Source organism: Silene latifolia, chromosome 2 (assembly GCF_048544455.1).
Source record: "Silene latifolia isolate original U9 population chromosome 2, ASM4854445v1, whole genome shotgun sequence".
NCBI classification, from domain to species: Eukaryota; Viridiplantae; Streptophyta; class Magnoliopsida; order Caryophyllales; family Caryophyllaceae; genus Silene; species Silene latifolia.
Window position 1 is genome coordinate 173,338,164 of NC_133527.1, and position 72,089 is coordinate 173,410,252.

Genomic DNA, 72,089 nt, shown 5'->3' on the forward strand with positions numbered 1-72,089 from the left:
GGAATATAGGTGGAAGATCAAAGGTACTCAAGCCTTCTCTTTGATGATCTTTTACCTAGATCTGCCTAGGTAGGACCTGTAGGACCTATCAAAACAGCACTAGAGGAAAAGATAAGAACTGCCTCAAGGAATTAAATTCCTTGAGGCTAAAGAAAGACAAAAAAAATAAGCAAATAAAATAGTTGTCTCCTCGGCGATGGCGCCAAAATTTGATACCGTCGTTTTAGTACCAAAATTAAATACCCAGGACTACTAACAGAAGTTAGCGGAAGTAGGCTCAATCTCTACAGGGAGGCTATTATATCTATCTGCTAAACTAAGTCTGTCTGGTAACAAATGGGGGTTTTAAATTGATTTCTAAACTAAAAGTGGTTAAGTCAAGAGAAGAAGAGAAAAGAGCAGTAAAAGCAAGAATGAGCAAAGTATATAATCAGATAAAGAGAAGTATGCTAGGAATTCGGGTCACCATGGCAATTAATCAACTCAGTCGTAAATAGCTGAGACGATCTAATTTGAGAAGGGCAAGGGAAAGGTCCTTCCGGTCCGCTATCCACCCTAGATTACAACTAACTTAACTTTCGTCCTCATTAGGGTAGTCTACTGTTCATAACAGGTCTGTTCATTCCAATCTTCCAATTCAGGATTGAATTTAACCAATTTAACGGGTTTAGAAGCGTGCACTCAACTAAATGATTACAGTTATTATGTTAATGAGACAGTTCTCACAATTTATCATCTAACCTATTTACAACATCGTCAACTCACTACCATGGCTCCCCTAATCCTAACATAAGAGAATTTAGCTACTCGTGCTATTAATAACATAAACAATAACAACATTGAATAAACTAGAGAAAGACATATTGGAAAGATTAAAAGGATGAATCATAAACTACTAACGATAATAATAAAGACAGAAATTATAGAACAAATAATTAAGAGCAAAGAATATTAGATTAAGTGAAAAGAGTAGAGAAAGATTACAAAGCAGCGAATCCGACAATAAGAACAAGTTAACGTAGCAAGGAGAAAGGAAGAGCAAAGTGTCTGCTTAAGAGAGTAATTAAGAGAATAATAGAGTTTAAAGTGATGGTTTAACCTAATGACCACTTTCTCCTTATATAGTGAAGCGTTTATCAACTAAAAGATTAACTAATCACGAAATAAAATCCCGTGTTAAGAAGAAAAATACTCGATCGAGTACTTTAAAACTCCTAAATCGAGTAACTTCTAGCATAACCTCTTGATCGATGACCTTAGGTACTCGATCGAACACTATCAAAAGAGGCAATTCGATCGAGGACTTTAACTACTTGATCGAACACTATAGTACTCGATCGAGTGGTTTCCATAGCATAATTCCTTCTTCGCGCACTGAATTTCAAACGGCCACCATTTCTTCGTTACTTGGGCAAACAGAGCGTTTCCAGTGGCGTTGGAAAGCTAAGAGAATAAGATTTTGTATCCAGTTAGAATCACTTGAAAATCAGTTGTGGAACTTGAGATATGGCTCTTCAAAGTAGGCACTGGTAATTTGAAGTTCTTCCTTTGCTCGCCTAGCTACCTTACTTCTATGCGCATCACAATTAGTAGTTTCCAAGCTCCGACTCAACTCGTCTCCTAAATGCACGCATAGGGACATGTTTTAGGCTTGATTATGCTCCTCTCCGGTTCATACCTGCAAATAATACAAGACAAACCAAAGTAGACTATTCGTGAGACATTTGTAGCTAAACACTACTAAATATACATAGGAATGCGTGCAAATGAAGTACAAAATCTATCTTCTATCTATATTATTAAAGGAAGCTTTTTTCGAGCGATATTAGAGTCTCAAACATCTGCAAACTACCTAAAATAAATCTAAGAAAAATTTAATAATTTTTAAATGTAGAGGTAGAATAATAGTCCGTATAAACAGCTCTATATAACATGCATTTGAGTAGGACACAATGTCTATTTTTTATACTGTATATATAAACGCTTCTCCCAATACAACTCATAATATAGAGTCCCTATATTGTTTCCCCTCATTAATAAAATTTATCATCAATATATAGTTCTTATGTTTATGTTATATATTACGTAAGATGTTGGCTAATAACATGGTTTTCACTAATGAATTTGTTTTGTTTTGTTGATAGGATGATGATGTCATCAACTAAGCATGGTTTCGAAAGGCGTGATCAATCAATATAATTGTACGCGGCTTTGATGATTGATGTTCCCTGCCTTCTTTATTCTCCATTTATAGGTATCGCATTGTCTTCGACAGTTCGACATAATTTTACCGTTGTATTATTAACGAGAACTGATTATAATTGTTTTTTTTTTTGGACGAAAGGAACAAGGTTAAATAAAAGTTAGAAAAAGAGTTAAAGTTTACATCACGGGGGCGGGTCGGGGGAAAGAGGCACGCATGCCAAAACAGAGTCTAAAGTACAAAGATGAAATACAAGAGGAGGTGGGTAATCCCACTCAAAACATCCTAAAGAAGAACTAGTGTCACGAATGGCAATGTGAGCAATGGCATCCGCAACACGGTTGGCCGATCTCTTCTCAAAAACCAGCTTCAAATGGGGAGAGTCCTGCAAGAGGTCCCTACACTCAAGAATAACGTTAGAACACGGACCACAAGGGGCAGAGGGCCGCAAAATAGAGATAACCGCATCAAGACAGTCAGAGGCAATCAAAACATTATTCACATGGACTCTAGAACGGCGAATCCCATCACGGATGGCGAGGACCTCACAAAGGAAAGGGTTAGGGGCAAGGAAGCGGGTGGACCAACCAAGAACCCAGCAACCAGCACAGTCTCTAGTAACACACCCCAAACTAGCAAGGTTAGAGGAGGGAGAAAAGGCCGCGTCAACGTTGGTTTTAAACCAACCAAGCGGCGGAGGGGCCCAGCTCAAAGGGTAGCTAAAGGCATCAAGGGGGGTGGTAATCGCAGGTGGGACAGAACGGGGGCGGTCAGAGGCACGGATCCAGGCAAAGGTCTGAGAGGAAACAGAAGCACAAAAGGAGGGAGGGGAGAGGGCCGAAGGGGTGGAGAAGGTAAGGTCACAACGTCTAAGCCAAAGACGCCATAACTGAAAAGTAAAAAGAGTACTCCAGGTGGAGGAAGGGGAGGTGCAATTATCAAAGATCCAATGTTGGAGGTCGGAGGTGAAAAAGGAGTCCGGGACGTTAAGAAAGGACCAACAGTGAGAGGCAAAGCAGCAATCACGAAGGGCATAGAGGGTGGTTTCGGGAATAGAGGGGTTAGGGCACAAGGAGCAGGACGGACTGGGCAAAATGTTCCGCCCAAAGAGAGAAGCTTTATGTGGGAGTTTGTTCCACCACGCAAGCCAAAGGGAAACTTTAATCCTAGGCTGGGTCGGGAGGTCCCAGAGCCAGCAAAGATCGGTGGAAAGAGAGGGAGGGGAGAGGGAAGGGGGAGGGCGACAGAGGGAAAGATAGGCCTCACTAATAGAGAACTTGCCTTTGGGGGCAAGGGAAGTGGTAAGGATGTCCGGTCTTGGAGTAGACGGGATGGGAATGGAAAGGATGTTGGAGATGATATGGTCGGGGAGGACGAAATCAAGGGAGTCTAGGTCCCAAGCTCCGTTGGAGATGATGGTGTTCAATCTAGCACAGGAGGAGGGGAGGCTTAAGGGTCCAAGGATGACATTTCTGAGGGGGCCTAGGCATAACCAAGGGTCATCCCAAAGACTAATGGTAGTTCCATCACCAATGGACCAGGAAAGATGGTCTTTGAGGATGTTCCATCCTCTTCCAACATTTCTCCAAATATGGGAGCCACAGGAAAAGGAGCGGCGAGAGGGAGAGTAATATTTACTGCGAAGGGCCGAGGCAGCAATGGAAGAAGTATTGAGGAGGATGTTAGAACTGAGCTTAGCATAGAGGGCATCGTTAAGGGGGGTAGCAGCCTTGATTCCAAGGCCGCCAAGGGGGAGGGGGAGAGTGACAAGGTCCCAGTTGGCAAGGTGGAGTTTGTTCGCAGACTGACTTGACCAAAGGAAGTTCCTCGCGATTTTATCGATGTCACGAAGGATGGAGGATGGGAGGTGAATGCATTGCATTGCATGACTAGGAATGGCATTGATGGTAGACTTAATAAGGCAGATCCTGCCGGCTCTAGAAAGGAAACGGGATTTCCAAGAGGCGAGTTTGGAAGAGATGTTATCAAGGACGAACTGGAGATCGGCCCTCTTAGGTTTTTTCCTAAGAAGGGGGAAGCCCAAGTAGGTACCAATGTTGTTAGTCCTCTTGATGCCCAGGGCATCCTCGAAGAGAGTGGCATCAAGAGGGGGAGTGTGTTTGGAGAAAGTGATTTTACTCTTGGAGCAATTGATCTTCTGTCCTGAGTTAGAGCAAAAGGAGAGGATGATGTCTTGGAGAGAACACAAATTCTTTTCAGAGGTTCTACCGAAGACCAGGATGTCGTCAGCGAAGAGCAGGTGGGAGAAGGAAACGCCGCCTTTTCCAAGGGGAAAGGGGGTCCACTCAGAGTCGTGGCAGGCTTGGTGGATGAGACGAGAGAGGGCTTCCATGCAGATAATGAAGAGATAAGGAGAGAGGGGGTCACCTTGCCTAATTCCTCTGGAGGGGAAGAAGGTGTCGAGAGGGGTGCCATTAAGGGTCACATGGGCAGAGGTTGAGGAAATGCAGCTCATAATGAGAGAAATGGTATCTGGGTCAATGTTGACGGTGATAAGACAGGTTCTGATAAAATCCCATTCAAGTCTATCAAAGGCCTTCTCAAGGTCAAGTTTAAGGGCGAACCAACCAAGTTTACTCTTGGTTGTGTGCATAGAGTGGAGGATTTCAGAAGCAATGATGAAGTTAGTGTCGGTACCCCTTCCAGGGATGGAGCTCCCTTGGTTGGGAGAGATCATAGAATGCATAAAGGGCTTGAGGCGATTAACTATGGTCTTAGTGATCATCTTATAGGTGGTGTTGCAAAGACTAATGGGACGGAAGTTGGTGATGGATTGAGGGGAAGGGATTTTAGGGATGAGGGAGATAGAAGTCCTGTTGATGGTCTCGGGGACGGATTTCGAGAGGAAAATATTCTGAACAAAGGGGATAAAGTCGGATTTGATAATATCCCAGCATCTCTTGAAAAACCCAGCGTGGAAACCATCCGGCCCCGGGGCCTTATTCGAGCCAAGGGAGAAGATGGCAGCACGGATTTCTTGATCGGTGGGAATCGAGTAGGTAGTGATGAAGGTAAGCTCAGAATGGGGGAAGGTAGAGGGGGGGGGGCAAAGTAGGCAACCTCTTTGCTAGAGGTGAAGAGGTTAGTGAAATAATGGGTAATGTGGCTGTTCAAAGCATCATGACCGGTGATCACAAGGCCAACACTGTCGGTGAGGGAGAGGATGCGATTGAAACTTCTACGGAGAGTGACGGATTTATGGAAGAAAGAAGTGTTGCGGTCACCATCAGTGAGCCAACTGATGTGGGAACGGTCTTTCCAATAGAAATGTTCAAAGTCGAGGATGCAGTTGAGTTCATGGGTGAGGGAGTTATTAAGGTTAAGAAGGAAGTTGGAGTTGGGGTTAAGGCACAGCTCGCGCTGGACACCAAGGAGACGGGAGGAGAGGCGTTTTCTCCTAACGGGGAGATTACCAAAGATAGCGTTCGCCCAGTCGCTGATGGTCAGACTGAGGTTAGAGAGTCTAGTCGGAATAGGGTCAGTCAGGGAAGGTCAGGTATGGGCGATTATAATTGTTTGTGTTACACCTCAAGAATTACCGTAGTAGCTAGCATAGTGAGGTTATTATGTATAAGTGTATGAAATTAATAACTTCAATATCCCTTTTAATTTTAGGATGCATTTAATTTGATCTATTCACGTAGGATATTTCACGACTAGGGCTTGCATGGTACGTGGGTAATAAAGTTGTCGATGCAACTGCATATTGTGTTCTGATAATTGTTCATCATGTGGGATATACGTTAATTTCATGCTACTGTGTAAGCAATTTTCTCCCTTTTAATTAGCAAACATATTGTTAATTGTTTGTTGAGTAAGCCTTTTCAAAGACCGTATCCCACAATGCTTTTTGTTTTTTCACTTGATTTTGCATCTAACTTTAGTTTTGGATTTTGGATTTAGATTTGCATTCAAGATACGAGTAATAAAAGATACTATAATATCAAAATTATATGATATGTCTTGGTAACCAAGTAATAATTCACAAAGGACCGATGTACTAACATAGCTAAAAGTGAATACGTACAAGGAGGTAGGGGCTATTAAAAGTTTGAGGCCAAGCCTTTCGGTATAATGATGGAATATCGTAAATCAATATGGAGTAATAACGAGGAGGAACATGAGACTTTCAAATAAGGTCCAATAAATAAGCAACTAGGAACAACGCGAGTACGCTATCGGTATCGAAGTATTCCACTCCACAAAAGGTAATCATAAGTATCAAGTAAAGATAAAAATACATCAAAACTTCTACGGAGTATAAAATCGAGTTTTTTTTTAGTACTATTGTAGATGAGAAAAAGTTCAGAAACATACATACCTACCATACAAACTGAGGGCCAGTAGAGACTCATGAACTAGCAAAAGCACAACTAACATAACTAACATTACAAACAGAGTTGACAAAATTACTGAGACGACGCTTTTTAAACGGGGAATGGTTGTCAAGCTGGAGCGAGCAATCTTCTTTTTTCTTACAACATGTGGCCCGCTCTTAGGTTCCTGTAAATCTGCAAAAAGTAGATGAGCGTTTGTGATACATGAGGGACATGGGTATATGTTCAAAACGCAAGTTCAAGTCATTCTTAACAATTCAGATTCGTTTACTTGATTTAAAAGCTAAATATCTCCAAAAATATGGCTAATTTTGAGGTGATTTCTATTTTAAATGAAAGTACATGATGTAAGCTTTCCAACGAGTGGTCACACGCTTTATTTGGTTAAGTAACGAAGGAGATATGGTCGTTTTAAGGTGAGTTGTCCAACTTTTGCGCGGGTGACGCAAATTGGACGAACCAAGACAATCAAAGGACGAATGGAATTGTTACTTCCCTAAATTATTAGTTTCCTAATTCGAGTCATGTTATTATTATTGTTTCTTAATAAGTTTAGGAAAGCTAGTTTTCTAATTGTAACTAGAATACTTATTATTTCCTATTTAGTTTAGGAAAGATTTGATTATCTTCTATTAGGAATAGGATGTCAATCCTAGCACTATAAATAAGGGTCTTTGTAATCAGTTTTAATTATTCAATTTGAGAGATTAATACAAGAGTTTCTTGTTAGTTCTAATTGCTTGCGAGTTATTAAATTTATTATTTCGTTCTTGCGAGGGTGAGATAATACACATTCAGTCTTGCGAGGTTGAGTGCTAGTTGTGAGTTGTCCCGAATTTCTTGCGAGGAAGGAGAGCAATTCGCTTCATATCCTTTATTTTTCGTTCTAATTTAAAAATAAAAACACATAAAAATTTATTCCGCTGCAAATAATACTCTAAAATCGTGAAAACCCGTGATTATTTTATATCAGTTTGACCATCAACATAGATTTTTTTCATTACCTTAGCTCGAACATGAGTCGAACAATGACGGCTAGTAGAGTTCGCCACAAATCTGCTACAAACTACTCTTGAATACGTCTTCATAGCTACCGAAAATACAAACTGACCTGGACATGTGAAAGAGTTAGAACCGACCTTCAGAGGTTGGTCTAAAATGGCGCCTTCAGACAATGAAACTTTGGTAACCTTGCAAAAGTGACCGGAAACCTTCTCGGGTGACAACCGAGGCTTCTTAACTTTAAGAGAATTAGCCTCTTCATCAATGAACTTAACCTGAATAGTAGCTGGATCAATGTCCACTGCCGGATAGGGGTTTTTTGGCAAAGGAGGGTAAAAGGGAACTGCCGATTCCCGTGGAGGATCGTCATGGGGAGTTCCCGACGAAGCTGATGATTGAGAGAAGAGGGGGCGAACCTTCATGTAGGCCCTAGATTTGGGATGCTAAAATTCTAGGTTCCTCCCAAGTTTCAAGTTTTCGTAGTCTATGTAAGACATATAAAATTTTTTGTAGGCTTGTCTTTTGTTAAAGAAGCTGCATTTCGTATATCCCGAGGCAAAGGGAAGAGAAGGGATAAGATCACCTTGAAATGGCAGGGGAGAGCGGGGCTCAGAAACGGAGCCGGAGTCCATAAATATATCCGAACTTGAGGTACTTACAACCTGGTCACAGCTAGTCGCATTGTCTAAACTTTCCATACTACTACAGGAGGCTTCACTCACAACAACAGGTGATGCAAACTTGTTGTCCATATCAGCGTCAAAGAGATGTTTCTTACCTTTCTTGTCTCTTCCTAAAGGGTCCAAATTGTAATACTCCGTATTTATGAGTCTTTGGGTACTCTATCGAGTAGGCCTTACTCTGTCGAGTAAGGGTGAGTTGCGTTTTAAAATAGTTTCTGACCTGTTGGGTACTCGATCGAGTAACTAGGATACTCGATCGAGTAAGGGGGCACTCGATCGAGTACCTTAGCTACTCGATCGAGTAGCTCGGTTAGCGCGTGATAATTCGACGGGTTTTGTTAATAACACGGATTAATATATAAATCTTTCCGTCACTTTCATAATACACTTTTACAAACCTAATAACATTAAAAGGGAGATTCAAGTTACGTTCTTCGCATTCATCCGTGTTGTTGACAAATCCCGGAGCTTGAGAGGTCGGATTCCATCGTTCTTTATACCTTTGTGATCCTTGCGTCGAGGGTAAGATCTACATACCAATTTTATAGTATTTCGTCAAGTTTCGTTAAACTCTAATTTTGGGATTGGGGTTTTTGTTGTAGATAATGATTTGTAGTGATTATATGTATGTATGATAGGAGAAGAATTTGTAGAAGAGGCTTTTTTATACAAATTTGTTGAGACCGTCGATTGTGTTCTTTGTTCCAGGTAGGATTTCCTACTCAGTATTAGTCCCATAATGGGATATTGGTTGATGTGTTGTGATTGGTTGTTTGATATAGTAATTGTATTGTGATTGTGGTTGTGGTCGTTGTCTATGGTTCGCGAGGCGTGACCTCAGCTGAGTGAGGTCACTTGCGGGAGTGGCTTCACGCCCTAGTTTCGCCTTCTGTGGAACCCGCCACAGAAGGGATGTGCACATTAATGGACAGGGTTATCGCTCATTATGAGGAGCAGGGATTTGGTGGGTACGGCTGCGGTCCCCCATGGCGAGTGGTTGGTCCAGTGGACGTCGGTGATTGAGATTGTTGGAATTGGTGTGGTTGTGTGTGTGACGGTTAAGTCATGTCATGTTTATCTTATTGTTGATATATATATATTGAGTTGTGTGATTAGTCGACCCCGTTTAAATGTTTTAAAACTGTGGTGATTCATTCGGGGGTGGTGAGCAGTTATTGAGCAGGTATGATGTGATGCGTATGGGATAGTTGGGATGAGTCATCACGTGGCAGTTAGAAGTCTTCATTTGTGTCGACGATGTTTTATAGCTTTGATAGTTTTAGCGATGAGACCGTCGAGGATCTTGTATTTCTTTTTATCAGTTTGGTATTGCTATGTAATCACTTTAAATTTTATTTACTTTTAAAGTTGTTTCGTTATTGTCTTATGAATATCATGCCTCGGGTAATCGAGACGGTGGCATCCTTATACCTGAGTGGTCCTGGTAAGGCACTTGGAGTGTGGGGGTGTTACAAATGGTATCAGAGCGACGATCCTGAAACCTGTAACCAATGAATCCAATGAATATAGGGAGTCAATTAAAATGAACCCGGGGTAAAGGTTGTAGGAGCTAATGCAAAGACTTGGGAGACGTCCTAAAGTCGCGAACTCGCCCTACAATTTTGAACCGGTCACTATGGGATATGAGTCGGGATCGCTATGTGTTTACCTTGTGTATTGTGTACCTATGTAGTGATGTGTGGCATGAATCAGTGGATGTATGTATGTTGAGAGTGGGGAATGTGTAGAAAAGATGGTGATGATGTGATTTCGTATGTTGTTGATTGAAAGCATGTTGTATTATTGTTGGTTTACAATGTTGGTTAGAATTGTTAGAAAAGTGTATGAGAATGATGAGTAATGTGTTGGAAATGGATGAATTGATTGGAAAAAATGGAGTAGCAATTGCATGAGAATATGAATTTTGTGATTATGAATATGTTTAGGTGACGAAGTGTATTTGTAATGTTGTTGTATTAGTAACATGGAAATAGGATTTGTAATGTATGAGAATGTTTTGTGTTACGAAAAGTTATAAAATTTAAAGTATGCGGTTAGTACATGACTAATGAGTTAAATAATATATGTGCATGATGGATGTTGTTGCTTGATTTTTGAAGATGGTAACATGAGATTAGCAATACTGGTTTTATGAGTACTGAGTCGTTTTGTCTACCTTGTTGTTGTTTAAGTCGTTTGGGAAGTAAAAATCAATAGTTGTGTTTTTCGTTTATAAAGAGGTTGTCTTTAAACTGTTATAACTTGAGATGCATAAATGATTTTGATGTGATTCCAATTGGAGGTGATAGCTTGTCCTTTTACGATTCTAACGGTAGGTCACACGCCCAAAACGACCAAGTAATGAGTGAGTTATGACTGTTTTACGAAAACTGGACAGTGCTGAGAATTGGGGTACACGATCGAGTAGCCTTGGTACTCGATCTAGTACGTTAGTTACTCGATCGAGTAGCCCTGGTGATTTGTTTTACGTGCTTCTGATCTTCACCTACTCGATCGAGTAAGTCCTTTACTCGATCGAGTGGCATGTACTCGATCTAGTGACCCCTGTTTTGGGTCATATGCTTATCTTTTGACTTCGTTGCATGTTATGTTTAATTCAAAGATGTTATTTTACTTCTTTATGCATTGTTTTACGTGTATGTTGATCCTGATGCGTAAGTGACCCAATATTATGGTGTAGTGAGTGGCACCTGTGGTGAGTAGGAGTTCGGTGGGAGGACATGAGTTCTATGTGTTGTGATAGATAGTGGAAAAAGAAAAGGGAGATTGGTATGGCTTAATTGAGGCATAGAGCATGTTTTGTGAGACGGGATGAGTGATATGATTGTGTGTTGAGTAATGTAAGAGTAAGTGAATGTGGGCAAAGAGTGATGTAAGTTTAAGGAACGTGAGAATGAAAAAATTGAAAGAAAGGATGTGGATAGTAGCAACCTGAGATGTATAACGAATTATGGAAGGAGATGGTTAGAAATAGTGTTGAGTAAGAATATATGTAATGAAAGGTCGTTTTAGAGGAATTGAGAAGAGTGGTTTATAGTGAACTTAATGGAGACATGTCGCGACATGGATTTGCAGATAGTGACTGAGTTTGGAAATTTGTGTTATCGAGAGACGAAACTAATGTGTGATTTCCTTGGGCAATTAACGGTAAAAAAAAAATGATTTCTAGAGATGTAATTGTTTGAACTTTAAATGTTGATTTTTATGGACAAATTAACGACAAGTGTGAGTGAGTGGAGTGACGAGAGGGGACACATGGTAAGGAAGAGTGAGATAATATCGATAAGAAATAATGGGATTGGAATTTTGGAGCAATGAGAAGGTGATCGGACACTACTACAGATACATGCTATAACAACGGTCAAAAACCGTTGTTATATAAAAAAGCGGACGTTGTTAAAGCGTCCGTTGTAGAAGGTTTTAACAAAGGTTAGCTTACTTAAGGAAACCGTTGTTAAAACTATTAACCACGGTTTTATGTATAAAAACCCGTTGTGGAAAGTGTGACACAATTTTGGGGGGAAAGTTATAACAACGGGTTTTAATATACAAAACCGTTGTTATAACTAAAGACAACGGGTTGTTATAAAATAACCGTTGTTGTTTGTTCTTAAAAAATAAAAAAAAATTAAATTAAATATTACTAGATGCATGCATAATTACGGCTGTTAGAATTCGATGCATGCATTATTACCGACATCACTTTGTACATATGAACGGATAATATGGAATGAGAAGGGTTAGTAATAGGATTTGAAGCAGCATTATTGAGAGATATGATGATGATTATGGCACAACTTCCTAACATATATATTAATTAAAAAGCAATTAACTCAACCCACACATTGCTTAGTATAAATACATTGCATATCTCAACTAACATTTCCATTATCTCATATATTCATCTCCAAACTCTAACTGTTAAAACAAACTCTACTTAATATTTCAAATCAAACTCAAAAAACTCTAACAAAATGAATGATTTCATCCTAAAGACTCTTACCATGATCGAGAACAACAACAACTTCATCCGCCGGTTCCTCCATATTGAGGAAAGTTTCAGGAGCTACCTTGCGGAAGCTCGATCCGCACTGAAGCACGCCAAAGAAGATGGCTTGACGGAGCGGCGAGCGATTGCGGCTATATGACGATATAGCAAGCTGGCCGAACGGAACCTCCAAATAGCCAAGGAGGAGAGGATGGATACGATAGAGCACAATAAGATCCTCCATGAAAATATAAGAATTGCATTTTTACATATGTAATTTTTTTTTTTTAATTTATGTATTTATAAATATATATATATATTAATTATGTTTATCTTACTTCTTCATCTTGCTTCTTCATTGTTTTAGTAACTAATTATGCGAACAATACTTAAACAAATAACATAATGGTCGATAAAAACACATATATGCAAAAGAAATAAATAGCAAAAGAAAATAATGACGATGAAACTAATAAAGTGACGGCGAGATTTACGATAAATACAGAACATAATAGACGATGAAATCACAATGACGGCGAGAAGATAAAGCGACGATGAGAAAGAGAGAAATAGAGAAAGAGAGAAAGAGAGTGTGTATGTGTTTTGTGTTTGTTTGTCTCTTTGTGTTTGTGTTTGTGTATTAAGGGTTGTGTTTTGTGGCTGCAGCAGACTTCTGTTTGTGTGGTTTATAGTATGGAAGGTATTGACAACGGTTATTAAACAACAACCGTTGTGAAATATGTTTTAACAACGGTTGTAAAAAACACCCGTTGTCAAATATGTTTTAACAACGGGTTTCAAAAGTAACCGTTGTGATTACTTTTCACTAACTTTGCGCCAATTTTGCGCCAAATTATTAACAACGGTTCCGCATGTGTGACCCGTTGTTAAAAATAATAACAACGGTTTTTATAACCATACCCGTTGTAATTGATTTTAGTAAAATTCGCGCCATACATTCTACAACGTCTATTGTGATTTTCGTGAATAATCGTTGTTAAAGGGGCGTTGTAGTTGCCTAAATTTGTAGTAGTGGGAGCACTAAAAAGTTAGGAAGAAGTAATAAGGAGTTGAATGGTCAATTGCTTTAGTCGAGTGTTAAAAGAAAAGCATGAGGAGAGTAAAAAGTAAGCTAAGGAAAATTTTCACCGGAGTTATGTGATATAAAGGTAAGGAATCATCGAAATGTGTGATATTATCATGAGGATGTTAGTTAATGGTTATATGGGAGCTTCAGGACAACATGATTAATAATGAGTTTCGAGAAATTAAGGAAAGTAAGAAGTTAGTAGAATATCTGCATGATATGAGATTTTGGTGGAGAAATGGATGATGATTCAATTAAGGAAAATATTGGGAAGAATGTTGAGGTAATTTTGTTCATGGATTCGATGTTCGTTGTTTGGGATGTTAACCAAAGATAGAAAAGAAATCATGATGTTTAGAGATGAGTGAAGAGGTTTGATGTCCGGACAGTGGTAGTGTTAGGGTCTTTGATTAGTGGTTAAGGGTGAGGGTATATTAGAAAAGTGGCAATTCTAAAGAGGCTGATTTTGTAAAGACTGAATTGATAAAAGTATGGTTGTCAGGAAGTATAAAACATAGTCTTAGGAGGTGGTTTCTCATAATGAGTGTTAGCTGTATGGTTATGTATGGCAGAAGGTGCTGGTGATGCGAATGGAAGAATGTGATGAGGGGCATGCGAGTTAAGCTCGGACAACAGGTAACCTTTGTTGAGTGGTAACTTACGTGATCAGGATTGACTGGTTGGATGTGATTACGGGTCTGTGATATATAAATGTTTGTGTGAGGTTTTGACCTCACAAGACGTGGTATGGTGTGATTATCATAAAGTTGTTATTTGAATGTTCTGTAATGCATGTTGAGTACGCTAATCTAATTGAATGATATTCAAAAAGGTAATAATTTGAGTGATCGGGCATGACTGGCTATACTTGTATGTATTCATGATACAAGTCAAACTGTGATATGGTAAGAGGATGATATTCACGAGGTTATTATCTGTTTAATTCATATAATATGTTGCTTGTGATTTAGTAAAGTGGATTTGAGTAAGTTTTTCTTGTTCGAGAAGTTATGTTGAGCCAGTACTTATGTGATTGTGTAAGTTGTGATGACTATCGATGTGGTTGTGGTGCCTCGGGTGGTGATCCGGGTACGATATTTAGTGTTGTGATGCGGGTATTTTCGCACTGCGGTGTGGCTGTTGGTGGCGGTGTTGTGATGCCGTCACCGGATGTGGTGGAGTAGGCAGGATGTTTATGATTCGAGTTTCGAAAGTACATACCAGTTATACATAGATTGTTGTTTTGTTTGATGTTGCTCCCTGCGAGTTTCAGTTGGTGCAGATAGACAATTGTCTTGTTTATTGATGTTTCTTACCAGTTCAGTTTTGGTATGAGAGTAGAGTATAATATGAAGAGAGTTGTATATGTTTTCGTTGTTGTCATGGTATAGTGACATTCTGTTGATGGGACACAGTCGTCAGAAGTTGTTACAGTACTTTTGATCTTGTTTTAAGATGAGGCTTTAGACATAGTCATGGTAAGTGATCGGTGGAACATGTGTTGTATTGATCTGGACGCTGCAGGTGGTTCATAATCAGATTTTGGGACAGTGAGTGTAGGGTGTTGGGAATTAGTGTCATGTTAAGTTTTGTATGAGTTTTGCGGTAATAAAGAAAAGAACTTGAGGATCTCGTGTGAGTGTACGTAACAAGTGTGGATCGTGAGTTATGCTTTTGACGATAAGAGTTTTATGTAGTTTATATAGATAGGTGTGTCATGTTGCGATAATAGGGAACAAGTGAAGTTTTGGATTAAGTTAAGGATTTTGTGGTATAGGTTAGGTGGTGTGACGAGTGAAGTGAAGTATGAGAGTTGTTTAAGTAAGAGAGCCGTGGATATGTGCATGACGAGTGTTTAGGTTCTAGGTGGTTATCTTTGACATGCGGTGGTGATGGGGATAATGAAAAGATATATCTAGGATTTAGTATTAGTGAGTTACGAGGACGTAACATTTATCTTAAGAGGAGTAGGATGTGATAAAAGAGATTTTGATGGTTGTACATATGGTAGTATATTTGGAAGTAGAGTGTTAGCATAGCGTAAAGGAGGGATTTGTTTTGTGGTTGATGTTGTTAAAAGGCCATGGCCGTGCTTGTAGTAGTGTGATGTTTAGGAGTTCGAGAGTTTTGATAGTGGCGTGATGATGTTTATGAGTATAAGTAAACTTCGAGGACGAAGTTCCTTTTAAGGGTGGTAGAATGTAACATTCCGTTTGATGTTATGGGTATTTTGATATTGGATTGGCCCTGGATGATGTATTAAGGAGCTAATTGGTTATGTATGGAGTTAGTGTCGGGAGAGTTTATGATGTAGTTGATACGACATCGTGAGCGAGGTGTGGAGGTAGGAATAGTTGGTAGAGTTGGTGTTAAGAGTTCATGGTTTCATGTTCTGTAAGTTGGGGTTTTGTTTTGAGTTCTTAGTAGCTTTGTTGCGTCTTGACCGAGTTAGTATGTTTGTTTTTATGTATGGGTTGAACTTCGGGGACGAAGTTCTTTTTAAGGAGGGAAGACTGTAATACTCCGTATTTATGAGTCTTTGGGTACTCTATCGAGTAGGCCTTACTCTGTCGAGTAAGGGTGAGTTGCGTTTTAAAATAGTTTCTGACCTGTTGGGTACTCGATCGAGTAACTAGGATATTCGATCGAGTAAGGGGGCACTCGATCGAGTACCTTAGCTACTCGATCGAGTAGCTCGGTTAGCGGGTGATAATTCGACGGGTTTTGTTAATAACACGGATTAATATATAAATCTTTCCGTCACTTTCATAATACACTTTTACAAACCTATTAACATTAAAAGGGAGATTCAAGTTACGTTCTTCGCATTCATCCGTGTTGTTGACAAATCCCGGAGCTTGAGAGGTCGGATTCCATCGTTCTTTATACCTTTGTGATCCTTGCGTCGAGGGTAAGATCTACATACCAATTTTATAGTATTTCGTCAAGTTTCGTTAAACCCTAATTTTGGGATTGGGGGTTTTGTTGTAGATAATGATTGGTAGTGATTATATGTATGTATGATAGGAGAAGAATTTGTAGAAGAGGCTTTTTTATACAGCTGTTGAGACCGTCTGATTGTGTTGCTGTTCCAGGTAGGATTTCCTACTCAGTATTAGTCCCATAATGGGATATTGGTTGATGTGTTGTGATTGGTTGTTTGATATAGTAATTGTATTGTGATTGTGGTTGTGGTCGTTGTCTATGGTTCGCGAGGCGTGACCTCAGCTGAGTGAGGTCACTTGCGGGAGTGGCTTCACGCCCTAGTTTCGCCTTCTGTGGAACCCGCCACAGAAGGGATGTGCACATTAATGGACAGGGTTATCGCTCATGGTTGGAATTAGCGGACAGCGTGTCAGACACCGAAGACGCTCGCCTTCTATGGTTGGAATTAGCGGATCAATATGCTGTTATTGATGGGGCGAAATTTCATAATTTGAAGACACAATTACAAGAGTGTCGTCAATCAAAAGGTATGTCGGTAACTACGTATTATGGTAATTTAAAAACCTTGTGGGATGCTCTCGCTGCTCACGACCACCCTTCTCGTGTAATATGGCGGGTGCGATTGCGGGGTTACTAAAGCCGCTCTCGCTAGGCAAGATTCAGAGCGACTACATCAGTTTCTAATGGGTTTAGATAAACCCTTTACGGCCCTATTCGTAATCACCAACTCGCACTTGATCCCCTCCCATCTCTAAGTCGAGTCTATCATTCTGTTTTACAAGAAAAAACGCTCCTTGTAGGTCCCACGGTTACACCTGAGGTGTCGGATGTGATGGCATTCGCTGTCCGTGGTATTGCTGCTGCTGTTCCCCCTTCTGGCACGGACTGGCGCGCGCTTCGAGACGCCGAGAGACAAGAAAGGCAGAAACTGAAATGTTCCTTTTGTCGTTCATCGGGTCATGAGGTGCATAATTGTTTTATAAAATCTCAAAAGTTTCCGGATTGGTGGGGCGATCATCCCCTTACTTTGGAGGAAATGAAGGCCAAACGCGCTGATCGCATTCCAGCCCGTTCGAATTTCCTTGGTGGTGGTGGACCGTCTTCCACCTCGACTTCATCTCAAGATCGTCTTAGTGGTATGTCTCCTCATTGGATTATTGATACAGGGGCCTCACATCACGTAACCGGAGATGAAACATGGTTGGCTGACCCGCACCCTATTCCTCCTTATCCGGTTACGCTTCCCAATGGCCATAGTGTCTCGGCTAATCTAGCCAGAACGGTTCGCTTAAATGAATTTCTTGTTTTACGGGATGTTTTATACGTTCCTAGTCTTACTTGTAATCTCTTGTCGGTATCTCAAATCATTTACACAAAATACAACTTCTAACACTTACCTTCCCAATTGTTTCCTGTGAGTGGCCGTGCTACAAAAGTTTTGCGATTCTTTTCATTTTTTCCTCTTTTTTTTTTTTTTTTTTTTTTTTTTTTTTTTGCTTTTATCGGTTTTTGATTTTCTACAAACTTGTTGCATTCAAGAAAAATGGTCTACTTGGCTCCCTACAAGCTAACGAGCATCTATCCTCATGAGGTGTCGAGGCTTACCCATTCGATAAGAGTAGACTCAAGGAAGAAGTCATCGAAGAATTTGACGATAGGTTTCCTATGTTTAAGCTATATGATATTATGTAGTGTAACTCACATTGCACTCAACCCGATGTTGACCATGTTGTGAAACAATGAACTACATGAATTTATGTTGGTACTTAGTAGTTTTTTTTTTTTTTTTTTTCCGTTTTGGTGTTAATTTTTATGTTTTGATTTTTTTTTCCATTAGTTATTTTTTTCTCTTTTATTTTATTTATTTATTTCCTTTTAGTTGTCTTTTGTTTTGTCAATATTCGTCTTTTTATTTATTTTCTCAAATCTCGCTTTTTTATTCATATTTTTCTTTTCAAATCTCACTTTTACCTTGTAAAATTCCTTTTTTTGATCTTAGATCTACAAAAATAAATCTCATATAATAAGTTAATTTTAATTTTAGATCTACTAAACAAGAAATAATTTTTTAGAAAAATAACCGTATTATCTCGTTTGTGGTGGTAGTTTGGTGGTGATTGTTGGTAGTTATAGACTTGTAGTTGGCGGTGATTCTGTTGGTGGTTGAGACTAAAGTTATACACGTCCTGTATTAAAGTTATACACTGCATGTATTAGAGTTATACCCACGAGACATTAAAGTTATCATAATTCAAAATTTATATAAAAATAACTTAAAATGGTTGAAGTTAAACTGTCATGGACTAAAGTTACACCGTCATGGACTAAAGTTACATTAAAACTAAAATTGTATTAACTTGTCTTAAATTTAAAAAAATTCAATTAATTTACCAAAAAGGATTAGAGTTATACTATTATAGACTAAAGTTACACTGTCAGTGAACACAAGTTACACTCAGAACAGAATAGAGTTATAAAGCTCAAAATAAGGTATAAAATGGACTATACGACTGAAGTTATAATATTAAGGACTAAAGTTACATTCTTAAAGAACTTGAGTTACATAATTTTGAATATATAAATTTAACTTTATATAATTTCAAGTCAATATTTATAAATTTAGTCCATATTTGTATAACTTTAGCCCAAATTTGTATAACTTTAGCCCTTTTCGATAAATTAATTGAACTTATATAACTTTAGTCTAATTTTGTTTTACGAGTGTAACTTTAGTCCAAAATTGGGTAACTTTAGTTTAAAATTGTATAACTTTAGTCCAAAATCGTGTAACTTTAGTCAATATTTGTATAACTTTAGTAACTTTAATCAATATTGTATAACTTTAGTCCATATTTATATAACTTTATTGGCGAGTCCGCGCAACCATTTGCCTCCCTATTGGAATGGTGAACTTCAACATTCCACGGATGGTCTAAGAAAACATTTTGCAAATGGTAACGAGATGAGCATGGACCGAGGGAATGTCCTCCTTCGATTCTAATAAACTAATAATGATTCGGGTATAGGTCGCGCGCTTTAGCGCCATCCATTTTCGGGGCTAGTTGATTCGGCACGTGAGTTGATACACACTGCTTAGCGGATTTCGACTTCCATGACCTCGCCTTAGCAGGTGAGTTGTTACACATTCCTTAGCGGATTCTAAAAAATTCGCTTTCTTGATTGCATTATTACCTCGCCTTCTTAACTTTCTTCTTTTCCCTCTCTTCCTTCTTGGCTCAATAAGCAACTCTCGATCTAGTAGAGTACAACAATTATAATTTAAGACGAGCCATTTCGCGTGCACACCATCGTCGAACATCTGCCCGAAATCGCTTTACTTGGCAAACCCCAATCTATCATTGACAATTGCAGCATCAAGTATAATTGTAAGTTGATTTATGATTTTCTTACTTCCAAAACCCTAATTTTATGTCTCAAGCTTTAATCTCTTGATAATTATAGACTAATAAGGAAAGTGGAAGATCTTAGTGATTTTCTTACTTCTGGTTATATCGCTGAGTTTATTGATGTTTGGCATGGTAGATTAGATCATGTGAATGTTGACTACATTAAAAAACTTAGAACTATGAGTTTAATTCCAAGTTTATCGAGTCAAGAATTCTCTAAATGTGCTAGCTGTGTTGAGGCTAAATTCACAAAGAAACCTAGTAAACCAGTCACCGCTAGAAAAAACGAGCCTTCTTGAGCTAATTCACACTGACCTAGCTGACTTCAAAAATGTTGCAAGTAGAGGTGGTAAAAATTATTATGTCACTTTTATAGACGATTGTTCAAGATACACCCGTGTTTATTTGCTTAAGACAAAAGATGAAGCATAACATTCGTGTATAAGTTTTAAGAATGAAGTCGAAAACCAACTTGACAAAAAAATCAAAAGGGTAAGGTCAGACAGAGGAGGTGAGTATAAATCAAACTACTTAGCTAAGTTTTGTGAGAAAAACGGTCTAATACATGAGACTAGTCCACTACCTTACTTACCTCAATCCAATGGAGTAGCTGAACGTAAAAATCGAACTTTAAAGGAAATGATGAATGCTATGATTTTAAGTTCTGGCCTATCTGACGATATGTGGGGGGAATCAATACTATCTGCTTGTCATATTATTAACAGTGTACCTCATAAGAAACTAGACAAGACACCCTACGAGATTTGGAAGGGCTATCCTCCTAACCTGAGCTTCGTTAGGGTATGGGGGTGTTTGGCTAAAGTGGGTTTACCTGACTTTAGGAGACCTACCGTTGGACCGAAAACCTATGATTGTGTTTTTATTGGTTATTCTCAAAATAGTTCTGCATATAGATTCAGGTCTTTGAGTGATCGTTCTATATCTGAAGCTAGAGATGCTGTGTTTTTTTAGCATGTTTTTCCATTACAAAAGAATGTTGATTCATCTCCTAGTTTACCTGTTACTGTAATACTACGATTTTATGAATCTCTGGGTACTCTATCGAGTGGGCCTTACTCTGTCGAGTAAGGGTGTTTTGATTTTAGAAAAAGTATTCTGCCTGTAGGGTACTCGATCGAGTAGCCTGGGTACTCGATCGAGTAAGTGGCACTCGATCGAGTATGTTAGTTACTCGATCGAGTCGGTCGGTTAACGGGTATTGTTTTGAGGGGTTTTGTTAATAATGCAGATTAGTATATATATTATACCGTCATATTTATTAAACACTTTTACAAACCTAATAAACTTAAAAAGGAGATTGAAACTACGTTGTTCGCTTCATCCGTGTTATTGACAAATCCCGGAGTTTGAGAGGTCGGATTTCATCGTTCTTTGTATCCTTGTGATCCTTGCGTCAAGGGTAAGATCTACATACCAATTTTATAGCATTTAATTAACTTTGTTTAAACCCTAATTTGGGGGATTTAGGGGTTTTTATGGTTAGTTGTGCTAATAGTAATTATGTGATCATGTGATAGGAGGAGGATTCGTAGAGGAGAGATTTTGATACAGCTGTTGAGATCGTCTGCTTGTGTTTGCATTCCAGGTAGGGTTCTCCCTACTCAGTATTAGTCACATAATGTGGTTTGTTCTTGATTGTGATTGTTGTTAAAGTATCATATTCGCATTGTGACGGTTGTTGGATTTGGTTGATGTTGATTGTTGTTGATTGTATCTGTCTGTGTTCTTCGGGGTGCGTCCCTGGCTGAGTGGAGTCACTTGCGGGAGTGGATTCACGCCCATTATTCGCCTTCTGTGGAACCCGCCACAGAAGGGATGTGCACATTAATGGATTTGGGTTTATCGCTCGATGGAGATGAGCGGGGCTTAGGTGGGAACGGTTGCGGTCCCCCTCTGGCGGCGAGGAGTAACCTGTTGCGATGGGTACTCTGGCAGGGCTACACACTTTAGTGTGTAGTCAGTATTTAGGAGTTGGTGATGGAGTTCGGGTTGATGTGTCGATTGAGCTGTGTTGATTTCTGTCTTTTTCGGGGATGGTGAGAAGTGGTTGAGCAAGTATGATTAGAGGCATATGGGCTAGCTGGGATGTGTCACCATGAGCTGATTAGAGTCTTCCGCTGTCACACTTTAGTAGTTTTAGACATTTGGTTTTGAGGACATGTATTTTACTTTTATCAGTTTGGATTTGAATTGTAATCACTTTAAACTTTATACTATTTAAGATATGTTTCGTTATTGTTATTTGATTATCATTGCATCGGGAAACCGAGATGGTGACATTTCTATACCTGGGTGGTCCTAGTAAGGCACTTGGAGTATGGGGGTGTCACAGTTACATCTATTAATATCTCCTCACATGCTAGTAGTAGCACTTCTATTGATCATGTTGCTGAACCTAGAAGGACTAAGAGACCTAGATGTCCTAAAAACATTGGACCTGATTTTGTTTCAACTTTGATGTCTTAAACATGGTTACATTGTTTGTGTTAGTGATGAGTTTGTTTCAGCTTTTTTAATAGAAGATGATCCAAAAACGTATAATGAAGCTATGAAATCCATTGATGCTAACTTTTGGAAAGATGCTATTAAAAGTGAACTTGATTCTATTGTGTCTAATTAGACTTGGAAGTTGACTGATTTACCTAAAGGTAGTAAACCCATTACGAGTAAATAGATATTCAAAAAGAAAATGAGAACTGATATTACAATAGAAAGGTTCAAAGCTATACTTATGATTAGAGGTTTTACACAAAAGAAAGATATTGATTATTTTGATACTTATTCACCTGTGACCAAAATTTCGACTATTAGAACTCTTGTCGCCTTAGCTGCTAATCATAACCTTTTTATACGTCAGATGGATGTCAAAACTGCTTTTTTGAATGGTGAGCTAAGGGAAGCGATTATATGTCGCAACCTGAAGGGTTTGTGGTAGAGGGTCAAGAGAATAAGGTGTATAAACTGAAGAAATCACTATATGGTCTAAAACAAGCACCTAAACAGTGGTATGAGAAATTTAACAACACTTTGGTAAGTAATGGCTATATGGTAAATAATTCTGATTCATGTGTTTATTCAAAGGTAATAGAATCTGATTGTGTGCTTATATGCCTCTATGTAGATGACATGTTAATACTTGGTAATAATTTGGAGGTAATAATTAAAACCAAAGAATTTTTGTCATCACAATTTGAGATGAAGGACTTAGGAGAAGCTGATGTAATCCTAGGAGTTAAGGTTATTCGAAACTCTAAAGGAATTTCTTTAAGTCAATCTCATTATGTTGAAAAAGTGTTGAAAGAGTTTAACTGCTTTGATGATGTGCCTGCTAGGACACCCTATGATGCTAGTGTACACTTATGTAAGAACTTGGGTAAGAGTGTATCCCAAGAAGAGTATGCTAAAATCTTAGGTAGTGTGATGTTTCTTATGAACGGTACTCGACCAGATATTACTTATGCAGTTAGTAGACTGAGTCGTTATACACATAACCCTAGTAATGAACATTGGATTGCTCTTCGTCGTTTACTAAAATGCCTAAAAGGAACATCTGATCTATATTTGCATTATAGTAATTTTTCTGCTGTGTTAGAAGGATATTGTGATGCAAATTGGGTTTCAGGTAACGATGAGATCTGTTCTACTAGTGGTTATGTCTTCACCATGGGTGGAGGTGCTATATCGTGGAAGTCTACTAAACAGACTTGTATTGCACGCTCTACCATGGAGTCCGAGTTCATAACTCTTGAGTTGGCAGGATAAGAGGTTGATTGGTTGAAAAATCTGTTGGCAGATGTACCAGTGTGGGGAGGTCGGCAAACACTGGTCTCCTTACATTGTGACTCACAAGAAGCTACTGGTGCTGCTAAGAATATTGTCTATAATGCAAAGAAACGTCACATTCGAATCAGGCACGCTCCAGATAGACAACTCCTTGATAATAGAGTAATCGCTTTGGACTATGTGAAGTCCGAAAGTAATCTGGCTGATCCCTTTACTAAGGGATTGAATAGGTGACTAGTCGTTGAAACATCGAGGGGAATGGGACTTAAGTCCTTAAGTCAAGAGTGACTAGGCCTAAAGTTTTTATTCCTATGGCATTATATGATTCATAGCCTTAAATGGTGGTGCTTTTGAGACGCACTTGATGAATCATACATAAGTTTGGATTTATGTCCTTAATGGCTCATGCAAGAAGTGCTATTGAGAAGCACTTGAGCCACCTACGTAGGTGTGTTGATCATAAAGAACACAACTATTAGTACCGAGGTAAACGCAATGCTCTTAAAAGAGCGCGTTGCACTTTGAAATCGCGGAACGATTACAATTCTGAAGGTATGATATGTGTTGTGGTGGGTATCAACCGAAGCTCGGCTAGGAATTCAAATCGCCAGATATTCTCTCGCTGTAAGTAAGTTGTTTCCTCATCTCACTAAAGTGTCAATTCAAATCGAAAGATATTGATACCTAAGTATCCAATCCTTCCTTTACCCAGGAATTTCTTTTTCTGTCTCTGTCGCCCCTTGATACCCGTCGCTGTGAGTACCAAAGATAAAATTTATAATCTCCTATTAAGACTAACCTAGGCTAGTGGTAACAGGGTCGAACCACAAGGAGGCAGTTGTAAACTTTAGTTGATTTATGTTCAGTCTGAGGTAACTATTATGGGGGTTGATTTGAATTGGTCGACAGCTAAAGTGAACAAAGATAATAAACTAAATAAACGAAATAAACAGATAAAAGAAGGGTACTAGGATGGTCGGGTCATTATAGCTTCGGCGGCAGCAAACTAAGTCGGTCTGAATCAAACACAGGTAAGGCGGGAAATAAAGAGGTCCTCTCGGTCCACTCTTAACAAATAGCATCTCTCGATCTCGCTATAGGTCCCTAATGTCACTAATACTAACTTTCGCCCTGAAAAGTGACTAATGGTCTAAACTATACCTATCTTTCGATCTCAGCACAGTTTAGTCGATTTAATTGACGGTCAAATAACCTTCCCTATCTTTCGATCTAATGGGTCGGTCACAAAATAGGTATCTAACTGGTCGCATGCATTCGATTTGTTAAATACGAGATTAAATTCAATTAAAACGAATACGAACCCTACGAGGTCGGGTCGATCGATGGACATGTTAGTCGATCGACCAACACGCGAGACAGTCCTCCCTAATCTAATGCCGCCCGCCATAAATTGCCTACATCCTAGCACTAAGGAATTAGCTACTCATGCTAAAGGTAAAAACAACAATTAAACAAATAACAATTACTGAATCCATGCTTAAAATAAATAACAACGATGATAATACGATAATTGGCTTCGGGGACACTAACTATCAATTCTATACTAACAATGAAAGTAGAATAATAAAACTGAAATTAGAGCAGAATGAATACCGAGATTTAAGAGGAAAGATTAAGAACAATGGCAGAATTCCAATGCTACAATCAATATCCCAAACCCTAGATATCCGAATGAATAAAACTCAAAGTACTGTATATGAATAAACTTAGATAAAAACTTGATATAAACTTCGATGATAAAACTGATAGCTTTGTGTTACGTTATATAGCAGCCAACGCAACAACTTATTTCCTAAACCTAAACTTCACGGGCTTCAAGATTCACGATCTCTCAATTCACGTCTGGAATAGAAATCTGGTCGATCGAATGATAATGCTGGTCGATCGACTGCTCCTCAGCAAACAGTAGCTTCTGGAACCCGAGCATTGGTCGATCGACTGATGGTGGTGGTCGATCGACTGTCTGAGCTGCTAATTGACTTCTTTATTCTCGTGGATTTGTCTTTTGGGCCTTGGATTGCGCACCAAGCTCGTTCCTTAAGCAATTCCTTTACGTCATTTGCAATGCAGATTACTCGGGGATGGATTTGGCTCGATTTCCCGTTGAATTCTTCACATTTCTGCAATAATGTACAAAATACGGAAGTAGACGGAAATAGGGAGAAATGTAGCATAAACTACACAAATGAGCTCTGAAATGCGTGTAAAAAGAGATGTAAAACATCATATAAATGACACGCATCAAACTTCCCCAAACCAAACCCTTGCTTGTCCCCAAGCAAGAACTAGACTCGATCTAATGACCTAATGGAACGAGTTCAATCTCAGAGCGAAATGCAAACTGTTAAGCCTAAACCAATTTAATGCATAGCCAACAATCAACTAGTGTATGAATCATGCAAACGAATTATAAAGTCGTTAAAAACTGCTGCACCTTTGACTATAGAGACTTATCAAATTGGACTCTCGCGGGTCGCTCAAATCACTCAATTAAGCACAGGTGATATATTTGTAAGATAGAAAGAATTAATTTTGTAGTGACTCTCACCTAACTACGACCTATGAAGACATGCCAGCAATAAATTATGAAGATGACCTCTATGACCGTACATATGTATTCCAACCAAACAGATGACCATTGACACATGCCGAGGTATAATTATGGAAATGTGAGGTATGGGTAAGAAGGGGCAAAACATTTTATGGTAAAGTGGAGGTACAGGTGATCAAGCTAGTACCAAAACGGAACCAAAAAAACAACATCCAACTTCCTTCCCATAAACAAATAAAATGGTGCTATAGCAAGCACAAATCTCACAAACTCCAAAATAGAAGTAATCAACTAACTCCCCATAAGATATAAATGAAATATGGGAGCAAAAATCGCCAAAAGATAAGGTATAAGGTATGCGAATTGATTTCTTCCTCGAATCTCAGTCGATCGACCATGTGTGGCAGTCGATCGACTGCTTTGAACAGTACAGAACTCTTTTTTCTTTTCTTTTTCGAATCATTTTTCTTTTTCATTTCTTTTTTCTCTATTTCTTTTTCAATCTTTCTTTCCCTTCTTTTCATTTTCCCAACAATATCTCAAACATGAGCAAATGCTACCAAAAACGAGTAACAATCCCAAAAACTAGGCTACTAGCTTGACAAAGGCAGGCTATGTGTAGTATGTAGTAGATAGGACAAAAAGGATATTTTTGGCAGTGTGGAGCTTATGGGCATAAAGAATAAAAGGAAACCTCTACCACATGTATCAACAAACCACAAACCGAATGCATACAGGTATTAAGTAGATCAAATTCATATTCATGCAAATTAAGGAAACATGTCTCACAAGGAGTACTACTCACATTCCTAGATAAACTGGTCATGAATGTCACCAGTTATAGGCTCTAATGACTCAGAAATATGATGTAGCTTGCCAATTTTCAAAGTCAAGTCTCAAGATTCAGCGAGTAAATTAACGAAAATTCGTAGATATGCACATACGATTCTACTAATAACATGTTAATCTAGCAAGGCTCAGGCAAAACAGGTGCAAATGCAAAATCATCATAGAGATACTACCGTTCCGACTCGACCTAATATGCTAAAATAAACGTGCATTTTATGGGAATTTTTGAAATTTTTCAATTTTTTGAATTTTTCTGTATATATAATGGAAATAAACAATGCAAAACAAAAAAGTAAACGTGAATGCAAGCAAGTGATATGCGACGCAAAACCCTTCCCCAAACCAAATCGCACAATGTCCCCATTGTGCAAAATCATGTAATGAAAGCAAAGAGAAATGGGAATTTGCGAGAAAAGGGAAATAAAAACACAATGACATAAAGTAAAGACTTGGGAACTCACAAGACTTTAAGCGCAGCAAAGGAAACCTCCCCAAACCAGCGTGAGCTAGGAGGTTTCAGTAGCCAGCAGTGCTACCAACAAGAGTGCCTGAAAGACAGAAAACACCACGCATAAGACCGAAGAAAGCAATTTTGAAACGTAAAAATTGTGCATAAATGAGACAATAGAAGAAATAGATAATTTAACGGAAAATAAAGTGGAGTAGAAGACTCCCTTAGGTCCGCATATCGACCAAACACGGCAGGGGAGAGGTCGTGAACGAATATAGCAGCAGCAATGGTCGATCGACCACTAAGGTCAGTCGATCGACCAGGTGGACGTGAACAGTAGCTCCTGTAAACCTGCAATTCAGTCGATCGACCATGATGGTCAGTCGATCGACTTAAAACACTGCTGCAGTGTCTTATTTCTTCGTAATTGCTCAATGATTTGAGCTAACAAGCTCCAAATACCTGCAAATGCACAATAGTACGCGCCCAAAATTGCGCAAAACCCAGAAGAATGTCTAAAGTGCATAAAAATCCGAAGCAAATAAAATAAAAGCGAAGTTCTCGCGCACACAAAAGCAATAAAAAATAGTTCGAAAGCAATAAAATGAAGTTTATAACGAACTTGATCAACTAATAGTTGATCAAGAAGGACCACGGTATGGCCCACTTCGTCGGCTTTTGGCTACTAGAGGTAGCCTCAATGGTGCTCATCTTATCAGTTGCACCCTTCTTAGCACCGACAGTCGGAGAACTCAGCTGATCAACTTCGTCATCTCCCCAATCAAGGATTTCCTTGGAATCGTCGGAATCCAAATCAGACCATCTCACCTTGGCGGGCTCATCTTCCACGTCCTCATCGGTCCCATAACTTAGGCATCCAAGGCCGCCTCTTGAAACGATCTGCTCTGTCGCAGTTGGAGCATCCAACGGCTCTTCCTTCCCCAAACCAGCCCCTGCGATGTCTAAAACAACAAGTTTTTCCTCTTTTTCGCTCCCAGTCTGGGGCAGAAGGGTTAGTACAGGAGTAATAATAGAGACAGGTAATTCAGGGAGCACAAAGTACGATTTCTTTTCAGAAACCGTATTACAAGTAACATGCCACATGGGATCCTTTTTCTTAGCCGGCTGGGCAAAGACAATAGAGTGCTTTCCCACTTTGAAAGTCAAGGTACCTAGACCGACATCGATGATCGCACCAAAGCGGTGTGCGAGAAATGGCCGACCCAAAATGATGGGAATATGGTCATCCTCAGGCATATCAAGGACAACAAAGTCAACAGGGAAGAAAAACTTCCCTATCTAGACGGGTATGTCCTCTAGGACTCCTATGGGCTCGACCGCAGATCAGTCAGCCATCTGGACTGTCATTTCAGTAATAGCAAACCTGGTCAGTTTAAGTTTCCTAGCTAGACTCAAGGGCATGACACTTATGCTAGCTCCTAAGTCACATAAAGCCTTTTCGATAGAAAAGGTACCTATGCTACAAGGGACGGAAAAACTGCCCGGGTCTTCTAACTTATGGGGCGCAGTGTGAGACAAGTAGGAGCAAGACTCTTTACTTAGTGCAACAGTATAAACATGTTCAAGCGATTTTTTCTTTGACAATAACTGTTTCATAAACTTAGTATATGCTGGCACTTGGTTAACTAACTCAAGGAAGGGTACCTGAACATTAAAGCTACGAATAACTTTCTCAAATTCTTGAAAGATACCTGTTCCTTTGTCGGCACGAGTCTCTCCGGATATGGGGTCGTAAGGAGCACCTTAGCCCTCTCCTCTAATTCGCGCGCCCCGGCGTCCTTGGACTTTGGTGGAAGTCCGTCACCTTTTCTTTGTTGGAGCTAGACCCCTCCTCGGACCGTCTCGGATGAGAGCCATTAACCGTCATTGGATCGAACTCGGAGCCGGATCGACCCATCAAGCACTCGGGTCTGCCCTCAAAATTTTCGGGACTGTGGTACCCCGAAACAAGTGGTCTCGTAGATTAGTTGGCATTAAAGGACGAAATTCTTCAACATCAGCAGTGATATTGGTCGATCGACCACCCTCCTCGATCGATCGATCGGGTTGCCGATTCGAAGCTCCTCAGTAACCCGTGTTTCGATCGATCGACTAGGTACGTCGTCGATCGATCAAATACCCAGCAGGCTACTGTTTTTTTGATTTATTCGTTCTGACTTTGTTTGGACTCGGATCGCCTCATTCTTTTCAATGACTTTCTCGACCATGGCGGGACCCTCAAGGGTGGACCCGCTCCTCAAGGTGATGGCATGTAGGGTCTCCTTTTGTTCGGGTTGAGTGGGTAAGTGTCCGGGAGCTCGAGTGTTACTCTTGCTAGCCAACTGAGCTATTTAGCTCTCTAGCAACTTCATCCCGGCCTCTCTTGCTTGGGACTCCTTCAGCAACAGATTCTTTAGCTCGGAAAATTCAGAATTTTGTGTTTGTTGCTGCTGCGGCACATAAGGAGGCTTTTGATATTGCTGTTGCTTTTGATGCGGAGGCACATATGGCTGCTGTTGTGGCGGAGGTTGAGTTGGATTTAAAACATTCTGGCTTCTCCAACTAAAGTTTGGATGTTGTGGCTCGTAGTAGGTATTGGTCTGCCTATAGTGTTGAAAGGCAGCGCATGATTCAAAGGGACTAGGGCAGTTTTTCGAGACATGGCCCTCAACTCCACACCTTTCACAGACGAAGGGACCGTCTGACACCGCATTGACTTGGTACATCCCACCTTTTGAAGCTCCTCCTAGCTCATTGTAGATACCCGTATCCGTCGATATTGGAATTTATAGAGAACCCGACAAACACCCGATGATGATAGGACACATGTATTCTTTAGTTGTCATTGTCATTATTTGGAGCTCGTTTTACGAGGTAGAATGGGCATCGTCGATGAAGTATTTTATTAATTTAAATGATATTTAAATTAATGTTTTTTTAGTAAGTTCATTTTATTAATTTAAATGATATTTAAATTATAGTCTTTTTTAAGGTGATTTCAATTTAATTTATCTTATTTTGAATTTATTTTCCCAAGTTTATTTTATTGAAAATAAAATAAATATTTGATTTGAAAAATCATTTTTATGAGAATATTTGATTTGAAAAGTCATTTATTTTGAATGGTTAATTGATTTGAAAAATCGTCTTTAAAAGCGAAGAATTCGTTTTTTGAACACTTGTTTTTGAGCTCGATTTTAGCTCGATTTTTGAGCCCGTTTCTTTTACGAATTGGCACGAATCTCGAGTACACTAACCCACCTATACCAATACCCATAAACCCATGTTCGAACCCCCTCACAAGCAGCCCAAATCCTCGTCCCAAACAGGCCACAAACAGCCCGCATAAAACCGAACCCCTGCCCTGTTTTGCAGCTCAGTTCGCGAGCCCAAACCCGCTCCAAACACTACCAAGACCCGTACCCATTAACCCTAACCCATACCCTAGTATCCTACCCATATTATCCTAGCTTAATCACCAAGAAATCCTCCAAAACGAACCCTAGAAACCCCTCCCAAAGCTGCTGGACAGCAGCTATTTTCCAGCTAGCCCGATTGCTCCTTACCCCCTTTTAACCTATTTTAAACCCTTATAAATACCACCCCTTCACCATACATTCATTGCTCTAAGTTCCCCATACATCCAACCATCACTTACAAGTTTTAAACCTCAGAAACAAACCCTAAACATCCTCCAAAAACCCTAAACAAAACCGACACACAAACTGAAACTGTTTGTGTGTCTCCTTCGAAAACCCTTTCGTTCCTCCATCAAATCACCATAAAAATTCGAGTTTCTTATTCCTAATTAACCACATAACATCCATCTACACATTAGATAAAGATTTACGAGCCGAATTGACCTTGAGAGCACACGAGATCCCTCGAAAAACAGAGTGAAATAACACTCTGTTTTCGCGGTTTACTCTTGTCTGTCAGGTTCTGTTTGTGCTCGTTTTTCGTGCCCAATAACCCAAAACGAGCAGGGGTTGCTTTAAGATCCTTGTTCTCCTCTCTTTCTAGTTTCTAAAACATCTTTCGGATCGAATTTTCGTCGTGAAACGAGGGAGATATCATTGTTTTAAAACTGCTGTCCAGAAACTTTCCAAAACGCGTGTTGCTTTGTTACTTCGTCGACGACGGCCTCTCGAGATAAAATCTACCATCGATTACGACCCAAGACGGTGTCAACGATACATGTAGGTTGAGGGTGCATCAAATCCCCTTCTCTTCTCTTTTTTATTTCGTTTTTTTTATGCCTTTTTTTTTATTGTCTTTTTGTTTGTTTTTCGTTTTAATTATCGTTTGTTTTAAATTAACTACGAAACTAGTTAGTCCGAGTATGAGTTAAAGTACCACCATGAACACCCGCGTTGACTTGAGATGGGAAAAGAAACCGCTCCTCCTTCTGGTCGTACACCCCCGTCTCATTTACATATCCTCGTGTTCAAGGTAGGGCATAAATAAAACAAGTTATTTAACTTCGATCTTCGTTTTCGACCCCCTTTTGTTTCGGCCAAATCGATGGACCTTAGGACCCGTTGCATGTTAGTTTAACTTCTGATTGTTAACCTATGACGTAATTAGATGACTTTAAATCAATTCAATAATCTAATTAGACACTTTAGGTGGCTTCGACGTAGGTTATAAAATCAATCGACGATTTCTGTAAATAATTGAATGCATCTATCTCTTTCACCTAATTTCTCGCTAGTATAAGAGTGCGTGATTAGCACCTTCTTATTGACACTCGATGAGTTAAATTAATTAGCGAATTTGACCTAATTGGACCCTTTAGGCCGTGTAGAATACACCCTTGCGCGACAATCAATCAACATCGTTTTTAACTCGTTTTCTAACTTGTTTTCGATTCCTTTTCGCAATCATTCGATCTAACCAATGAATCTAACTTAGGAACTAGGTTAACTTTGTCTTGGCCGTTGGTTGGGCCGTGTTTGGCCGTGTATCTTGCCCTTCTCATTCCGTTTTCCGTTCCTTGTTTATCGTTTGTTCTATGTTGTTTTGTTGTTTATAATTTATCGTTGGTTTATCGAGTTGTAATCTTTCAATTTTGTTTTACTTCTTTTGAGTCAAAACCTTTTCTGAAAACCTTAGTCTTGTTTGGTTAGACGGTTGTTCCCAATGCTTGTAGAAGCGTAGTAAACCGCATGTTGTTTAAAGCAACATGGCCCGGTTTATGCTAATGCATGCTTTGGTGCGTAGCCCAATGTCTAATTCGATGGGATTAAGTGAGAGCACGCAACACGAGGAGGGACCCACGGCCGTGTGTCATGTAGGCCGTGAGTCCCCTCCCCCATGTGCACGGTTTTCAAGGCCAGATGGCCGTGTGTTTGTGTCGTGTGTCGTTTTGTATGTAGCATTTGTATTTAGATCGAGTTGTATCTTTAATTCGTTGTTGTGTCGGCATGAAATGCCTGGTTTGTAATAGGTAGATCCCAACGGCTCCCCCATTCCCCCTTAAGCCTTGTTTGCTTTGCTTTGTATGTTGCTTAGATCAATCAACCCACATGCTAAATTACCACTTTGACAAAGTTAGTTTAGTTGCATTTAAAACGACATAGAAACTGTTGTCACATGTTAGGGTTAAAACAACGTTTGCATATCATACATCGCAGTAGCTATGACCTTGTTTGAAATCCGACACTTGACTTAGTAGAGGCCGTTATCGACGGGCGGGGTTGGGTGTCCTTATGGGCTTCCCAACACGTACCCTCACCCCTTACTCAAGATCTATGGTTTGTGGATCCGTCTAAATACCATTGGATTACGAGAGTCATTCAAATCGAGTGATATAGGGTACAAGTCTTTATCTTTAATCACTCGTAGTCGATTGGCTTTATGCTTTTCGATGAAAGGTGTAAAGTTGACTTGAACGGTTCCAAGTTCCCAAAAAACTTGGTGGCGACTCTAATTTGTCTTAATTCGATTCGAAGGAACCTCGAGTCGATTATGCCGGGTGTGGATCCCTCGGACGCAGTTCCCGAGGGCCTTGTCCACACTCATACTTGTCAAATCTCGCGGTGAGAGCCTCAAGTGCAGCGACAGAGGAAGATTCAGCAGCTCTCCTCTGGTTCCCTCTCGAATTCCCATACTCGGCCTTGTGGGTAGCTAGATCATCGATGATCTTCCACCCCTTGGTTGCTCCCAAATTTTCAGCGAATCTTCCATTGGCTGCAGCATCCAAAATGGCCCTCTGATCGTCGTACAACCCATTGTAGAAATGATTGCACAAACTCCACTTTGCGAACCCATGGTGCGGTATGGTTCGCACTAACTTACTTTCAAACCTAGCATGATTTTCAAAACGCGGAATGCTGCCCAAATAGGACTAGAATTTCGGCCCAAAATGAGCTTTTATAGCCGGCATGCTGCCCATTTCAAATCTCATTTTTCAAATCGACCATTCGTTTTTCAAAATCAATCCAAAATGTTTCTCGAACCTCAACCAAGCATGAAATGCGTCGAGTTGTGTCCGGGTCATGGCCATGTTAGGCCGGGTTTGTTTCGTTCTAAGAGTCTAGAACACGACCTTGTTGGGTCACCCAAACTCACCTCTTAGGCTTTGAGTCATGTTGGTCGACCTTTTGGTCTAGAATAGTCCACAAAAAAACGTCCAAGCTAGGCCTTATGGACGTTTCACTCAAACCCCTGGGCTGTGTTAGCCCAATCACGGGTTTAGTCACACCAAGTCCAGTTTAGAATCGAGTTACGACAGTTTGAGTCATGTCGTTTTGTCGAGTCTAAAATGAACCGATGTCTAAATCAAACCGTGAGTTGAACCTTTGGTTATTCAATCTCAAGTCGAGTCTTTGTTTGAGTCAAGTTGGGGTCGTGTCCTTAAGTGTGCAGGGGCTCTTACTTTAAATATTGACTCAGTACGGGGTTTTCTTGTAGAAAGGCCGCCCAAAACCCGACGTCAAGCAATGGAAGATGCTATCAACAAGCTCACGGAGGCCGTGAACCTCATGATGACCCGAATGGATGTGATCGAATCTAAGCTGAGTGAAGATTCACCTCCACCCCCTCCACCACTGACTGATCTGGAGAAACGGTTCAAGTTCATCGAAGACCGTTTGAAGCTCTCCCAGGGGAAGAACATCCACTATGAGAATGCTAGGGCCTATGCCCCGATTCAGAGAAAAGCGCCCACGAACATGGTACTCATCGACATCCCAAAGTTCAAGGGCACCGAAGATCCATCCACCATGTTAAGGCCTATAAAGGGTACTTAGCATGAAGGGAGTACTGCTGATATGCTCTCTGAAATTTTCGCTCAATCTCTGGGAGAACACCCGAAGTCGTGGTTCTACAATCTTGACCTTAAGAACTTCCCCACTTTCGAAGATATTACGGTGGAGTTCTGTAAGCACTATGCTGACAATGTTGAGATTCAAACCAACATAAGAACTTTGGAGGTTATGACACAAAAGGAGAAGGAAGGCTTTACTGAATTCCTTGCAAGATGGCGCGCTGAAAGCGTGAAATTAGCCAAGAAGCCTGACGAAGTTGAAATGGTAGATAAGTTCGTAAAGAATCTACGACCTATTTACCGCAATGCTCTAAAATACCAGAATTTTGGCTCCTTCAAAGAATTGATAAGAATCGGGATAAAGGTAGAAGATGATGTCATAAGGGCAGAGGCTGAAAAGCCGAAAGGGTACCAAGGGGCCTCATCGTCTAAGGCCAAGGCCCCAGCAACGACCCATATTGATGAAGCCATCAATCTCTTAGAAGGGCAATCGAAGAAGCCGCAGCGCCAAGCTCCGAGGGCATTCACCGATATCGGATGCACTTATACATACGCTCTCCAAAGGCTCATAGCCCAAGGAAAGCTGAAGCCTATTGGTCCAACTCCGGACCCTCCCGCTGATCAACAAGGTAAATGGTATAAACCAAATACCTACTGTGCCTTTCACCAAGGGAAAGGCCATGATACTGAAAGGTGCTATCGACTGAAGCACGAAATTCAAGACATGATCGAGAACGGAACGCTCCCGATCCCAGCTGTTAAACCTAATAACATCACCAATCCATTTGGCGATCACTCCAACTTTGTTTCTGTTGAAGACAATGTCGATTACTCCAATCTTATCCGCCCATGTCACTTGAAAGGGGTGTTTATCGGGAAGATATTTGTGGATTGTTTTGAATTCTTGGCAAACCCGAAGAATGAAATTCAAGTCGGGAGTCTTGCTCCAGAATGTACTCTTTTCGTTAACGAAGTTAATAAAGGACAATTCGATTCACCAACCTTCATCACTGGCGTAGATCCTCAGAGGAATACCTCAGGATGGAGGCAGACCATCAAAGGGATCAAGGACCAGAGCCGGGCATCTAAGCCGACAAATTTGAACAAGAGAAAGCTCAAGACCAGATTTGAAAATTATGAGTCGGGATCTGTTTTCTTTTCTTAGTCGAGTCGAGTCTAGGACTTTCTTTTCTTGAAGTTGAGTCGTTTGTTCCGCGATGACCTAGGGTGTGTCCTAGGAATCGTTCCTTCGAGTCTTTTAAGCATTTGTCATCCCAATAAAAGTTGCAGTTTCGTTTCCCAATATGTCTTGTTTTCAATCCTCAATCATTCCGGAAACATGATAAAATGCACAACACACTCAAAGGCATCCCTGGGGTAGAAATATGTTCCGTTTCAAAATGTAAGGTACACTAGGATTCTGTGTTTGATTCCTTTACCTATTCCATGTCTGGCGGTAGAAAACCTCCATCTGAACCAATGTTTGTGACAAGCTTTTAGATGATTCTAGGACGAACCCGGACTAGCTCCTTGTTTTCCATATCGATGACGGAAGGCAAGCCTTTTTCCAACAAAATCATCCCATCTCGAAGAGAGAAGATATCAACCTGTTCTAACAAGGAATTGTTAGTTCTTACCCAAATTAGTTGGCGAAGCCCGGTTTTCAAGGTGTATCCATTTATGACTAAAAGAATGAATAGAAGATCATTCAAAGAGAGAAAAAGAAAGATGAAAAAGAATGAAAAAATGAGAAAAAGAGAAAAATATGAAAAACGAAAAAAAAAAAAAGATGAAAGAAAAAGAAAAAAGAAAAAAAGATGTTGAAGTCATTGCAGAACGCTTTTTGGTTAAATGTCGAAGTTACGGAAGCCAGAATTCAAGTCAAGTACCCATAGTTGAGGTTCAATGGGCGAAGCCCAAAAGCGTAAGTAGTGACGTCTTTACCCTCTAAGTCCTTCCTGAGACAGTTACAAGGGGATAGTCGGGAATTTTGAGAATCATTCCGCTTGTGTTGCTATACCTGGCCTTTAGGGTCCAGACATGGAAATTTGAACCCACATCATTTTTCAACCCATTTGTACTCGTGGTTCATCAAACCCGAGACACCCATTCCAACCACATCAGCAGCCATAGCCCTTGGCCTTAGCACCACAAAACAAACCTTCAGAATGATGGTTAACCATTCCAACTTGTTATTACCAAGCTCCACATCCCAAAATATCCAAGCCTTTTGTACCAACCCAAGACACGGGATACAACGGTACCTTACAGGCTAGAATGGGATACGACATGATACCTTAGGTGAAACCTTTGAGTGTGTACACACAATCAAAATGCCATGTTTATGCACCTTGATCGAACTACGTCGGATTTGATTTCGCTCCACGCGAATACGTAGGCAGTCCTTCAGAATAAGGGATTCAATCCACTCATCATCCAAGTTGTCATCTTGTCGGTTTCTTACGGGTCTTTACCAAGTCCAAATGAAGCCACCTTTGTTTGAGTCGGTCTTAGCACTCGATGTAGGCTAGGATAAGGATGTGGGTTCAGATGAGTAGTGTCGAGTCTCAGAATGAGCTTTATCTAATGGTTTAGGCAAAGATGCTGAGGCACATAGATGTGGGTTTGTGTTTGGAACAGAAAATATGAAAAACCCGCTGAAAAGAAAAAAGGCGTGGAAGAAAATTAGTAAAAGCCCGCTGAAAAGAAAGAAGGCGGTGGCAAGAAATGATGAATACTCGCTGAAAATAAAGGAGGCGAGGAGAAGAGTGGCAGAATGTTCCCAACAAGAGTGATGTGTGATGTCCAACTGTTCTCATAAAATTAGTCTGTGTTTAGTGTCTGGGCGAAGCCAACGTTGTTGCTCCGTGAGTTTAATCCACCTTGTCAATGCCAAGTGATCTTGATTCCCATGTGCCCTCGGGAGCACGCCCATGCCATACGAAATCTTCGTCCCAAGTCCGACGACCTTGTGATTCCCGTTTGTCATCTTTTGGCGTCAGAATGGCCAATTCACCTTTCTACCCCCAACAAGTCAATAATTGAATTAAAACCCGTGCACACCTGCGGTTTTATTTTCCTTTTTTGTTTTACGGTAGCGGGCTACGCCCACGTTTGTTTACGGGTCATACAGAGTGTCTGAGTCGTATTTCCTGCTCACCCGTCAAGGTTCGATTTCAAAATGCCAAAGATTTCAGAATTCCGAAATTTCAAAAACTTTTTGCGAATTTCAAAAACTTTTTGCGAATTATGGATAGATGATCCAAGTCAAGGTTCAAATCTCAAAGTTCAAAATCAAATTTTGGGTCGACGACCCAACATCTAAGTGATTCATTTCAAATTCAAAATTTGGGTCGATAGCCCAATTATTCAAAATTTTCAACATGTTCAAATTTCGGGTCGATGACCCAGTCTTTCAAATTCAATTTTCTGGGTCGATGACCCCCAACATACCAAAAATTTTCAAATTCAAAATTCGGGTCGATGACCCAATCATTCAAAAATTTTCAAATTCAATTTTCGGGTCGATGACCTAATCTTTCAAATAATCCAATTTTAAGATCGATGATCCAAATGTGCTTATGTGATGATTATTGCTAGTACATTTTTGTGTTTCAAATATTGCAGGATATGCTTCAACTGGGGGCTCTAAAGTCTTCGACTTTAGAGCCATCACAAACTGGGGGCTCTGAAGCCGTTGGCTTCAGAGACCATTATCAAGATGAAATGGATGACATCCACTCAGAATTCAATTCGATACAAGAGTATGAAATGGAAGAATTCCGTAGCTGAAAGCAAATGATGAAAGCGGCGGCAACCTCCTTGGAAAGTCCCGTCCCATTCGGACAAGTGCCAGCAGATGATAAGTTTTGGGCAAGTGTCAACAGATGATGAATTTTGGACAAATGCCAGCAGATGATAAACTTTGGGCAAGTGTCAGCAGTGGCCGAACTACGACGCGGGTTTGATTCCGTCAGAAACGGATACGTAGGCGCCTAAGGATAAGGCTCAACCCATCATTTATGCAATTTATGGGTCGATGACCAACGGTGATATCTCGACACCACGGAAGCAAGAGTCAATCCCCTAACGAAGTTTCAGGTATGATCTCTTCTTATGGCTGGCGAGCTTATATACGCAAGTCTAATGGACTATAAACGACCCGAAGAATCCTCAGGTCGAAAGGGACCTGGGGTATACTTTGACTTTCGCCTTGTCCAAGCCTCAGTCAAAGTGGGGGCTCTGTAGATACCCGTATCCGTCGATATTGGAATTTATAGAGAACCCGACAAACACCCGATGATGATAGGACACATGTATTCTTTAGTTGTCATTGTCATTATTTGGAGCTCGTTTTACGAGGTAGAATGGGCGTCGTCGATGAAGTATTTTATTAATTTAAATGATATTTAAATTAATGTTTTTTTAGTAAGTTCATTTTATTAATTTAAATGATATTTAAATTATAGTCTTTTTTAAGGTGATTTCAATTTAATTTATCTTATTTTGAATTTATTTTCCCAAGTTTATTTTATTGAAAATAAAATAAATATTTGATTTGAAAAATCATTTTTATGAGAATATTTGATTTGAAAAGTCATTTATTTTGAATGGTTAATTGATTTGAAAAATCGTCTTTAAAAGCGAAGAATTCGTTTTTTGAACACTTGTTTTTGAGCTCGATTTTTGAGCCCGTTTCTTTTATGAATTGGCACGAATCTCGAGTACACTAACCCACCTATACCAATACCCATAAACCCATGTTCGAACCCCCTCACAAGCAGCCCAAATCCTCGTCCCAAACAGGCCACAAACAGCCCGCATAAAACCGAACCCCTGCCCTGTTTTGCAGCTCAGTTCGCGAGCCCAAACCCGCTCCAAACACTACCAAGACCCGTACCCATTAACCCTAACCCATACCCTAGTATCCTACCCATATTATCCTAGCTTAATCACCAAGAAATCCTCCAAAACGAACCCTAGAAACCCCTCCCAAAGCTGCTGGACAGCAGCTATTTTCCAGCTAGCCCGATTGCTCCTTACCCCCTTTTAACCTATTTTAAACCCTTATAAATACCACCCCTTCACCATACATTCATTGCTCTAAGTTCCCCATACATCCAACCATCACTTACAAGTTTTAAACCTCAGAAACAAACCCTAAACATCCTCCAAAAACCCTAAACAAAACCGACACACAAACTGAAACTGTTTGTGTGTCTCCTTCGAAAACCCTTTCGTTCCTCCATCAAATCACCATAAAAATTCGAGTTTCTTGTTCATAATTAACCACATAACATCCATCTACACATTAGATAAAGATTTACGAGCCGAATTGACCTTGAGAGCACACGAGATCCCTCGAAAAACAGAGTGAAATAACACTCTGTTTTCGCGGTTTACTCTTGTCTGTCCAGTTCTGTTTGTGCTCGTTTTTCGTGCCCAATAACCCAAAACGAGCAGGGGTTGCTTTAAGATCCTTGTTCTCCTCTCTTTCTAGTTTCTAAAACATCTTTCGGATCGAATTTTCGTCGTGAAACGAGGGAGATATCACTGTTTTAAAACTGCTGTCCAGAAACTTTCCAAAACGCGTGTTGCTTTGTTACTTCGTCGACGACGGCCTCTCGAGATAAAATCTACCATCGATTACGACCCAAGACGGTGTCAACGATACATGTAGGTTGAGGGTGCATCAAATCCCCTTCTCTTCTCTTTTTTATTTCGTTTTTTTTATGCCTTTTTTTTTATTGTCTTTTTGTTTGTTTTTCGTTTTAATTATCGTTTGTTTTAAATTAACTACGAAACTAGTTAGTCCGAGTATGAGTTAAAGTACCACCATGAACACCCGCGTTGACTTGAGATGGGAAAAGAAACCGCTCCTTCTGTCGGTCGTACACCCCCGTCTCATTTACATATCCTCGTGTTCAAGGTAGGGCATAAATAAAACAAGTTATTTAACTTCGATCTTCGTTTTCGACCCCCTTTTGTTTCGGCCAAATCGATGGACCTTAGGACCCGTTGCATGTTAGTTTAACTTCTGATTGTTAACCTATGACGTAATTAGATGACTTTAAATCAATTCAATAATCTAATTAGACACTTTAGGTGGCTTCGACGTAGGTTATAAAATCAATCGACGATTTCTGTAAATAATTGAATGCATCTATCTCTTTCACCTAATTTCTCGCTAGTATAAGAGTGCGTGATTAGCACCTTCTTATTGACACTCGATGAGTTAAATTAATTAGCGAATTTGACCTAATTGGACCCTTTAGGCCGTGTAGAATACACCCTTGCGCGACAATCAATCAACATCGTTTTTAACTCGTTTTCTAACTTGTTTTCGATTCCTTTTCGCAATCATTCGATCTAACCAATGAATCTAACTTAGGAACTAGGTTAACTTTGTCTTGGCCGTTGGTTGGGCCGTGTTTGGCCGTGTATCTTGCCCTTCTCATTCCGTTTTCCGTTCCTTGTTTATCGTTTGTTCTATGTTGTTTTGTTGTTTATAATTTATCGTTGGTTTATCGAGTTGTAATCTTTCAATTTTGTTTTACTTCTTTTGAGTCAAAACCTTTTCTGAAAACCTTAGTCTTGTTTGGTTAGACGGTTGTTCCCAATGCTTGTAGAAGCGTAGTAAACCGCATGTTGTTTAAAGCAACATGGCCCGGTTTATGCTAATGCATGCTTTGGTGCGTAGCCAAATGTCTAATTCGATGGGATTAAGTGAGAGCACGCAACACGAGGAGGGACCCACGGCCGTGTGTCATGTAGGCCGTGAGTCCCCTCCCCCATGTGCACGTTTTCAAGGCCGGATGGCCGTGTGTTTGTGTCGTGTGTCGTTTTGTATGTAGCATTTGTATTTAGATCGAGTTGTATCTTTAATTCGTTGTTGTGTCGGCATGAAATGCCTGGTTTGTAATAGGTAGATCCCAACGGCTCCCCCATTCCCCCTTAAGCCTTGTTTGCTTTGCTTTGTATGTTGCTTAGATCAATCAACCCACATGCTAAATTACCACTTTGACAAAGTTAGTTTAGTTGCATTTAAAACGACATAGAAACTGTTGTCACATGTTAGGGTTAAAACAACGTTTGCATATCATACATCGCAGTAGCTATGACCTTGTTTGAAATCCGACACTTGACTTAGTAGAGGCCGTTATCGACGGGCGGGGTTGGGTGTCCTTATGGGCTTCCCAACACGTACCCTCACCCCTTACTCAAGATCTATGGTTTGTGGATCCGTCTAAATACCATTGGATTACGAGAGTCATTCAAATCGAGTGATATAGGGTACAAGTCTTTATCTTTAATCACTCGTAGTCGATTGGCTTTATGCTTTTGGATGAAAGGTGTAAAGTTGACTTGAACGGTTCCAAGTTCCCAAAAAACTTGGTGGCGACTCTAATTTGTCTTAATTCGATTCGAAGGAACCTCGAGTCGATTATGCCGGGTGTGGATCCCTCGGACGCAGTTCCCGAGGGCCTTGTCCACACTCATACTTGTCAAATCTCGCGGTGAGAGCCTCAAGTGCAGCGACAGAGGAAGATTCAGCAGCTCTCCTCTGGTTCCCTCTCGAATTCCCATACTCGGCCTTGTGGGTAGCTAGATCATCGATGATCTTCCACCCCTTGGTTGCTCCCAAATTTTCAGCGAATCTTCCATTGGTCTGCAAAGATCCAAAATGGCCCTCTGATCGTCGTACAACCCATTGTAGAAATGATTGCACAAACTCCACTTTGCGAACCCATGGTGCGGTATGGTTCGCACTAACTTCTTGAATCGGACCCATGCCTCGTGGAAATTCTCATCTGGCCCTTATTTAAAGCCCGTGATTTGAGCTCTAATAGCGATTGTCCTTGAAGCAGAAAAGTACTTCTTGTAGAACGCCAATGCCAATGTATTCCAATCAGTGATCTCCTGAGAGGTCCGGTCCAAATCTCTATACCACTCCCTTGCAGCATCACGAAGGGAGAAGATGAACATAGTCTCCTTGATCTGGTCCCAGCTGGTGGGGGTATGGAACAGCAATAGTCAATGAAGGTCTCCATATGTTTAGCTGCATCTTCATTTGCAGCTCCCCCGAACTGGTTTCTCTCTACCATAGTAATGTAAGCAGGCTTTGGTTCGAATTTCGGCATCTCCCGAACTCGAACCCTTGTATAAATTGTCGGCTGTCGGCTCAGAAAAACTAGCTATACTTGCTTCCTCGGCCATGACTGGAATTTCCGGAGAAGTAACTGTCTCGGCTGAAGAAGTGGAAACGGGTGAAGACTGTGGGTCTTCTTCGAACAGTTCGTTCTCGTGATAGCTTGACAGAGTACTCAGCTCTTCCTCTGTCGGTAATACTCTTTGTGTTCGCCTCAACTCGCGCAGGGATCTCTCAAGCTCAGGGTTCAATGGTACTAATTCTCCACCATGTGACCTGCGCATAAGAAGAAACTACAAAAAGAATATAAGAAGAGTTTAAGGAACAGAAGTCCCTTAAACTGAGAAAAACTAAAAATAAAACAACTAAAATTAGGACTATTGCCTCCCCGACAACGGCGCCAAAATTTGATACCCGTCGCTGTGAGTACCAAAGATAAAATTTATAATCTCCTATTAAGACTAACCTAGGCTAGTGGTAACAGGGTCGAACCACAAGGAGGCAGTTGTAAACTTTAATTGATTTATGTTCAGTCTGAGGTAACTATTATGGGGGTTGATTTGAATTGGTCGACAGCTAAAGTGAACAAAGATAATAAACTAAATAAACGAAATAAACAGATAAAAGAAGGGTACTAGGATGGTCGGGTCATTATAGCTTCGGCGGCAGCAAACTAAGTCGGTCTGAATCAAACACAGGTAAGGCGGGAAATAAAGAGGTCCTCTCGGTCCACTCTTAACAAATAGCATCTCTCGATCTCGCTATAGGTCCCTAATGTCACTAATACTAACTTTCGCCCTGAAAAGTGACTAATGGTCTAAACTATACCTATCTTTCGATCTCAGCACAGTTTAGTCGATTTAATTGACGGTCAAATAACCTTCCCTATCTTTCGATCTAATGGGTCGGTCACAAAATAGGTATCTAACTGGTCGCATGCATTCGATTTGTTAAATACGAGATTAAATTCAATTAAAACGAATACGAACCCTACGAGGTCAGTCGATCAACTGGACATGTTAGTCGATCAACCAACACGCGAGACAGTCCTCCCTAATCTAATGCCGCCTCTGCCATAAATCGCCTACATCCTAGCACTAAGGAATTAGCTACTCATGCTAAAGGTAAAAAACAACAATTAAACAAATAACAATTACTGAATCCATGCTTAAAATAAATAACAACGATGATAATACGATAATTGGCTTCGGGGACACTAACTATCAATTCTATACTAACAATGAAAGTAGAATAATAAAACTGAAATTAGAGCAGAATGAATACCGAGATTTAAGAGGAAAGATTAAGAACAATGGCAGAATTCCAATGCTACAATCAATATCCCAAACCCTAGATATCCGAATGATTAAAACTCAAAGTACTGTATATGAATAAACTTAGATAAAAACTTGATATAAACTTCGATGATAAAACTGATAGCTTTGTGTTACGTTATATAGCAGCCAACGCAACAACTTATTTCCTAAACCTAAACTTCACGGGCTTCAAGATTCAGGATCTCTCAATTCACGTCTGGAATAGAAATCTGGTCGATCGAATGATAATGCTGGTCGATCGACTGCTCCTTAGCAAACAGTAGCTTATGGAACCCGAGCATTGGTCGATCGACTGATGGTGGTGGTCGATCGACTGTCTGAGCTGCTAATTGACTTCTTTATTCTCGTGGATTTGTCTTTTGGGCCTTGGATTGCGCACCAAGCTCGTTCCTTAAGCAATTCCTTTACGTCATTTGCAATGCAGATTACTCGGGGATGGATTTGGCTCGATTTCCCGTTGAATTCTTCACATTTCTGCAATAATGTACAAAATACGGAAGTAGACGGAAATAGGGAGAAATGTAGCATAAACTACACAAATGAGCTCTGAAATGCGTGTAAAAAGAGATGTAAAACATCATATAAATGACACGCATCACCCCTAGTTGGGGGTTGTTGGAAATAGGGGCTTAATTATGCCTTATGTTGTTTTTCCAATCTATCCCACATTGGTAGAATGTAGTTGCTTTTTGGTGTTTATATAATAAACTACTCTTTACCATATCACTAGTGGGTCACGGGAGGCTTTTGTGGAAGCCTTGCGAGGTGCTTAATTCAGCTCGCACACGCGCGCATGCCCGAGCCTGGCCCGGCCTGATCCGATTCGGATTCGGGATTTGGCAATCGCCTGCGGCGGGCAGTGCCTATCTTTTTGGGCCAGAGCTGCGTGTTTTGGAGTATCCAGGTGCAAATGTCCAGCTTCATAGTCAAATGCAATTAAAGGGTGGTTAATGCGCTGATTAATTCTCCCTTAATTACGCGCTTTGACAGCTACATTTCTGGAACCATTTTGGCTCCTCAGCTGATCTATTTCTTGTATAAATAGACCAACTTTCTTCATTCCAGAAACACACATCACACATATCTCTCTCCTCCTCTCTTCTCATCTCTATATTTTTCTGGGTAAAGCAATCTCAAACGTTCTAATGCTCTCAGTCTCGAGTGGGCGTGCCTGAGTGCAGTAGTGTAAATCCTTGGGGAACTACCGGTCAATTGCTGATCGCCACCACGGTCATACTGGAAATATAGTTTTCAAGGCAGTGGCTCTCATACCACGTCACTACGAATCGGTTATCTCTATTCCTTTTACATTGTTACTGCAATTTTAGTCTAACATCGCGAACCCTTCAACCCAAACCTGACCCAATAAAGTATCGTGTCGTATTCGTGTTGATCCACTTAAATAAATGGGTCATCAAGTCTGAACCCTAACCTGTTAATTTCGTATCTTATATCAATACAAATATACAATTTCATTTGCTATTTTCATAACATATACTCTCTCCGTCCCAATCATTTATTTACTTTTAATTAAAATAGCTCTTACCAAATTTAAAAGTTAAACAAATAAATGAAACACGCTGAATAGTAGTTCCTCTTAAAAAAACAAAACAAAAGAACAACTAAAATGAAATAAATTACTCTCTCCGTCACGATCAAAAGTTATTTATTCATTTTGTCACAAAGATTAAGGAAAGAAAGGATAGTGATTTTGGACTGTACAAAACCATAATATTCTACTTACCTAGGAGATGAACCACAATAATTTACCCTGAATAAAAATAGATAACTATTGATTAACACGCTAAAAAGGAAATAGATAACTATTGACCGAGCCGGATGGAGTAAATATACACGAATACTTGTGAAGACAGGTAGCTTAACCTGAAATAAGGAAATTGACTATTCAAAGTCATTAATACCCCTTCATCTCGATCAGTTGTTGTCCTTTAGTTGCCACAAAGACCAAAGAAAGTGGAGGGGACCAACTATAAGATGATAAGTGGATCAAATTGAGTGTGAAGGATTAAATTGCTCATCAAATGCAATCCTAATAAAAGGACAATAATTAACTAAAACAGTCCAAAATGAAATATGACAATGAATGACCGAGACAGAGGGAGTATATATTAGTACTCCGCACATGTTTCAAACATGATATACATTTTCAAGATGGTGAGACCTACTTGAAGCATTTTGTTGCTTATAAGTTATGTCTTTACTCAGCTTGTCAATATAAATTACAGTATATGACAACTTCAGCATTGCTTTAAAATCAATTTCTCGTCGTTTCACTTACTGCTTGAGTACACACGAATAATTGATATAAAAAAGTACCAAGAAATTCCAATAAAAGATTAATGTTTTTTTATATAAAACAATACACTATAGCAGAATGTGATTTCATAAATTATCAAATTCTAGAAAAATAGAATTAATTCTACGGGATATAAATAAAGGAATTTTGAAAAGTAAACGTAATTGGAGGGTTTGTATATACTATATAGTATCATATTTTAGCCATTTACATTATAAATGAAATATATTATGCTATCAGATCCAATTAACCTTCAAGGAATGGGTATATGGATTAAAAATCATAGAATTGGCATCTTGCGTAAAAACGTGTACAAAAACCATATACTGTTATGTTATTAGTAGTTAACTCAACGACTTAGTCCAATTATACAAAAATCTTCCAGAAATTTTATTATATAACTGTTTAGCTTTCTGAAAGTCGAGAATATAAACTACCGAAAATATAACAAAACAGTATTGTGAAAGAATAGTCTTTTTTTTTACATTACTAAGGCTCCGTTTAGCAAGACATTTCAGGTACCTGATTTGGTCAAAGTAGCTTATTTGACAAAAATTTCAGGTACCTTATTTTTCTGTAAGCGTTTGACAAGTAGCTTATTTAACCAAATAAGCTATCTAAAATGAAATGCTACCTAGAGTAGCATTTGAGATTTTAGGTAACTGATTTGATTTAATTTTCTGTTTTTACCCCTTAAATTTATACTATTAAATAATTATCATATCCTTTTACGTCATTTCATCAAAATCAGTTACCTTTTCAATTAGTTTGCCAAATACTTTTTTATATAATCAGGTACCTTATCAGTTCCTAATTTTCAGTCACCTTATTAGTTACCTTTTCAAGTTTCAGTTAGCTTTTCAGTTTTCAGCTACCTTTTCAGGTTTTAGCTACCTTTTCAGTTATTTTTACCAAACAGAGCCTAACTCAGTATACAGAAGAGTTATTTTTGTATCTTCCGGGAGTACCGTACAGCCGTACTTCTTACACTAATATTATAAATATTTAGGTAATATTATAAAGACTTAGTTTCCCAGTGGACACAAGAATTTTTCCAAACCACTATAGAGTACTTCATTCTCGTCTACATGGATTATTTTCTAATTCATTAGTCACAACTTTATTTCAGGGTGTAAATTCCATATTGCATTCATTGTCTCCCATTTTAAAATTTACTCCTTCGGTTCCAAATTATCTCAAGATGAATTTTAACTTCATGGTCAGTTATATCCTACTATGTCTGCACAATGGTCGCAATGACACAAACCAATACTACTGAATAAGAAGGCAAAGAGAGAATAAACAAAAACAAAATTAGGATTTATACAATTTGATTATTATAGAAGCATTTTCAAGCTCTACACAGAGTAATAGGCACCACACAAATGATCTCCATATTAAACAATGAACACTACTCAAGTTTCCAGTACTCTATCATAAGAGTCTATTGTCCAAAAAAAAATCAATATCAGGGCCGTCCAAGAGAGGACTATCTTCTTGCAACATGTTCTGGTTACTGGTTACAAACCTTCTTATTAAGAACTCTAAATCATTGTAAGCCACAAAAAATGAGTAACCAATCAGCATTAGTAGTTGTGTTGCTCAGATGTGAACTCATGTCCACCATAGTCGTTTCTACCTTCACATGATGATCAAACCTGATAAAAAAGAACCACACATTAGTTAGTAGACAAAGGCTTTTACCAACTGGAATAACATACGATCCGAGATCTTCAATTTGGTTTCGGATTGAAGTTTAGTCATACAAAACTCTTATATTTATGTAAGTTCACTTTTATTATGACACAATTATCATTTTGAGTAATTTGTGGGAGCTCTCGAGGCACAAGAATACTTTAGCTACTTTATAACCCAAGAGATTACAATGCTCCCGTTTCACCAACTAAAAAAATAATTTTTTTCCCTAGATCTAAAAAAAACTCGATAAAGAATTATTGCTACACGGCTACACCAATGATAAAACATCACTATGCCTGCCTTAGGTATACAAAATATATTATACAAAGTATAATATAAGGATTTATATTATTGTGTTCATATGTAATCTACCTATTTTCTAATATAAATAGATGATCTTTTAACATTATTTTCACCATTTATAGACGAAAGTAACCAATAATTGTCCATGACTTAACAATGATATATATTTCGACAAAAATAATCATGGTAATCCCTACAATTTCACTCAAAAATAAAGCATGTTCAATATTCATGCAAATATATCTTCGAATATACATGGTTGTCACTTGCCATGATGGGAATTTGATTCATTATCAAATGATTGTGAATGAATTGGCGATCTCCCATGAGGAGTACTAAGATCTACAAAGTATTGCTAAAATAGCCAAAGATCCTAAATGATAACCAAGTTTGGTAATGAACAATTCTAGGGTTCTAAAACATGGACAATATATGTGAGAGTGCACTTACGAAATAGGTTGCCTCACAATATGAAATAGGTTGCCCCATTTGCAGATAGTAGTGAGGCTCAGAGTTTCCGATCATGTCGCAGGTGTAGTATTAAACTATGTATTCCCAACTTGGAGAAAAATATCATGAAGTAGAGCTTTCTATTATAATGTCCAATACGATAGTTAGCATATTAATCATGAATTGTAGAAGAAAAGGTAAGGGATTGCTAAGTACCATGATCACATCCTTATGCCCACCGAACATATTTTTAAGCAACCACAAATCGGCAAACTCCTACTCCATATGAAATGCACCCAATACGAAAGACATATTTGTTTTCTTGTGTAGGTCAAATTCACAATCAAAGTGATTGTAGGTTATTAGTAGGGGATACGATACATTAGAAAAATATATGCATTTCAAAGTGAGAAAAAAAAAACTCAATTATCAAAATTTAAATCTTAAAATTCCCTAATCTTTCCTCTTGCAAAAGTGGTGTTCAAACAATGATTAGTAAAATTGCATCAACACCAGTATTGTGAATCAAATATTATCCCTAAATTTGACACAGAGAAACTGTGTAGACCTGTTTTATAATGGGTTCATTTAAATAAGCATAAATCGCAACTCCCTCAAAACACAAATTCATGCCGCGGAAAACTCGGATTAATCAAAAAGGCGAAATAGGATAGCTACGGAGAATAGAAAATAACCTACAAATCAATCAAAGTAAAATGTGAAAAAAAGATCAAAACTAAGGAAGTAAATTACCTAAATTAATAACGTTCATTCCGAGACTATTAAGACCAAAGATTAGGCGGAATCTAAGAGTGTCAAAATGAAGCTTTGTGTACAGTTGAACGTTACATCATCGAATTAATCTTGAACCTGCAAAAAAAATGTGTGGTATGAATAAGTAAATGACAAAAAGTTGTATACAATGGTAAAATACGATTGATTTTGAACAATAGGCCATCAATTGAAAGCGGAGAAGTCGGTAAAACACACTACCATAAAATGAAATAAAATAAAATAAAATAAAAAGTAGAAAAAGAAGAATAAAGATGATGAAATGAAATGAAATGAGTTTATTAAGGGAAATATTCATGATAATGAAAAGCTTGATATTGTCGGGATAAGAAATTATATCAGAGAGGTAAGAGAGAGAAGATCAGAAGAGTTTAGAACGACGACAGAAGAAAGATAAGGGAGGAAATTGTGTTAGGGTTTATTGCATAGGTGTTTTTTAGGCGGGAAAAGAGTGAAGGAGAGGGCGACATGTGGATAGGTAAGTGTATAGTGGTTCTTGTTTTATAGTTTTACTAGTATTGGTGCCCTGCTTCGCCCGGGCTACCTCCACTTACCATTAATTTTGGTTTTCATTAAATAAAATTATTTAAAGTTGCATAACCCATAAATTTATCATTAATATATTTTTCTATGGCATATCCTAAAATTACGATAAAATAAATTTTGAGACAAATTCACTACTCCCGCTATTAATATTTTACTCTTATTAATGAAACAAAAGTAATAACATTTCACTACTTTCCCGTAATCATTGTTACTTTCCCTACTCCCGCCGTAATTATTGTTCCTGTCACTACCGCCGCATTAATATTGATAATTTCACTACTCATGCCGTAATTATTGTTACTTTCACTATTGCCGCATTAATATTGATTATTTCACTACTGTCGTTGTTGTATCTACCACTTTCACTAATCTCGCTGATAATATTGTTACTTTTACTATTCAAATGAGTTACTACTATCATATAATTTTATCCAATGTTACTACAATTCTTTTCTTTACTTACGAAATTACTTTTACTACATGCAATTTTAAGAGAATTATATATTTATATAAATATATTACATATATGTATTAAATCAAATCGAAAGAATTATGCAATATAGTACAATTTATTTTAAAGAAATATTTGTCGGTTGGTAAACTAAATTTACCTTCCATATTTACCGACCAATATTTTCGGTCGTAAATACCCATAAATCAGTTAGTAATGCTATTTACCGACCTATTTAGAGATTTTCCGACCGTTCAAAATGGACGGTAAAGGAGATGTTTCTTGTTGTGAATTGACTATCTTAATAATAAATTTTATTTTAATGAAATTGACCATGTTTTAGTCTCTTACAAATGTTTAGGAAAATTACCAAGCTTCTACATAATTTAATTTTAACCCATACTATATAATATTTGCATTGAGATCCCTTAATCGGGTCCATCACACGTTGCTATTGATTTAAAACTATATAGTATAACTAATTGGGTTATTTCATGGGAATAATCTCAACTATTACTGTCCTGCTTAAAATAATCCCAACTATTAATTATCCCAAAATAATCTTATTTATTCCATCATTTAACTTATAATGCTTTCTTGCTCATAGTGACTTGTTATAACACGTAACTTTAACCTATTCTAAGTTAACTTTCTTTTCTTTACCTAATCTTCTGAGGGGTAATATCCGTATACTACCCTATAAAATTAGGACTATAACGCAAATTTTACATATGATTATGGTCATAAAACGAAAAACATGATAGAACGATAAAGATCAAGGAATAACCTTCGGTCCTAGTGCAATATGGCAATGAGAGATCAAAGTAGACCTCCTCCTAAATGATGCACCCAAGATTGTCCGAGAAATGCCCTTGTGCTAGAATGAATCCTCTAATTGCCTTGCAATATTGAGAGGATTGGTTTTGTGAGTTTTGTTGGATGAGAGATCCGGATTTTTGAGAGGCACTCTTCTCAAAAACCCTAAATTTTTGTCTCAAATGAATTAGGTTACAAAAGAGAGGAGAACCTCTCTTTTGTTCTCTCCAAACCGGCCGGCCATGGGCTACCTAGGGAAGTGGGCTTCCACTTCCTTTTAGTCTCAGCTCATGGTCTGGTTCGCAAAATCGCTAAAATGTATATGACGCGGTTATGTTATAAATCGTCATCGGTTATCGGTTATTAAAGCGTCAACTAATAATACGGATTAGTTGAAACACTAATACATGTCCGACAAAGACGATATTGTATAATTATATTCAATATACATTTAATTAAATATAAAACGCTTATATTCAATTTATGAATTAACAGCTTAATTCGCCTTAGCCATTATTATTTAATCCGTATTAAATAAAATATCTCAACATCACATTTTGACTAATTACTAGTCAAATAACTTGGACTAACTGGTTAGTCAATATTGGCATCTACATGACTGTATTTTCATAACGTCACATCTCTCAAACGTATCCTATAGGTGTGACTTTTAGGGACCAGTTGATCACCGCCATCTGTATGACAATAACGTCAAACTTATCTAGCAAGCCAACCGTTATTGATAAACGTGGACCAACTGATTATGATACAAAAGTATACCCTTTGATCCTTTTAGAGATTTATAAGTCCTTGCACTAACTGTTAAGGATACCAGCCCCAACAAGCTCCCACTTGTCCGTACAAGTGTATGTGCAATGACGTTATCCGCACTAACTGGAGGACACAAGCTCCAACAAACTCCCACTTGTCCGTACAAGTGTATGTGCGATAACCGATTCTCATATTCATTTAAAATTTCTCCCACTCAATGTAAAACAATTTGCAGATCGGTATCCGCAAAGGTCGTATTTTACAATCGATCTGTATCTAGAGTGGTTTCCCGACTAGAGAGTAACTTAACTGATAAAACGAATCCGTATCCGAGCATGGCCATGCATTTCGATTCTGACTCCTCGAGTGGCCCCGAGAAATATCGTGTACTGATAAAGGCTGAATATTTCCTTCAACTCGACTCCTTCCGATCTAAGCACAGCATGAAATGACCCAGAAAAAATCTACTTGGCCCCCTGTTACGGATGACCGTGAGAAAGAAACCAAAGTCACCCAAAATCTGCCTTAGTCTCAAGAGACAGTCGATAGTCAAAAGAATCGACTCTTAGGATCACCATGGAAGTCCTATCCACGACCGGGCAACGAATGTTATAAAACATTTAGGACTCCACGTCGATGTCACAATTGTGTCCTACGAAATATCCGTATAAATCGCCTCTGTGATTGGTCAGTCAACTGGTTGACTTATGGCTCGTTGAACCCACCATCAACCAACGTCACAAAATAATTGCCAGAGTTATCAGCTCATGTGGGCAATTAAGGACTGAAAAATATAATATTTGTTCAGTTCACTTTATGGTGTTCAAAAATTGTCGCACAATTCCACATGAAAAACAAAATATATAAATATCAAAACGATGATGTCGTATAGAGTACAAAAGGGAATGAATCTAATCCATAAAAGAGTACTACAACTTAGGAACACGTTTAATTCCCATGGAATTAACGTGCCCTTCATGCTTATCTTGTCGTAATGCTTTAGTGAGAGGATCTGGCTATGTTATAATCAGAGCAATCTTTTCTATCACTACTTCCTTTTGCTCCACGTAATCTCGGATTAGATGAGCTTTCCGTTGTACATGTCTAGACTTGTTGCTAGATTTTGGCTCCTTAGCTTGGAAGATGGCACCACTATTGTCGCAATAGATGGTGATCGGGTCATTCGAACTAGGCACTACAGATAGCCCATGTAAGAATTGACGCATCCATATCGCTTCCTTTGTAGCTTCGGACGCGGCATAGTACTCGGACTCGGTCGTAGAAATGTATGTAACAGTTTGTTTGGAACTCTTCCGGTGATCTGCAGCGCCATTAAGAGTAAAAACGAATCCAGATCGTGATTTCGAGTCATCACGATCCGTTTGGAAGCTAGCATCTCACAGAATAGGTTGCGCATAGCTTTTGTTCGCCTCCATAAGTCAATGCCCAATCTTTAGTCCTCCGTAGGTACTTAAGAATGTTCTTGACAGCCAGCCAATGTGATTCACCTGGATGCTGTTGGAATCGACTTGTCATACTCAATGCATATGCCACGTCCGGACGTGTGCATATCATGGCATACATGATTGATCCTATAGCCGAAGCATAAGGGATCCGTGCCATGCGCTATTTCTCTTCCGGTGTCTCTGGTGCCTGAGACTTGCTCAAATGCACCCCTGGAGCCATAGGAAGAAACCCTTCTTGGAGTTAGTCATGCTGAATCTCTCTAGGACTTTGTCTATGTAAGACTCCTGACTGAGAGATAACATCCGACGTGATCTATCTCGATAGATACGGATGCCCAGAATTCTTTGTGCCTCACCCAAATCTTTCATCTGGAAATGGTTCTTCAACCATACTTTCACCGAAGATAAGAGAGGTATGTCATTCCCAATCAGGAGTATGTCGTCAACATACAATATTAGGAAAACAATCTTGCTCCCACTCGACTTGATATATAGACATGGTTCCTCGACCGATCGAGTAAATCCATTTTCTTTTATCACTTGGTCGAAGCGATGATTCCAACTCCTTGATGCTTGCTTAAGTCCATAAATGGAACGCTTAAGTTTGCACACTTTCTTAGGATGTTCTGGATCGATGAAACCTTCGGGTTGTACCATGTACAACTCTTCCTCCAAAAAGCCGTTTAAGAAGGCGGTTTTCACATCCATTTGCCAAATTTCATAGTCATGAAAAGCGGCAATCACTAAGATAATCCGAATGGAACGCAGCATGACTACGGGTGCGAAAATTTCATCGTAGTGCAAACCTGGCACTTGGGTGAAACCTTTAGCAACTAGTCGTGCTTTGTAGATATCTTGTTGACCTTCCACAGAATGCTTTATCTTGTAAAGCCATTTGCATTGAAGGGGACGAACCTTAGCAGGTAAGTCAACAAGATCCCACACGTTGTTCTCATACATGGAGTCCATCTCGGATTGCATGGCCTCAAGCCATAGCTTTGAGTCGAAACTAGTCATGGCACCTTTATAGGTTGCGGGTTCACTACTCGTTAAGAGTAGAATGTCATCTATGTCATGTTCCTCGACCATACCAATGTATCTGTCCGGAGGAATAGAGACTCTTCCCGACCTCCTAGGTTCCTCAGGAATGTTAACCGCAGCCGGGATTGAAGGAATAGGTTCCTCCAATAGTTGCTCGGTACTTGGTTCTGGAATCTCCGATAGTTCGAAGGTTCTATCACTCTTTGCATTCTCGAGAAATTCCTTCTCTAAGAATGTCGCACTAGCCGCAACAAAAACACGTTGTTCGGTTGGCGAATAAAAGTAATGACCAAGCGTTCCTTTAGGATAACCTATAAAGTATGTCTTGACTGATCGCGGGCCGAGCTTATCCTCGTGTCTCCACTTGACATAAGCCTCGCAGCCCCAAACCCGTATAAAGGACAAGTTAGGGACCGTTCCTTTCCATAGTTCATATGGAGTCTTGTCTACTGACTTTAGACGGACTTCGGTTAAGTATTAGAGCAGCTGATAGAAGAGCATAACCCCATAATGAATCAGGTAAAACCGTGTGACTCATCATGGATCGAACCATATCAAGTAAAGTTCGATTTCTCCGTTCGGACACACCATTCAATTGAGGTGTTCCAGGTGGAGTTAACTGTAGGGCAATCCCACAGTTCTTTAGGTGTTGATCAAACTCGTGAGAAAGATACTCGCCACCACGATCTGAACGTAGTGTTTTAATCTTTCTACCCAATAGGTTCTGTACCCTATTCTGGTATTCCTTGAATTTCTCAAAGGATTCACTTTTGTGCTTCATTAAGTAGACATAGCCATATCTACTTAAATCGTCCGTAAAAGTGATGAAATACCTATAGCCTTCTCGTGCGGTGATTGACATAGGACCACATACATCCGTGTGTATGAGTCCTAATAGGTCAGCAGCGCGCATTCCAACACCTTTGAAGGAAATTCGAGTCATCTTACCGATGAGACATGATTCACACGTGCCAAATGATTGAAAATCAAAGGCCGAGATAGCTCCATTTTTTATGAGCTGTTTTACGCGTTTCTCATTAATGTGTCCCATACGGCAGTGCCATAGATACGTTTGATCTTTGTCACCAACCTTTAACCTTTTATTCATTACGTGTAATATTTCGGTGGTCTGATCTAAAACATAAATTCCGTTCATGGAGACGCCTTTGCCAGTAAATCATATCGTGTAATGAGAAAATGCAAGTATTATTTTCTATTACAAATGAAAAACCAAGTTTATCAAGTGCCGAAACTGAAATAATGTTTTTCGAAAGACTAGGTACATAATAGCAGTCATATAATGACAACTCAAATCCGCTAGGAAGCTGGATCACATATGTCCCCTTTGAGATGGCAGCCACTCTTGCTCCATTCCCAACACGCAGGTCCACCTCACCCTTTACGAGGGGTTCGATGTTTCGGAGCCCCTGCACATGATTACACAGATGAGAACCACAACCAGTATCAAGTACCCAAGTTCCGTAACTTGCGTGGTTAATCTCAATCATATGAATAAAAGTAGAAGAGAGAGAAGACATACCAACAGGTTTAACACGACCTGCCTTTAAGTCCTCATGATAAACAGGACATGTACGCCTCCAATGCCCAGTCTTGTGGCAATGATGGCACTCCATGTTTTCATTCTTGCTCTTTGTCGCGCCTGATGAGGTACTCGACTCACCAGGCCCACTCTTACCTGAACCTGACTTCTTAAACTTCGGTTTACCTACTGCTAGGTTTGCCTGAGCTTTGTCCTTACCTTTCCCTTTGTTTGACACAACGAGAACATCCTTTTTCAAGCTCCCACTGAACTTCATGTCCTTCTCGGTCTGTACGAGAAGGGAGTGCAGTTCATGTGGGGTTTTCTTCAAATCATTCATATAGTAATTCGCTCTAAATTGCGAAAAACCATCGTGGAGTGAATGAAGCATGCGGTCGATAACAATGTTCTCGCTGATGTTACAATTAAAGGTCTCCAGCTTCTCGACATTCTCAATCATGCTGAGAATGTGTGGGCTAACTGGTTGGCCCTTCTGGAGTCTCGCATCAAAGAAGCGAGTGGTATGCTCATAGGTCACGATTCTCGGTGCTTTCGAGAATTCCTTGGTGAGCGTGGTGAAAACAGGCCGTGGCACATAAAAAAAAATGCCGAGACCAACATGCCACACGGTTTATCAAAAATTTTATACAAAAATTATCGATTTGATAAAAACCAATTGCGATATCACCTAATCCGTATAGAAATGAAGCAGCAATTGATAGATCTTTAACATATTACATCGAATATCGATTACAAAATAATATGCAAAGATCAAAATCGAAAACCAAAAGAAAACAAGGCACGAAGACCAATGCAGCCGTGCAAAAAAAAATAAAAACCGTGCAAAATTTTTTTTTTCTTTTAGCCGTGTGGTTTTATACAACAAAAAAATTATCGATCCATTTCATTTGATGAAAATCACATAGAAAAATTTACGTGGCCTCGCTCTGATACCACTTGAGGGGTAATATCCGTATACTACCCTATAAAATTAGGACTATAACGCAAATTTTACATATGATTATGGTCATAAAACGAAAAACATGATAGAACGATAAAGATCAAGGAATAACCTTCGGTCCTAGTGCAATATGGCAATGAGAGATCAAAGTAGACCTCCTCCTAAATGATGCACCCAAGATTGTCCGAGAAATGCCCTTGTGCTAGAATGAATCCTCTAATTGCCTTGCAATATTGAGAGGATTGGTTTTGTGAGTTTTGTTGGATGAGAGATCCGGATTTTTGAGAGGCACTCTTCTCAAAAACCCTAAATTTTTGTCTCAAATGAATTAGGTTACAAAAGAGAGGAGAACCTCTCTTTTGTTCTCTCCAAACCGGTCGGCCATGGGCTACCTAGGGAAGTGGGCTTCCACTTCCTTTTAGTCTCAGCTCATGGTCTGGTTCGCAAAATCGCTAAAATGTATATGACGCGGTTATGTTATAAATCGTCATCGGTTATCGGTTATTAAAGCGTCAACTAATAATACGGATTAGTTAAAACACTAATACATGTCCGACAAAGACGATATTGTATAATTATATTCAATATACATTTAATTAAATATAAAACGCTTATATTCAATTTACGAATTTACAGCTTAATTCACCTTAGCCATTATTATTTAATCCGTATTAAATAAAATATCTCAACATCACATTTTGACTAATTACTAGTCAAATAACTTGGACTAACTGGTTAGTCAATATTGGCATCTACATGACTGTATTTTCATACCGTCACATCTCTCAAACGTATCCTATAGGTGTGACTTTTAGGGACCAGTTGATCACCGCCATCTGTATGACAATAACGTCAAACTTATCTAGCAAGCCAACCGTTATTGATAAACGTGGACCAACTGATTATGATACAAAAGTATACCCTTTGATCCTTTTAGAGATTTATAAGTCTTTGCACTAACTGTTAAGGACACCAGCCCCAACATCTTCTTCTTCTTCATTTGCTTTACTAAATTAATACCAAATCTTCCAATTCTCCATCCATCACCAGTCTAAATCCACACCGACGACTTCTCCAGACGGTAAACAACGCCTACACTGACCACTGTCATTACTCCCATGGCGACTGCACTGACCACCGTTGTTACACCGATCAATAAATCAATACCAACCAAGTGCCGGCCATTCTCCAGCCAGTATCCTCCACTCAAACAGACTCAAACACCCACGAACAAATTCAGAAAACATAAGCTACCCACCACACTCCTCTCTGAATAAAAGTATCAAACACCCACCAAAAAAAAATTGAATCAAACGTGTAATATTATCATTTACAAATAACTGTTTCCAACTACCCAAATTGCAATCCCCCCATATTGCTCTTCAATTCCCAGCACTCCTTGCTTCCAAACTGTAAAATCACTAAAATCCGTAAATTACAATTCCTTTAAAATTATCCATAAACCGTGGTTCAAAGTTCAAACCCACAATTTTCCTCAAATTTCACCCCTAAATTCATCTAAAGATTCAATCTTTACACTCCCAAGATGTTCAAAACACCAAAAAAATCCTACAGTAAATCTCAATTATTGAAAGTTTACCCAAATGAGCTGATGAAATTCAAGAAAAGGGTATGAGAAAAAAAGAGGGTTTTGTATAATTATGAGAAATGGGCTGAACATAGGAGTTCATTAAGGCATGCTAGACATTTAATGACTTCGTTTTGGCATGTTAGACATTTAACCCAGATATTTGTGAATGATAATATTACACGACAGGGGGAGAAGATGAAAGAGGGAAGAAGAAGATGATGAATAAGTAAATTAAGGGTTTAAAATGAGTTGAAGAATAAGAGGTAACCTTTTCAATAGGTTGCCCTTCCACCAAAGTGTTATAAGTTAAATAATAGTATAAATTAGATTATTCCGAGATAATGAATAGGTAAGATTATTTTGAGCAGAATGGCAATAGTTTGGATTGTTTTCATCAAATAATCCTAATTAATTTGTATAAGAAAATTGACCATGTTTAGGAAAATTATCAAGCTTCTATATAATTTAATTTTAACCCAAACTATATAATACTAGTATTGGTGCCCGGCTTCGCCTGGGTTACCTCTACTTACCATTAATTTTTTTTTCATAAAATAAAATTACTTAAAGTTGCGTTACACATAAATTTATCATTAATATATTTTTCTATGACATATCCTAAAATTACGATGAAATAAATTTTGAGCTACTCCCGCTATTAATATTTTATTCTTATTAATGAAATAATAGTAATAACATTTCACTACTTGCTGGTAATCATTGTTACTTTCACTACTCCCGCCGTAAATGTTAAATAATTAACATCTCTATACATCTAATAAACTACTCCCTCCGTACCACACCAAAGGCAACGTAGGGAAAAGTGGAGTATTAAAGAAAATGTGGAAAAAGTAAGGGTAAAGAGGGAAAAAATAGGTGGGGTATGTAATTGTGGGTTTAATTGTGGGTTAGTAGGTGGGGTATGTAATGACATTTTGTATAAATATCAAATGGGTATAAGGATAGTTTGGTAATGTTGTGGGCCAAATAAGGAATGTTACCTTTGGTGTGGTACGTCCGTTTATAGTAAGTGTTACCTTTGGTCTGGTACGGAGGGAGTATAAAGTTTAATAAAATTGAATAGATTTTAAATTTAATATACAATTTTATGATGATTAATGATTAATACCATAAGTGTGCATGTTTATACTAATTAATTATTTTATTTTAAGGAAATTGACCATCTTCTAATCTTATATAAATATTTAGGAAAATTACCAAACATTTTCTTTCCTTTAGTCTCCTTGAAATTGACCATCTTAATTAATTATTTTATTTTAAGAAAATTGACCATCTTTTAGTCTCTTACAAATGTTTAGGAATATTATCAAGCTTCTATATAATTTAATTTTAACCCAAACTATATAATATTTGCATTGAGATCCCTTAATTGGGTCCATCACACGGTGCTAGTGATTTAAAACTATATAGTATAACTAATTTGTATAACTTTCTTTAATTACATGGAAGTCCCTTGATTTCTGGATTTATTATATAGTATTGATTTATATTTATATTATATATATATATATATATATATATATATATATATATATATATATATATATATATATATATAGAATAATCTTATCTTTATAGATAGAATAATCTTATCTTTATTAATTCAGAAGACAATATTGATCAGAGAACGCACCACGTCATCATGCACAATATTTTTTTTTTGGAAATTCAGTCATGGGTGGGTCCCGCCCGTGTGCAAATATTAGGAAATGCTACAATTTCCGACTTAGAAATAATTTTATGAAATAATTACATAAAATCGGAATAAATGAAATTATTTACATATACTCGGAATAAATTATATAATTAATAGTAAAAGTACATAATTACGAGAATAAATTATACAAGTACATCTTTTTGAATATGTATTCCTGGATTTAGAGTTTCAGGGTTTGGGGAATGGATTTTATGGGTTTGTGTTTAATTTCTGGGTTGATTGAAACAAATATTCATAAAATCGGCACCAAAACCCTTAAATTCATCCCAAAGCTCAGAAAATTATCCCCAAACTCAAAAAATAATAGAAATCATAGGAAAATTTATAACATTACTTGAAAGATTGGTGAGCATTATTAAAACAAAAATGAATACAATAATAATTTCATAATTTATATTTAACGAAATTTATTTGTCACCAGTTCTAAGTTATTAATGACAAAAACCAACATAAAAAAATAAGGGTTTTTATTATTGATTATAATCAATGATAAAAATTGTAATAGTGATACTATAAACATTAACATCATCGTATCTAATTTTACTATAATAAAAAATTAATATTCATCTAACCAATGAATGCATGATACACTAATAATTTTAAAAAAAAAATCAACAATCAATTATGATACAAAGAGATCAGTCCACGACTATGTAATGAAATCGAATAGTAATTTCTTTATTTAACTTTTAAAAAAAAAACTTATGAAAGCTTTAAAAATCGAAAATATATCACATGCAAATGAATGATTATTAGAAAAATATTTTATAAACATTTAAAGTAAATAGACAATTTAAAACTTATTAAAATTGACATAAATATTACCCCGTAGTTTGTAGCATAGTTATACATGAATCTCTACCAATAATTAAAGCTCATCTAATGTAAACAGCATATATGTGATAAAAGATGATGATGAAGACGGAAAAATCATGAAAAACTGAGAGGATGAATTAATCATGTTGAGAGTTATTTGATTTAGTTAAAAAAACTAATAGGATAGGGGTTGATGAGTGAGAGGAAGAAAACGGCAGGAGGGAGTGACTGATAATGAGAGAAAATGTTAGGGTTAGTTGGGGTGGAGGTTTTACATAGATTTATTTAATTATTTAATTTGGACTTTTTAATTATTTTGGGCTTAGTTTTTCTAGCATCATTGTTATTAATTTTGATGTATAAGCCAATTTAAATTTTGCCCTTTAGGCTTAGTGACATGAAATAATTCCTTCCCGATTTACTTTCTAAAGTTAAAGTTACAAACTTTTGATATATAGATAAATTATACGGAGTAAATAATTATGATAGGATATTACAATATAGACATTAATATGAAGAAGAAAGTTAATCAAAAAATTTAATATATAAATGCAAAAAAATTGTTGTCCAAATTGCACAACGAAGATCATGTAAAGGCAAAAAGTAGATTATCATTATGCAAATGAAAAAGAGTATAAAGATTATTATGCATGATTTATTCATACATTGTCTATATCGATTCCTTAAAAGTAAGCTTGTGCAATTTTTTATTTTTTATTTTTTTAATTAGGGTGTTACTAAGATGCAGTAATACCGGGTGGCGCCCTAGCACTCTCCCTTAATAATTTTATTTTGATATTTATAGTTTTAATTAACAACACATGGAAAACAAAAAATCAAGACCAATACATTTTATACTGTATTTGTATAAAGATCGTCTTCCATATTGGCTCCAATATTTCAAGATAACATATCATTCAAGATTGTTTGAAACAAATGAAAATAAATCGGTTGACATGTTTTTTGTTTTTAAAAGCTCCAACATTTCAAGATTGTTTGAAACATCGTGATTATCAAAGCATTATTACTCACAAGTCACAAGTTACAATTTTAACAATTTTACAATCTAGATGGTGTTATTAATATTATCACTTTGCAAATGTTCAATTTATTTCTAAACGCGAAAAACACCAACAATTATATTCTTGGGCGATTATACTATGTAAATTCTTATTAACTCACCAAGATATTATATCTACGGAATCAGTGGTGAATATGCCTATTTCGATATACATGTTTTATGTCGCAACTTTTAAAGCAAATTCGTGCAATTTGCACGGGTTAACACTAGTACAGTTATAACACTACAAGTCTACAATAACACTAAATTAAAATTAGAGTAACACTACAATAACCGTACCTCATGAACAGTCATAATAACTACCTAAAACAAAATAGTGTCATTCTGGTTGGGACTTGTCATATCGTTCTGGTAAGTAGGGCTGAAGTTCAACCCTACATTAAGGACAAACCGCATGTCATGTAGAATGTGAAAGCCAGTAGTCGTAGTCGTGGCCGTGGCCAATGAACAGATTAACTTGCGCTTCAGGATGAGCTCGAGATCACACGCAGTGTGAAATTGCATCACATTAACCATATAATACTTCACGCCCGACAAGACGTGTGTGGGCAAACTTAGACTAGCAACTGCAAATATACATGTAAGATATTTACACCTCAGAACATGAGATTATATATATATATGAAGGCACTAGTGTCCAAACTCCACTACTTACCAATTTTCGAAAGTTTTTCTTGAAGATTTAGCTCATTGTAAAGGAACAAACATTGATTGATATATTGGTCTTGTGGTAGTAAACCAAGTCTCTCATGCTTATTCCATTCATTTCCCAGGAATTAATAGAGCCTTGAACAGTAGGCTCATAAATGGAAATCCAGCTTTCTTTTACTTTATTAAAAAGATTGGGGTTGATTACTTGGAGCTGAAAAATAGGACAGCAAAATTGGGTATAAAAATTTTGTAAATTCCCTGATTGTATAGGGTACTAGGGAATTTTGAAGTCTTTTGTGGTTTTTGTCTTTTTTTAAAAGAGAGAAAAAATTAACGAACCTGGTATACACGAGACTGGTCAAAAGCAGCTTGCTTTATACTTATAGTATCAGGTTTTGGCCATTTGCCGTTAAGCCCAACTGAATTCAACGTAGAACTATTATCAACGATTGACCTCGTAGATGATATATAGTGCAGTAAAGCTTTTTTTTTGCGCAAAGGTCAACGAGGATGCAACACCATTGAACAGGCGAACAGCTGCCAATGTAAACAAAAATCAACTAGTTTTGGAGCCCGTGAAAATTTTGCCAATATTGCAGGCACTCATACTTAGCTTTATTATACAACGAGGATTACTATGTTTTCCCTATTGAGTTTGCTTAGCTTGTTAATTTGGCGAGGACCGGCTTTTTCTTTTTTGGTACATCTAAAGCCCAACCTATTATAAATTTATAACTAGTTTTATTACCCGTGAAATTCACGGGGCTAGCTATGTTGTCACTGTGGTGGTGTTATACAAGGTCGGATTTGCGATAATACCGAGCCTTACGAACAAAAGAGGCTCGTAAGAAAAAAAAAATATTAACCAATACATACATTGTCAAAATATATCATCAAAATTTATTTATTCTTATGTATATGATCACAACTTACTAAACTTTTGCCACAGTTTATTATTATTTTGTCACGAATACTGCTACCTTTGTTCTTCTGTTTTTGTTTTTGGTTGTTGGTGGGTAGTGGGGTTTTATGTTATTTTTTCTATATTTTACTTTGTTATTGTATTTTTTTGGAACGTGATTTGTTTTTTCTTTAATTTTTTACATTTTGCATTGTTTTTCTTTTTTTTTTTATGGGTCACATAATGTGTTTGATCTTTTATTTTCTTTGCTTATTATTTTTTTCATCTTGCACTACTGTTAGACCTAGCAAACAGATCGGGTCGTGTCGTGTTCGTGTCCGTGTCAGCTTTAAACGGGTCACCATTACCCCACCCTAACCCGACCCAATTACATAAACGGGTCATTTTTCACAACCCTGACCCAACCCATTTAATTTTCCTATAATCCAACCCAATCTTTTAACCCATTTATCTTTCAGCAGGTCATTTTTAACCCATTTAACTCGTTTAACCCAATAAACTAATAAATTAAGCTATGCTTTATACTCTGTTATCCCAAAAATGATGAATGAAAATGTTTATTTTTATGTTGTTTGGTGGGATTATTGATTAAATTCAAATATATTATGACAGTTTTAAATAAATGGGTTATTCGTGTCGGGTTCGTGTCAAAAGAGCTCAACCCTAACCCGACCCATTTAAGTTTCGTGTCGTGTCTGTGTCAACCCAATTACTTAAATGGGTCACAAAGTCTTAACCCTAACCCGCTAACTCCGTGTCGGGTTCGTGTCGTGTTTTTGGGTCGGGTCAATAATTGTCACCTATAACTACAGTGCATTTTTTTTGTTTGATATTTTTTTCAGTTATTTTTCTCTCTTCGCTTTTATTTGTCTTTATCTTATTCCAACAATAAACGTGGAACTACAAAATTTAGTATGTATTTTAATTTTTGAATATTGATTAATTTATTTTAAAATTAAATAAGTTAAAGTTTAATGTTTATTATGTTATTTGTTTGCATTTAATGTTTACAAATTCATTTTTGTTTTCTTTTTTCCTTTTCAAAATAAGAAATGACGACGTGACTTGATAAATTGTTCTTAAATAGTTGAATGGTGAAATGTTATGATTCTGATTGTCTTTTTATTATATTTATAGATATTAGATATTAATGTGCCAGAATACCATTTGTGTGCTCACCATACATCACAGAATCCTTGGAATGTTTGGGTATCTTATGAACACTATTTTGGTAGCTCTTGGACCAACTTTGCCATTTTTATGGGTCGATTTATGCACATAGTCTGCCAAAGCCACGGACGTAAATGATCCGAAAAGGGCTTTCTCTCATACCACAACTCATATAGTCTACCTCACCATGTTATTCTAACTATTTTATTTCATTGATTGTTGTATGTTGGAAGTGTTACTTCAAAAGTAGAGTGTATTTATCCGACATTGATATAAAAACTAGGAGGTTGTGGTTTATAAGTGATCACTTGTATTACTACTAATATTTGTAGTAGTGGAAGAGTCGGTCTATGTTAAAGAACTCGCGGTGCGGTCGAGCGACCTCTTTTTCGGAAGTGTGATCACCTACTTTCCTTATTCATCGACAAAATTTTCCAAAAAAAGATTGCTCATTCTTTTATGTTGATTATTGTATTTCCTATACAAATTGTGTTGATTACTAAAACCAATTTATGAGACAATATTAAATATGGTTCTAGATTTTTCCTTTCATCTCCTATAAATACCACCTTGTTGGAGTAGTGTCCTCCACAATAAGTGCGTTTACATATTAAATCTCATAAAAGGAATATCAGGGATTTATCTTTTTATTTGTCAGCTGGTTATCGTTAATCGGTAATGATTGGCTGACTAGAGTTTGACATTACTGTCGTGTGACGGCGGTGATCAGCTGATCCCTTTAGGTCACACCTATAGGATGATGCCCAAATGGAAAAACTAATTATTTGTATGAGATACAAATTAATTAAATCCTTGTATTAATTGACTATTAATAAGTCAAGTGAATGTATTATTTGATGACGAGTTACGAACTCGGGCCAAGGGGATTTATTATTTAATTCTTTGATGATTAATTAATAAATGTCAATTGAAATTTAATAATTAATAGTTAATTAATTAAATTTATACGATATGTGTATAAGTTCTGACGTAAAGATAATTAGCTATTTTAATTTACAAGAGGTTGTAAAATTAGCTAAATGTGGTAGTATGACACAATGTATGTTGATAAAATGGTCTCATGATTGCTTAATAGTTAAGTAGTCATTAGTAGTTTAACTGTTGCATCAAAGCATGACAATCGTGAGACTTTACACCACTAAGCCTAAGATCCCGCATTGACACTAGGCTACTAATATTCGAAGAATATCCCTCTGGAACTTTAACACCTTGCAAACACTTACAAAACTCTATTTTCTCCTTTTTGGAGAGTCTATGGGCAGCAGGAGGCAAATAAGTCCATAGTCCATCCTCTTGCGGGGCTAACGTGGGTCGAATTTTCATATCCATCATATCCTTCCTAGCCGCCGGTTGTCTTTTGACTTATTTGGGACATTCAAAAGAGTGTTGATAATATTGTCATAAACATTCTTTTCAATATGCATAACATCCAAACAATGTCTTGTGGACAGTTCCCGCCAATATGGGAGTCGCTCAAAAAGAGGTGACATTTTCTTGAATCCACCAGATGCTAATTTAGAACCCTTTTTCCCATATGTAATTTTAATATCTTTCACCCTTTGATATACATCTTCACCGCTTAACATCTTAGGACATGGACGATGATCAGGTTTTCTATTGAACGGTTTTTGTTGCCTACGATATGAATGATCTTCATCCAAAAATTTACGGTATCCTAAGAAGGCTTGCTTTCTAGAAAACCTCAAATAACAAGAATCAACATCTTCCCCACACAAGGGGAATGCTTCTTTTCCATGCACAGTATGTCCACACAGATTACCGTATGCAGGAAAATCAGATATAGTGCATAATAACATAGCTTTCAAATTGAAAACACTATTTTGGTAGGCGTCAAATACTTCTATTCCTTCATCCCACAATGTTCTCAAATCATCAAGAAGAGGCGCCAAGTAAACATCTATATCATTACCCGGTTCTTTAGGACCGGAAATCAATAAGGACAACATCAAATATTTTCTTTTCATGCACACATATGGAGGTAAATTGTAAATAGCTAAAAGTACAGGCCAAGTGCTATGTTGACTACTTAAATTCCCATAAGGATTCATCCCGTATGTAGAGAGTGCAAGACGAAGATTTCTGGGTTCTTTCCCGAATTCAGGATACTTGGCATCAATGTTTTTCCACTCTAAACCATCAGACGGGTGTCTCAATTTGCCATCATTAGCTTTTACAGATTTATGCCATGTCAACAACTTTGAATCTTCCTTATTTGCAAAGAGTCGTCGCAACCTAGGGATTATTGGAAAATACCACAAAACTTTTGCTGGGATCCCCTCCTTCTTTTTATATCGCCATTCATTACAAACTGGACAATGAGTCAAACTCTCATATTCCTTGCGATATAATATACAATCATTAGGACATACATGAATCTTCACATATTTCATACCAATTCCTGTAAGTATCTTTTTTGCCGCGTATGTACGATTAGGAAGAACATTATCCTCCGGAAACATGTCCTTCAATAATTCGAGCAGGTTGGTAAAACTTTTATCACTCCACCCATTTTTTGCTTTCAAATTATACAAACTTAACAACAATTTGACAATTTTGTATAATTCTTACAATTCTTATACAGAGGCATTTCAGAGTCTTTTAACTTCTCTAATACAATGCTTGTAATGTCATCTAAATTAGTAACATTGGGATCTTCATCTTCACATATTATGTCATCTTTATCATCGAGATCTAGTTCAGGGTTATCTTCTTCTACATTGTCTTCACTTATCCTATCTCTCAATATTGTTTCTAACTCACCATCGTCAAACTCGTCAGCAGAATACATATCACAAGAATTCGTATCCCAATCTGAATCATCCACTGAGCCGATACCTTTTTCCATAGGAAGAGTTCCCCCCTCAATCTCAATCTCTCCTAACTGAACACCAACATCTTCTTGCAACTCGAGTTTTACAGGGAAAAACATCGTTTGAGTTGCTTTTTGGTAAACCGGCTGATCTCAATTTACTTCGCATTTTCGAGTGTTTAGCCTATGCTAAGAATTTACACCCAGTCGATAAATTTGATAGTCTTAGTCGGAGGTGTGTTTTTCTCGGATATCCTTTTGGTAAAAAGGGTTGGAATTTATTTGATCTTGAGACGGGTACTTATTATCAGTCACGTGATGTGAGCTTCGTTGAAAACATTTTTCCTTTTGCGCAAAAACCAGAGGAGGGTTCAAATGATGTTGTAAGTACTGATGGGGAGCCCTCTATTCCCGACGACGACCCCATTCCTGCTGCTGTCGGTTCTCGTGTAGTAGACAGTGGGGAAAGTCCGTCTGATTCTGGTAATGTCGAGGAAGGAGTTGACAGTGGTCCTGGTTCTGAAAATATTGAGCACGAAAATGGGTCAGAAATAATTACTGGGGAAGGTGGGGAAATTCCGATAGAAGGAGCTCTTGGGCGTGGGAAGCGAGATAAAATTCCGAATAAAAATCACAAAGACTATGTTCGTTGGGATTGCATTAACACGTCCTTGGATGAGTCACCCTCCGCCAATTCCGTCTCAGGTAGTTCTTATCCTTTAACTCATTTTGTGAATTACGATAATTTTTCGCATCCGCATCGTCATTTTCTTGCAGCTCTCACTCGAGATATTAAGCCAAAATCCTTTAAGGAAGCAATGGGTGATGTTCGCTGGCGAAAAGCCATGGCCGAGGAAATTGCTGCACTTGAAACAAATAATACTTGGACAGTGAGTGATTTACCATTCGGGAAAGTCGCAATTGGGTATATGTGGGTGTTCAAAATCAAACACAAATCTGACGGTACTGTGAAACGATTTAAAGCACGTCTCGTGGTACTCGGTAATCACCAAGAAGCGGGTGTTGACTTCACTGAAACGTTTGCTCCGACTGTTAAGATAGTCACCGTGCGCACTTTTTTAGCCGTCGCAACTATTAAGAAGTGGGAATTACATCAAATGGATGTGCATAATGCTTTTCTTCACGGCGACTTGTCGGAAGAAGTATATATGCGCATGCCGCCTGGCTTTAGTAAAGGGTTCGAGGGTAAAGTTTGTCGTCTTCGCAAGTCACTATACAGCCTCCGTCAAGCTCTGAGGTGCTGGTATGCTAAACTTGCTACGGCTTTATCTTCTTATGGTTTTATTATGAGCGCTTCCGATAATTCTTTATTTACTTTCCGCAAAAATGGAGTTGAGATGCACATTCTTGTTTATGTCGATGATTTAGTTATTGCTGGAAATGATACACATGCTATTTCTAAATTTAAGTCATACTTAAGTAAGTACTTTTATATGAAAGATTTGGGGAAACTGAAGTATTTTTTGGGTCTTGAAGTTGCCCATAGCTCGAAGGGACTATTTGTTAGTCAACGGAAATACACCCTCGACTTATTATCTGAAACGGGTCTTCTTGGTTGTAAACCCGTTAGTGTTCCCATGGAAGAAAAACACCAACTTGCTCTTGCTAAAGATGCTCCTCTTGAAGATGGCGCAAAGTATAGACGGCTGGTTGGTAAACTTATTTACTTGACTCTCACCCGACCCGATATATGCTACTCGGTATATATTTTGGCACAGTTCATGCAAAAACCGACACCTACTCAATGGGAAGCGGCATTTCGGGTTGTTCGTTACTTGAAAAGTACTCCGGATCAAGGTATTGTCTTTCGTGCTGATTCGGTTTTAAAGCTTGAAGCCTATTGTGATGCGGCCTACGGCAGTTATCCGATTACTCGTCGATCCATTACCGCTTACTTCGTTTGTTTGAGTGGCTCTCCTATCTCCTGGAAAACGAAAAAGCAAGCCACAGTCTCCTTTTCCTCTACCGAAGTTGAATACCGGACCATGACAGCCGCCACATGCGAAATTTTATGGTTGAAGGGTTTGCTTGACGAGATTGGTATTCCTATTCACGAGTCCGTTCTGTTACACTGCGATAATCAGAGTGCCATGCACATTGCCAACAATCTGGTATCTCATGAACGGACCAAGCACATAGAGATTGATTGTCACTTTATTCGTACTCACATTCGCAATGGAGTTGTGCTGCCATGCTACATTCACACCCAATCTCAACTGGCTGATATACTCACCAAGGCCTTGGGCCGTCCACAGTTCAAAGTTTTGCTCGACAAGTTGGGCATTTCCGACTCCCATGCTCCAACTTGAGGGGGGGGGGGGGGGTGGGGTGGGGTGGGGGGAGTGATAGTTTGTAAATCCTGTATTTTAGGAATAGATAATGTGCATATGACGGAAACAATCAGAATTAATTTCGCGCAATAATCTCGGCTAGGTTGTATATATTGACAACTAATTTGTGCAACACAAGACACGCAAAAATCATGTTCATAATAATATTTGTCAAATTCTTTAGCGTGATTAATAATCTCTTAAAATATATGTAAGGTATATTGTTGAATTTGTCACATTAGATTTATGTGAAATAGTTGAGTACTTTATTTTTCATTCCATGTTTGGATTTTATTATTTTAATCTACTAAGGAGGGAAAAGTACATATAGTGGGATGTTGAAAAATTAACTAGATGGCCTACCTTACAGTTAGACGATGATGAACTATGCACTAGGGTTTATACGTTAGATTACAATCAATATATTCAGTATTTCAGTACAATTTCTTATAAACTTTGCTTATATCAGGTAATAAACTTAGCTAAACTTATAGACCGTATTTAAAATAAAGTAAAATAATTTTTGCTAATGAGTTTTAATAGAGATGAGCTTAGAGTTAGATCACGAAATTTCTTGAAAATGAACGATCATCAAATGAATGTCGAATTTTATCAAACAACATTATTAATATTCGGTAAACCGATAATAGATTATAGAAGGATTTTTTTGTTGCCGTACTATTCTTTTTCTCTTTTATATATTACTCCGTAATACTTTTAAACTGAAAAAGGTAATAAGTGGAGATTATTTGTATGTTATTGACTTAGTTAGTATAGTGTCACGTTTGCGGTTTAAATTCTAAAGAAGTACAGTAACTAAAACGAAAAAATAAATAAAGCAATGATTGTAAAAATCTAACGCACAAATCTAATGGTTTGTGCAACCGCGGGACGATGATGATATTAATGTACACTTGTTGACATTTGGCTCCATTGACAATTCACAAGTGAAAAAAGTAATTTGTCTTTTTTGCCATTTTATACATAATCTATTTATCATTAATCTAAACAATAAAGAGTGATGAAAAATTTCACTTTAATGCATATGAACTGGTTCACTTTATTTTGTGGACCTCAAGTTTTGCTCATTTCAACTTGATTACTCGAAATTTATGTAATTATTCACTTTGGTTACTTGGATCTTCAATAGTTGTTCTTTGATGACATAATAATGCCAAAATATCTAAAATATAGACTGATCATGTGTTAAACATACACAATGAAATCCGATTTCTGAACATCAATATTTCAATATATATTACGTAAATGATTTTTCATGTAATCAAGAAAACAGTAATAAATAGTTATGCCGTAATTTTGGGATTTACCATCGATATAAAGAGAGATACTTGTACTATCACATTATCAAAATGAAAATAGGGGTGCCTTTGAGTACTAAAATAGTACTCTCTCCTATTCACAATAAACCTCTCATTTCATTTTGTCACAAAAATTAAGAAAACACACTACCCCACCATATAAATAAATTTGAACCACACAAATACACTATCTCACCATACAATTAAATTTGGACCACACAAACACTTACCAAAAAAGGAAATAGGAAAGTTATTGTGAATAGACGGAAATGAAAATAGGGAGGTTTATCTTGAATAGGAGGGAGTATTATCTTAAGCTG